This window comes from Oncorhynchus keta, chromosome 34 (assembly GCF_023373465.1).
Source record: "Oncorhynchus keta strain PuntledgeMale-10-30-2019 chromosome 34, Oket_V2, whole genome shotgun sequence".
Taxonomy (NCBI): domain Eukaryota; kingdom Metazoa; phylum Chordata; class Actinopteri; order Salmoniformes; family Salmonidae; genus Oncorhynchus; species Oncorhynchus keta.
In genome coordinates this window covers 76,376,320-76,433,788 of record NC_068454.1, presented here as the reverse complement: position 1 = coordinate 76,433,788, position 57,469 = coordinate 76,376,320, and the positions used below count along the sequence as shown (strand labels likewise).

General features: G+C 46.9%; 4 protein-coding genes, 2 long non-coding RNA genes, 1 other non-coding gene and 1 pseudogene across 13 annotated transcripts in view; 3 read left to right on the top strand and 5 right to left on the bottom strand.

Moving 5' to 3' along the window:
* Positions 1–4,279: 4,279 nt before the first annotated feature.
* On the top strand, positions 4,280–8,819 carry LOC118378354 (uncharacterized). The gene is made up of 9 exons (XR_008090771.1): positions 4,280–4,418; positions 5,527–5,595; positions 5,709–5,741; positions 5,875–6,088; positions 6,361–6,462; positions 7,609–7,676; positions 8,083–8,388; positions 8,423–8,694; positions 8,729–8,819. It is a non-coding gene; the product is annotated as an uncharacterized LOC118378354 (transcript).
* On the bottom strand, positions 6,471–8,871 carry LOC127915253 (uncharacterized). The gene is made up of 3 exons (XR_008090772.1): positions 8,782–8,871; positions 8,408–8,679; positions 6,471–6,953 (listed from the first exon to the last, which is right to left on the bottom strand). It is a non-coding gene; the product is annotated as an uncharacterized LOC127915253 (long non-coding RNA).
* Positions 8,872–8,966: 95 nt separating this feature from the next.
* Positions 8,967–11,609, top strand: mfap5 (microfibril associated protein 5). The gene is made up of 3 exons (XM_052494949.1): positions 8,967–10,532; positions 10,712–10,785; positions 10,933–11,609. The coding sequence occupies exons 1-3, from the start codon at positions 10,420–10,422 to the stop codon at positions 11,046–11,048; spliced, it is 303 nt and encodes a 100-aa protein (XP_052350909.1). The 5' UTR covers positions 8,967–10,419; the 3' UTR covers positions 11,049–11,609.
* Positions 11,610–13,081: 1,472 nt separating this feature from the next.
* Positions 13,082–23,407, bottom strand: LOC118378353 (adaptin ear-binding coat-associated protein 1-like). Its single transcript, XM_035765329.2, has 8 exons — positions 23,244–23,407; positions 22,145–22,245; positions 21,549–21,653; positions 19,102–19,183; positions 17,280–17,388; positions 16,843–17,080; positions 13,921–14,026; positions 13,082–13,825 (listed from the first exon to the last, which is right to left on the bottom strand). Exons 1-8 carry the CDS (start codon positions 23,336–23,338, stop codon positions 13,771–13,773), a joined length of 891 nt encoding a protein of 296 aa, XP_035621222.1. The 5' UTR covers positions 23,339–23,407; the 3' UTR covers positions 13,082–13,770.
* Positions 19,191–21,015, top strand: LOC127915252 (uncharacterized). 7 transcript variants are annotated; one of them, XR_008090765.1, is made up of 5 exons: positions 19,191–19,911; positions 20,016–20,223; positions 20,328–20,412; positions 20,465–20,672; positions 20,837–21,003. It is a non-coding gene; the product is annotated as an uncharacterized LOC127915252 (long non-coding RNA). The 7 variants fall into 7 exon arrangements; XR_008090766.1 differs by having other exon boundaries at positions 20,016–20,412; positions 20,889–21,015; XR_008090769.1 differs by having other exon boundaries at positions 20,016–20,412; positions 20,517–20,672.
* Positions 23,408–23,864: 457 nt separating the features above from the next.
* Positions 23,865–28,254, bottom strand: LOC118378355 (single-stranded DNA cytosine deaminase). The gene is given in 8 exon segments (XM_052492671.1): positions 23,865–23,915; positions 24,004–24,117; positions 24,119–24,129; positions 24,186–24,208; positions 24,210–24,245; positions 24,247–24,441; positions 27,485–27,649; positions 28,235–28,254. Coding segments are annotated over 8 exon segments (615 nt in total).
* Positions 28,255–40,984: 12,730 nt separating this feature from the next.
* Positions 40,985–46,976, bottom strand: LOC127915251 (probable N-acetyltransferase 14; annotated as a pseudogene).
* Positions 46,925–57,469, bottom strand: part of LOC127914904 (zinc finger protein 628-like) — a 10,978-nt gene continuing 433 nt past the window's right edge. Inside the window, 10 exon segments of the mRNA XM_052492669.1 lie at positions 46,925–48,377; positions 48,379–48,800; positions 51,052–51,294; positions 51,658–51,812; positions 51,997–52,351; positions 54,745–54,924; positions 55,121–55,222; positions 55,253–55,990; positions 56,141–56,213; positions 56,526–57,138. Coding sequence (XP_052348629.1) covers positions 46,925–48,377; positions 48,379–48,800; positions 51,052–51,294; positions 51,658–51,812; positions 51,997–52,351; positions 54,745–54,924; positions 55,121–55,222; positions 55,253–55,990; positions 56,141–56,213; positions 56,526–57,031 — 4,227 coding nt within the window. The 5' untranslated portion in view covers positions 57,032–57,138.

The following is a 57,469-nucleotide window of genomic DNA, read 5'->3' as shown; positions in this document are numbered from 1 at the left end:
TTGCTGATGACACAACAGCCTGATCATCGACAACAATGAGACAGCCTATAGGGAGGAGATCAGAGACCTGGCAGTGTGGTGCCAGGACAACAACCTCTAGCTCAATGTGAGCAAGACAAAGGAGCTGATCGTGGACTACAGGAAAAGGCGGGCTGAACAGGTCCCCATTAACATCGACGGGGCTGTAGTGGAGCGGGTGAAGAGTTTCAAGTTCCTTGGTGTCCACATCACCAACAAACTATCATGGACCAAACACACCAAGACAGTCGTGAAGTGGGCACGACAACACCTTTCCCCCTCAGGAGACTGAAAAGATTTGGCATGGGTCCTCAGATCCTCAATAAGTAAAACATGACTATTTCCTGTACCCCTACACACTGACTCGGTTCCAATACCCCTGTATATAGCCTCATTATTGTTATTTTATTGTGTTACTTTTTAATTTTATTTTTTACTTTATTTTATTTATTAAATATTCTCTTAACTCTATTTCTTGAACTCTATTGTTGGTAAAGGGCTTCTAAGTAAGCATTTCACGGTGAGGTCTACACCTGTTGTATTCGGCGCATGTGACAAATAAAATTAGATTTGATTTAATGGAATGGATGACCTTGTTCTTACAGACTACTACTCCCTGTATCCAGAGGTTTGTCGGCTGAACACCACCACCTCAGACACTGAGGTAATGTGTATGAAATCCATATTATCCAGACACAGAGTGGCAAGTGAAGTCTTCAGCGATACTAAACCGTAAATCTCTAATGCAAAAGTTCAAACAATTCAGCAAGGACTGGGACTTCGTCCACGCTACGTCAAGTCCACACTTCCCACAATCGAACGGACTCGTGGAGAAATCTGTTCAGACAGTGGAGAGACTGATGTACAACGCAAAAGACAGTGGAACTGCCTTCTACAGGAGCCTGCTTGTTTACCGCACTTTGCCACTTGACTGGGAGTTTTCCCCAGCACACCTCCTCATGGGATGCAGACTGAGGACCAACTGACCCATCACTGAGAACCTCCTAAAAAGGAAAGACAGAGAGAAAGTGAGGAAGTTCAAAGAACAACCGAAAACAAATCAAAAGTTCTACAATGACAGAGGGACAAGAAACCTATCTGAACTCCAACCTGGTGACAACATGAGGTACAAAGACGAAACAAACGCATGGACACAAAAAGGAACAGGTACTGAAGCACAGCTAAGGTCATACAACATACGAACAGAAGATGGCGCTGTTCTATGGAGAAATCGCTGTGATCTAATCTAAGGGGACCAGCAACAGACAGTCATGACACTGTTGAAGAGGCTGAAAGCACAGTTCTGGCAGCAGCCCAGCGTGATGAACAAATCATCAAAAGATCGACAATGCAAGTGAGTGTCCTCATGTAGTTAAGGCCATGTTTGTGTTGTTGCAAATAGATACGGAACACTTGTGTGGACCTGTGGGGCTAAGAACAACTGAAGGAGAATAAAAAGAGAGAGGGAGAGGAAGGTGCTGCAGGGTTAAAGATGCACTCTCAAACTTTTGTATCATTTCAGCCACTAGTGGTGGTCACAAGCCAAAACTGGTCCCTGTGTTTTTTGTGTACAATGTCATCCAGTTTGTGTGGTATGTTATGATTTTTTTTTTTTTTTTGACCAGTTAAGAACAAATTCTTATTTTCAATGACAGCCTGGGAACAGTGGGTTAACTGCTTTGTTCAGGGGCAGAACAACAGATTTCTACCTTGTCAGCTCGGGGATTCAATCTGGCAACCTTTGGGTTACTAGTCCAACGCTCTAACCACTAGGTTACCTGCCACCCTACACATTTGTGTCCCATTTTATGCAATTTGTGCGATATGTTAAGAATCCAGTTTTTGCAAATGATACAAATTTTTTGTGCTTAAGATCCCAGAGTGCATCTTTAACAAGGGGTTGTGTGGAGAAAATATGCACCAGACAAGAATGGGCAGTCTTGTGGAGGGGCGGGGAGAAAGGCCAAGTCTGGAGGTTGTTTATTGGTAAAAAATTGGGTCAGTCCCCCCATTCCTTGATTTTAACGTCTACAGATGTTGATTTCTGAGCCAATCTGACCAGACCGGCCTTGATCTGGCTGCTAAATGGGGTTTTTTCAACATCCATAAAAGAGGTTGTTTAAACTTTCACTCTGTACCTTCACTCTGGACATCAGGCAGAGTCATATTTTCTATGTCTTGCTGACTGGGTCTTGCTCTCTATGCCCTCCCTCCCTATTTCTCAGGGTGAAAGCAGAGTGTTCAGAATGGCGGGTCAGTGTGTTCCCTGGCCTGATCTCTCCATCACTCAACCTGTCATCAGCCATGCCTGCCTGACCTTGTTAGGCCAGCGCTTCTCTCCCCCTCACCCCCCCCTCACCCACAGCCTCATCCCCATTGACTATGTAGCCCTGATATGTCAGGGGGATGATGAGTGTGTGTCCCTCTTGAAGTGATTCTGGGAGAGAGCGCGCCAGTGGAGTTTTGTTGTCTGTGACTCTGGTAGCACGTGTGACAATATTTATATTGGTCAAGTTCATGGAAGCCTGCTGTGATCAGGTTTCCCCCATACAAGCTATTAATGGTCCCCATGGAAACCCTCTTTTCAACACAAGTAGGGGATCAAACAAAGGGTCAGGAGTTTGGGTCATGATATTCACTCATCTTTGTTGCAATGCCTTTTGATGTAGCAATATAATTGTCTACTCTAGTTTCTTAATCCTGCACGGTCCTTCGGGTCCCACAGCACATTTCTGCTTCAGCCCATCACCTAATTCAACTACCCAACCTAACGTAAGCCCTTTATTAGCACGATAAGGTGTGTGTTAGTGCTGGGCACGATCAAAATATGCACCCCTGTGGGTTCCCAGGACCAGGATTAAGAACCCCATGAATACAGAAATATGTGTGACCTTTAGCTACAAGCAACTCTGGACAGTGATACAGGCCGTGCAAGCTTTTACTCCAGCCCAACACTAGCATGCCTCATTCAATCTAGACCATGATAAGTTGGTGTACAGTTAGAGCTGGGCTGAAACAAAAGCCTGCACACACTGCTGCTCTTTCAAAACCAAAATTGGCCACTTCTGAGCTGAGACCACACTCACCAACTACACTGTTGTTGTCTGGTGAATATTGTATATCTAATAAGTTGAAGTATCATACACACTCATTCATAGAATCTACCCTGTAAAGACCTTTATTATACACAGATTTAAAATAGATATTGATAACAAATGTGTACTTTGTGGTTGTGACCCAGTGACTCTTGACCATTTATTTTAGAACTGTTCTTATGTCAGAAGTTTTTTGAGTGAGTTAGAAGATTTTATTTGAAAATAAACAACTATTAATGTTAATCTGAGAGACTCTGATGTTATGTTTTATTTTGATCCAAATGATATGGACCCTGATTTAGCTTTCATTGTTCATGTGTTTATTTTTCATGGAAGATTCTTTATCCATAAAATGAAGTGAGCAGAAAACAAACTCTTCTTCACATTATTTAAGATAGAATTGAAATATTATTTTGAAATGATCAGTAAATGTAAAAACAAAAAAGCAAAACACACCATAAAAAATGTGACAAATTGAAAATGTATTTGATATGTAATACTCTTATGTACTGTTAGGTCTGGTAGGTTTATGTACTGTTAGGTCTGGTAGGTTTATGTACTGTTAGGTCTGGTAGGTTTATGTACTGTTAGGTCTGGTAGGTTTATGTACTGTTAGGTCTGGTAGGTTTATGTACTGTTAGGTCTGGTAGGTTTATGTACTGTTAGGTCTGGTAGGTTTATGTACTGTTAGGTCTGGTAGGTTTATCTACTCTTGTTTGTATATTTCTGTTTTTGTATTTGTTGTGTTCATAATAAAAATGAAAAATACTCACCAAGTTTACTGCCCCGCCTAGTGGAGAAAGGGGATCACTGCAAACGCAAGGTCTGCCAGACCTGTACCAGTCATTCCAACATATTCCTTTAGCTGCTCTAAAGCATACTGGGCTAATTGTTATTGTTCATATTTATTATGCAATATTCTACCTATCATCGTGTGTTGATTATTATTCTTTCAGTTGTTTGTATTTGTAAAGGGTAAGTTCCTAGTTCAATGCGCTGATAGATGTGTTTACTATTAGTGATGGTTAGTGTGAAATCAACAGATATATATTTTTGATAATGAGTTTGTGTTGTTTGGGTGTATACGAAACCAACTCTGGACTAGAACACTTCTCCCTGAATCTCAGATTAGAGGAGAGGAAAGTAAGTGAGCAAGAGAAGTCTAATGAGGGGAGGACAAGGGGTGGAGGAGAAGAAGGAGGAGGGGATGGAGAGAGAAGGAGGAGGGGATGGAGAGAGAAGGAGGGGAAGGAGAGAGGACAAAATATTCAAAACAAAGGACGCTTTTGGACGACAGAAAAAGTTGTGAGTATGAAAACATTGTGTTCTTTTCTTAATTTTGAAGACTATAAAGACATTAGTAGCACTGCAGTACTGTATATAGAATGTTTAAAATAAATAACATGAAGTACATATATAAAAGATGCATAGAGAAACCAAACTATATTTTACTGCAAAAAACGAACTTTTCATGAAGTCATCCTAATAGAATACTGTTTGAACTTCGGTCATGGATGACAATGTCATTTAGAACTAATGTATTTTAGAAAGCTATGTGCCCTGGCATACAAGACGGTATAAATGAGTCAAAGCAAGTTAAATCAATTTAACGTATTCAGGGCCTGGGTAAGATGCTGGTAAAGGAGGAACGGGGGGTTAAACATATCGAGTGACAGAACTGTTCGGACGCTTTAGAACATTCTTAATAAGGTTGACGAAAAGAGACGTGTATGAAAAGAGTGTGTACGAAAAGAGACGTGTGTGAAAAGAGTGTGTATGAGAAAGGAGGAGTAGAGGGGTGCTCAGATAGGGCACAAAAACCACATTCCTTTGTGAGAACTCATGTCTTGGACTCCAAACTCACACTGACACATCACAAGAGGAATGATGCAGGGAGAGAGCTGAGGGAGTGTGTGTGTGTGTGTGTGTGTGTGTGTGTGTGTGTGTGTGTGTGTGTGTGTGTGTGTGTGTGTGTGTGTGTGTGTGTGTGTGTGTGTGTGTGTGTGTGTGTGTGTGTGTGTGTGTGTGTGTGTGTGTGTGTGTGTGTGTGTGTGTGTGTGTGTGTGAGAGAGAGACAGAGAGAGAGACAGAGAGAGAGAGAGAGAGTGAGGTGATTGTCTCTATATACTGATACTATCAACAGCACATACACTGATAATATCAACCCCACATATACTGATAATATCAACAGCACATATACTGTATCTAGCTCATTTACCTGGATTTCATCAGGTACACATTTCTACAACTGCCTTAGAGAAGAGTATACATTGCATTAGAAACAGCAGAGGTAGGGCCAGGGACAGAGCAGAAGGAGGAAATGTAAAGTCGAGATATTGAAGAGTTCCTCTGTGTGAATTGAAACATTAAACTATTTTCCTCTTTGGGCTTTTGTGGGTCCTGTTTCCTTCAGCTCGTAAACATCCAGCTCTTACAAGGATGGGCAGTCTTCCAATCGCCCTGCTCCTCTGCGGTTTCCATGGTAACCCCTGACAAACACAACACACAAATCATCACCTTCAATTAGGTTTGAGTCCATCTCTGTTTGTTTTAACTCCATAAAACATTCCCCTCATATGGTTTTCTGTTCCACAGTCCTCACAGCTGTAGCCCAAGCCCCGCAGGCTGGTAATAATGCACTCTATTCAATGGTCACACGTTATTTCAACAGACATTAAGTTACATGATATGTCTCTGTCTGTGAGTTATGCCGTGGGTAGAGTTTGTTCCCATGCTGATTGTGCTGTTTCCCTGCTGGTAGAGGTGGAACTCCACAGAGGTGACTGGAATGAAGAGGAGGCTTTGGTGTCTGTTTCTACCTTACCACCTGGTGAGTGAGGTGTCTGTCTCTACCCTACCACCTAGTGAGTGAGGTGTCTGTCTCTACCCTACCACCTGGTGAGTGAGGTGTCTGTCTCTACCCTACCACCTAGTGAGTGAGGTGTCTGTCTCTACCTTACCACTTGGTGAGTGAGGTGTCTGTCTCTACCCTACCACCTGGTGAGTGAGGTGTCTGTCTCTACCCTACCACCTAGTGAGTGAGGTGTCTGTCTCTACCTTACCACTTGGTGAGTGAGGTGTCTGTCTTTACCCTACCTCCTGGTGAGTGAGGTGTCTGTCTCTACCCTACCACCTGGTGAGTGAGGTGTCTGTCTCTACCCTACCGCCTGGTGAGTGAGGTGTCTGTCTCCACCCTACCGCCTGGTGAGTGAGGTGTCTGTCTTTACCCTATCTCCTGGTGAGTGAGGTGTCTGTCTTTACCCTACCTCCTGGTGAGTGAGGTGTCTGTCTCTACCCTACCACCTGGTGAGTGAGGTGTCTGTCTCTACCCTACCTCCTGGTGAGTGAGGTGTCTGTCTCCACCCTACCGCCTGGTGAGTGAGGTGTCTGTCTCCACCCTACCGCCTGGTGAGTGAGGTGTCTGTCTCTATCCTACCGTCTGGTGAGTGAGGTGTCTGTCTCTACCCTACCGTCTGGTGAGTGAGGTGTCTGTCTCTACCCAACCGCCTGTGTGTGAGGTGTCTGTCTCTACCCTACCGCCTGGTGAGTGAGGTGTCTGTCTCTACCCTACCGCCTGTGAGTGAGGTGTCTGTCTCTACCCTACCACCTGGTGAGTGAGGTGTCTGTCTCTACCCTACCGCCTAGTGAGTGAGGTGTCTGTCTCTATCCTACCGCCTGGTGAGTGAGGTGTCTGTCTCTATCCTACCGCCTGTGAGTGAGGTGTCTGTCTCTATCCTACCGCCTGTGAGTGAGGTGTCTGTCTCTACCCTACAACCTGGTGAGTGAGGTGTCTGTCTCTACCCTACCTCCTGGTGAGTGAGGTGTCTGTCTCTACCCTACCTCCTGGTGAGTGTGGTGTCTGTCTCTACCCTACCAACTGGTGAGTGAGGTGTCTGTCTCTACCCTACCTCCTGGTGAGTGAGGTGTCTGTCTCTACCCTACCTCCGGGTGAGTGTGGTGTCTGTCTCTACCCTACCAACTGGTGAGTGAGGTGTCTGTCTCTACCCTACCGCCTGTGAGTGAGGTGTCTGTCTCTACCCTACCGCCTGTGAGTGAGGTGTCTGTCTCTACCCTACCTCCGGGTGAGTGTGGTGTCTGTCTCTACCCTACCTCCGGGTGAGTGTGGTGTCTGTCTCTACCCTACCAACTGGTGAGTGAGGTGTCTGTCTCTACCCTACCGCCTGTGAGTGAGGTGTCTGTCTCTACCCTACCGCCTGTGAGTGAGGTGTCTGTCTCTACCCTACCTCCGGGTGAGTGTGGTGTCTGTCTCTACCCTACCAACTGGTGAGTGAGGTGTCTGTCTCTACCCTACCGCCTGGTGAGTGAGGTGTGTGTCTCTACCCTACCGCCTGGTGAGTGAGGTGTCTGTCTCTACCCTACCGCCTGTGAGTGAGGTGTCTGTCTCTACCCTACCACCTGGTGAGTGAGGTGTCTGTCTCTACCCTACCGCCTGGTGAGTGAGGTGTCTGTCTCTATCCTACCGCCTGTGAGTGAGGTGTCTGTCTCTACCCTACCTCCTGGTGAGTGAGGTGTCTGTCTCTACCCTACCTCCTGGTGAGTGAGGTGTCTGTCTCTACCCTACCGCCTGGTGAGTGAGGTGTGTGTCTCTACCCTACCGCCTGGTGAGTGAGGTGTCTGTCTCTACCCTACCGCCTGTGAGTGAGGTGTCTGTCTCTACCCTACCACCTGGTGAGTGAGGTGTCTGTCTCTACCCTACCGCCTGGTGAGTGAGGTGTCTGTCTCTATCCTACCGCCTGTGAGTGAGGTGTCTGTCTCTACCCTACCAACTGGTGAGTGAGGTGTCTGTCTCTACCCTACCTCCTGGTGAGTGAGGTGTCTGTCTCTACCCTACCACTTGGTGAGTGAGGTGTCTGTCTCTACCCTACCGCCTGGTGAGTGAGGTGTCTGTCTCTACCCTACCTCCTGGTGAGTGAGGTGTCTGTCTCTACCCTAACTCCTGGTGAGTGAGGTGTCTGTCTCTACCCTACCTCCTGGTGAGTGAGGTGTCTGTCTCTACCCTACCTCCTGGTGAGTGAGGTGTCTGTCTCTACCCTACCTCCTGGTGAGTGAGGTGTCTGTCTCTACCCTACCTCCTGGTGAGTGAGGTGTCTGTCTCTACCCTACCTCCTGGTGAGTGAGGTGTCTGTCTCTACCCTACCTCCTGGTGAGTGAGGTGTCTGTCTCTACCCTACCTCCTGGTGAGTGAGGTGTCTGTCTCTACCCTACCTCCTGGTGAGTGAGGTGTCTGTCTCTACCCTACCTCCTGGTGAGTGAGGTGTCTGTCTCTACCCAACCTCCTGGTGAGTGAGGTGTCTGTCTCTACCCTACCTCCTGGTGAGTGAGGTGTCTGTCTCTACCCTACCTCCTGGTGAGTGAGGTGTCTGTCTCTACCCTACCTCCTGGTGAGTGAGGTGTCTGTCTCTACCCTACCTCCTGGTGAGTGAGGTGTCTGTCTCTACCCTACCTCCTGGTGAGTGAGGTGTCTGTCTCTACCCTACCTCCTGGTGAGTGAGGTGTCTGTCTCTACCCTACCTCCTGGTGAGTGAGGTGTCTGTCTCTACCCTACCTCCTGGTGAGTGAGGTGTCTGTCTCTACCCTACCACTTGGTGAGTGAGGTGTCTGTCTCTACCCTACCTCCTGGTGAGTGAGGTGTCTGTCTCTACCCTACCACTTGGTGAGTGAGGTGTCTGTCTCTACCCTATCACCTGGTGAGTGAGGTGTCTGTCTCTACCCTACCGCCTGGTGAGTGAGGTGTCTGTCTCTATCCTACCACCTGGTGAGTGAGGTGTCTGTCTCTATCCTACCACCTGGTGAGTGAGGTGTCTGTCTCTATCCTACCACCTGGTGAGTGAGGTGTCTGTCTCTACCCTACCGCCTGTGAGTGAGGTGTCTGTCTCTACCCTCCCGCCTGGTGAGTGAGGTGTCTGTCTCCATCCTACCGCCTGTGAGTGAGGTGTCTGTCTCTACCCTCCCGCCTGGTGAGTGAGGTGTCTGTCTCTACCCTACCACCTGGTGAGTGAGGTGTCTGTCTCTACCCTACCGCCTGGTGAGTGAGGTGTCTGTCTCTACCCTACCGCCTGGTGAGTGAGGTGTCTGTCTCTACCCTACCGCCTGGTGAGTGAGGTGTCTGTCTCTACCCTACCGTCTGGTGAGTGAGGTGTCTGTCTCTACCCTACCGTCTGGTGAGTGAGGTGTCTGTCTCTACCCTACCGTCTGGTGAGTGAGGTGTCTGTCTCTACCCTACCGTCTGGTGAGTGAGGTGTCTGTCTCTACCCTACCGTCTGGTGAGTGAGGTGTCTGTCTCTACCCTACCGCCTGGTGAGTGAGGTGTCTGTCTCTACCCTACCGCCTGTGAGTGAGGTGTCTGTCTCTACCCTACCACCTGGTGAGTGAGGTGTCTGTCTCTATCCTACCGCCTGGTGAGTGAGGTGTCTGTCTCTACCCTACCGCCTGGTGAGTGAGGTGTCTGTCTCTACCCTACCTCCTGGTGAGTGAGGTGTCTGTCTCTACCCTACCGCCTGGTGAGTGAGGTGTCTGTCTCTACCCTACCGCCTGGTGAGTGAGGTGTCTGTCTCTACCCTACCGCCTGGTGAGTGAGGTGTCTGTCTCTATCCTACCGCCTGTGAGTGAGGTGTCTGTCTCTACCCTACCGCCCGGTGAGTGAGGTGTCTGTCTCTACCCTACCTCCTGGTGAGTGAGGTGTCTGTCTCTTTCCTACCACCTGGTGAGAGAGGTGTCTGTCTCTACCCTACCACCTGGTGAGTGAGGTGTCTGTCTCTACCCTATCACCTGGTGAGTGAGGTGTCTGTCTCTACCCAACCACCTGGTGAGTGAGGTGTCTGTCTCTACCCTACCACCTGGTGAGTGAGGTGTCTGTCTCTACCCTACCACCTGGTGAGTGAGGTGTCTGTCTCTACCCTATCACCTGGTGAGTGAGGTGTCTTTCTCTATCCTACCACCTGGTGAGTGAGGTGTCTGTCTCTACCCTACCACCTGGTGAGTGAGGTGTCTGTCTCTACCCTACCACCTGGTGAGTGAGGTGTCTGTCTCTACCCTATCACCTGGTGAGTGAGGTGTCTTTCTCTATCCTACCACCTGGTGAGTGAGGTGTCTGTCTCTACCCAACCACCTGGTGAGTGAGGTGTCTGTCTCTACCCTACCACCTGGTGAGTGAGGTGTCTGTCTCTACCCTACCTCCTGGTGACTAAGGTCTTCAATGTGCAACAGAAACATCACTAAACAATGTTAGGCCAGGGATGACCAGGGGTGTCCAGTGTTAACTAAACATTGTGTGTGAGTTATCTTGATGTTGTGTGTATCCTCTGTGCTAGACTGTAGGGAAGAGACGTACCCCTGCACCAGGATGTACTCTGTCCACCGGCCCATCAAGAGATGCATCCACTCCCTCTGCCTTTACAGGTAAACTGCAACTACAGGTTCTCTCTCACAGGAAAACCTAGACACACTCAGTGCCTCCTGGTCATGCAGTCAAAGTTCATTGGTTTCAACCTGAGAGCCTGTACAGAGAGGCATGTTTTAGAGACAGCAGCTGGGCTCTGATTATAGTGTAATGATGTCTGTCTCCTGGTTTGTCTCAGCCTCCCTCGTGTCTATGTGATCAACAAGGAGATATGTGTTAGAACTGTCTGCCAACAGGATGAGTACCTGAAGGGTAAGACAGTCCACCTGATAGCACTTCATTAGACCCGTTGTTAGGATTACAACAACATAACAATCTGAGTGCATGAAACACTTACTGGCTTTAGGACAGCATGTACATCTGAGCCCACACATCCTCTCTCTCTTCTCTCCATCCCAGCTGAGCTCTGCAGGGAGCGGTCCGGCTGGCCCAAACGCTTCCAGAGGTCAACCACCAATAAGAAACGCTGTCGCAATCGCCATAGCAACCCCAAAACCTGGGAAAACAAGGCCTGATGGGCCCAAGATGGCGGAGATGGAAGGAGGGGCGGAGGAAGAAGGGAGGAAGGAGAGGAGAGAAGGAGTAGGAGGGAGGACTCCCTTGGAGACAGAACACTGGGTTGTCTCCATAAAAACATCATAAATCCACCGCTCAACACCTGGTGCTAGCCAGCCACACACACACACAACCAGACACACACAAACAAACAACATATATATAACACAGTCCATGTAACTCCAGTTATGAACAGTCTGAGTCATATTTCTCAGTTCTGCTATTAGCCCTGTGTTTTAATATAACTGTATGTGAATATCAGGGGAGAAATCACTCCCCACAGATTGGATTGTGTTTTATTTGACACGGATCATGTTCTGTGCCGTTGCGGGCTGTATAATACTGTTCAGATGGAACGCTGTTGAGTTCCTGTAGTTGTGTACTGTAGAGACAGTCTGAGAACAATGTATCCACTCTGTCATTACTGACACCTTATTGTAAAGCACCCTATCACAATCCAATACCAAAGCAGTGCAATACTACAAAGCAGTGCAATACTACCCAATAAAATGTCATTCATTGGTTTGTGTGGATCACTTTATTGATGTAGTCCAGTTCTTTTCCTCATGTAGATAAAAAGAAAACAAGTCAACCTCGACTCAACATTAGTTGATATCTTTATGTTTTGATTTTCAATACATCAGCATTTACATACACATATATTTTATTTGTAATGTCAAGAATAAACACATAAACCAACATGACTAGAGTCTACACAGACTCTCACCAGTTCATACCAGTTCTCCCACTCGCTGTGTTCTCACACAGGAAATCAATCAATTATCACCTCATTAATCAACATCATGTCATCAGTCAATGCAAATGTTTGAGTCCATGTGTGTCCATGAGAGACAATGATAAGTACAAAAGCCACATAACTGGCTTACTGTAATATTATGATGTCCTGTACAGCATTATCACCCCTCTATCCATCCCTTTACACCTCCCTCCCTCCCTCCCGATATCCCTCCATCCATCCATCCCTCTATCCTCCCTCCCTCTATTCCTCCCTCCATCCATCCCTTTATCCCTCCCTCCCTCCATCCCTTCATCCCTCCCTCTATTCCTCCATCCATCCCTCCCTCCCTCCCTCCATCCATCATCCCTCCCTCCAGCTATCCCTCCCTTCCTCCATCCATCCATCCCTCTATCCCTCCCTCCCTCCCTCCCTCCCTCCATCCCTTCATCCCTCCCTCCAGCTTTGCCTCCATCCATCCATCATCCCTCCCTCTATCCCTCCCTCCAGCTATCCCTCCCTTCCTCCATCCATCCCTCTATCCCTCCCTCTATCCCTCCCTCTCTCCATCCCGCCCTCCATCCTTTCTCTCCCAATAACAACACAACGGTAAAGTAAAACACTGCATCTCACAAGGACTGGAATGGTCTGACTGCATTGACAGAGTTATGTTAGTTCAACGTATAGAATACAGACAGACAGACGGACAGACAGTTGTATGTACACACACAGGGCTACTCATCCAGCAGGGCAAAAGCCGTGACCTAAATGTGTCATCTCTACCCAGAAACCCAGAGGGACTGTTTACATCACAAGGCCTAAATTATTACATCACAATGCCTAAATCAGGCCTGTCTATCACCCCATGGGTTTAAGCCCTTCCTCACCCTCCATCGCTCCTCAGAACCCACTCATCTTTCCCTTTCATCCTCTCACTCTGCTGTCCCTTCCCTCAATTAGAAAACGTTTTTCCTCTCACTCCCTCCATTTCTGTGTCAACTAACACCAGCCTCCTGTTAAAACAATGCAGCCAAGTGATCCAGACAAGTGCTCATCCCCAGCCAGCAGTGATAATGTACACAGCAGCTGCTGTTGTGCATCTCACCACTCTCCCTGTCAGACTGTGGTTGTAGGACCGCAATAGCCCACTAAGGGGCGCCAAACAGCATGCCTGCTGTATAAACTTACAGTAGATCAGTGTCCACTCAAAGCTGAAGCTGCTCCAAAGCACAGCTCCAGACTCACCGTGGCCTGACCTTAGCAATTAAGAGGAAAACGCAAAACTGACCTTAGATCAGATATGAGATAACTTGGTCATATACTAATGCATCCAGGCAAGCCTGTAAATCAGTCATTTCAGGCGATAATTCCAGTTGTACTGGAGATTCTAAAGGAAAATTAGCTACAACACTACCACAACAACAATGGGAATTACAAACTACTGACAATATATACATTTACAATAATATATTATGTACATTAATTAATTTATGTATTTATTTATCAAGACTATATTAGTGTGAGTCACCATCATTCCTTTCTGTACCATCTTTCATTTAAAGAGATTTGCCCTCAGTAATAAATAAATAATCTGTTGCAATAGATAGAGAGACAGAGGAAGAGAAGGGCAAGGAGAGGAGACAGGGGGAGAGAGTGTAACTTTGGGGCTGAGAGGGAAAGATGTAGAGGGAGAGGATGGTAAGGAGAGGAGATGGGAGGAGAGAGTGTAACTTTGGGGCTGAGAGGGAAAGATGTAGAGGGAGAGGATGGTAAGGAGAGGAAGCCAGGAGAGGGGTGAAGAGAGAGAGAAATAAAGAGAGAGGGAAGAGAGAGAGAAAGAGTACACTGAGGTTGAGGTGATAATATACAGTGTTCTGCTGGAGTCCTCCTCTGGTCAGGGGTTAAAGGTCAGGTGAAGGTCAAGTGAAAGGGATTGTGGGACGGCCTCAGAACTGCTGCCAGTTGGTGGAACCATCATCGTTGGCGAGAGGAGACATTGACCTGCATTATGGGGGAAAAGAGGAGAGCATTAATGGGGGGAACAGAATAATAAAAGAAGAGAGCAAAGGATGAAAGAGAAAAGATTTTCCCCTTACTTTTCTGGGGCAGAGAAGTCTCCCCACATGTCCGAGCCGCCTGCAGGGTTGGGGTTTGGCTGCACCACAGAGTTGGAGTTACTGCTGTCCAGGTCTAACAAACAGCCTGAGAACAGAGAGACAACGATAGAATTAGGAAACTAATGTAATAGGATCTCTATGGAGACAACACACATCAAACCCTTCAATACACACCCTCTACTGCTTTCTCTACATTCATACTCTAACGACAATAGCCTTTTTTCTTGGTTAGCTCATAAAACTAAAAGAAAAAACACGCAGGGCCCCATTCAATCCTTAACCTAATTACACAGTGGCATACACTTTATCCCTTCAGTCAAATGAATTCACAGCATGGTTTGGGGAACTGTAAAAATAGTCTTCAACAATGGTAGCAAAATGCCCTATACAGAAAAAGCAGTTACTAGGGTAACCGAACAAGATAAACAAACAGATGAATCAGAAGCAGCGATATAAAAACAGGGTTGCATTCAGGAGAACACAACGCTCTGAACGTTGCACATAGAATTGTCTTGTATGGAGCTGACATCTTCCCTAATCTACATGCCAGAGCAGATCTATACTGAACAAAAATATAAACGCAACATGCAGCAATTTCAATGATTTGAATGAGTTACAGATCATATACGGAAATCAGTCAATTGAAATAAATAAATGAGGCCCTAATCTAAATATTTCACAAGAGAGGCCAGGAGCGCAGCCATAGGTGGGCTTGGGGGGACATAGCCCCACCCACTTGGGAGCCAGGCCCAGCCAATCAGACAGACAGTATTTCTGACAGACAGAAATACTGCTCAATATCATCAGTTGTCCGGGTGGCTGGTCTAAGACAATCCCGCAGGTGAAGAAGCCAGATGTGGAGGTCCTGAGCTGGTGTGGTTACGCGTGGTCTGCGGTTGTGAGGCCGGTTGGACGTACTGCCAAATTCTCTAAAACAGCGTTGGAGGCAGCTTATGGTAGAGAAATTAACATTAAATTCTCTGGCGACAGCTCTCGTGGAAATTCCTGCAGTCAGCATGCCAATTTCACACTCCCTCGAAACTTTAGATATCTATGGCATTTTTTTATGACAAAACTGAACATTTCAGAGTGGCCTTTTATTGTCCCCAGCACAAGGTGCACCTGTGTAATGTTATGCTATTTAATCAGTTTCTTGATATGCCACACCTGTCAGGTGGTACGATTACAGTATCTTGGCAAAGGAGAAATGCACACTAACAGGGATGTAAACAAATTTAGAATTAAGCTATTTGTGCATATGAACATTTCTGAGCTATTTTATTTCAGCTCATGAAATATGGGACCAACACTTTACATGTTGCGTTACATTTTTTAGTTATTATATACACTATATATACAGTGCCTTGCGAAAGTATTTGGCCCCCTTGAACTTTGCGACCTTTTGCCACATTTCAGGCTTCAAACATAAAGATATAAAACTGTATTTTTTTGTGAAGAATCAACAACAAGTGGGACACAATCATGAAGTGGAACGACATTTATTGGATATTTCAAACTTTTTTAACATAAAACTATACAAAACAAAATACAGTTTTATATCTTTATGTTTGAAGCCTGAAATGTGGCAAAAGGTCGCAAAGTTCAAGGGGGCCGAATACTTTCGCAAGGCACTGTATACATACACAAAAGTATGTGAATATCTCTTCAAATTAGTGGATTCGGCTATGTCAGCCACACCTGTTGCTGACAGGTGTATAAAATTGAGCACACATCCATGCAATCTCCATAGACAAACATTGACAGTAAAATGGACTTACTGAAGAGCTCAGTGACTTTCAATGCGGCACTGTCATAAGATGCCACCTTTCCAACAAGTCAGTTTGTCAAACTTCCCTGCTAGAGCTGCCCCAGTCAACTGTAAGTGCTGTTATTGTGTATGGAAAGGTGGAAACGTCTAGGAGCAACAATGGCTCAGCCGCGACGTGGTAGGCCACAGAAGCTCACAGAATGTGACCGGCGAGTGCTCAAGAGCGTAGCAAGTAAAAATGGTCTGTCTTCTGTTGCAACACTCACTACCAACTTCCAAACTGCCTCTGGAAGCAACATCAGCACAGGAACGATTCGTTTGGAGCTTCATGAAATAGGTTTCCATGGCCGAGCAGCCGCACACAAGTCTAAGATCACCATGCACAATGCCAAGCGTTGGCTGGAGTGGTGTGAAGCTCGCCGCCATTGGACTCTGGAGCAGTGGAAATGCGTTCTCTAGAGTGATAAATACACTTCACCATCTGGCAGTCCGACGGACGAATTTGGGTCAGGAGAACGCTACCTGCCCCAATGCATAGTGCCAACTGTCAAGTTTGGTTTAGGAGGAATAAAGGTCTGGGGCTGTTTTTCATGTTTCGGGCTAGGCCCCTTTGTTCCAGTGAAGGGAATTCCTAAAATTACAGCATACAATGACATTCTAGACGATTCTGTGCTTTCAACTTTGTGGCAAAAGTTTGGGGAAGGTCCTTTCCTGTTTCAGCATGACAATGCCACAGTGCACAAAGCGAGGTCCAGACAGAAATGGTTTGTTGAGATCGGTGTGGAATAACTTGAGTGGCCTGCACAGGGCCCTGACCTCAACCCCATCGAAGACCTTTGGGATGAATAGGAACGCCAATTGCGAGCTAGGCCTAATTGCAGAACATCATTGCCTGACCTCACTAATGCTCTTGTGGCTGAATGGAAGCAAATCCTCACAGAAAGCCTTCCCAGAAGAGTGGAGGCTGTTATATCAGCAAAGGGGGGACCAACTCCATAATAATGCCCATGATTTTGGAATGAGATGTTCAGGGAGCAGGTGTCCACATAGATATGCACTCCATGGCCAAATGTATCTGAACAACCAGTAGCATTACACTTCGCTGATCGTGGCCCAAAATGCTCTTCACCTACCTGTGTTACTTCCCCCTGAGAGCATGTCACTTCCTGCTGAGTATGTGTTGTTTCCTCCTGAAAATGTGTCACTTCCCACAGAGAATAAGTCTCCCCCTGAGAATAAACCTTCGTTGTCATTGGAGGAGCTTGACATAGGGGGAGGGGCTATCTTGGTGCCTCCACCACCAGGGGGAGGAGGGAGGAGCCCAAAGCCACCAGCGCTCTGGGGGCGGGACTTGTCTCTCTTTCTGCCTTGCTGAGAGAGGAACAGAAATAGAAAGAAAGAGAGAGGTGCGACAGGTGAGAAGGAAGGAGAGGTATAGGTGTCTGCTTGACAAAGCTTATAAACAGAGCAGGGTTTGCAACGTGTGCGTGCATGTTCGCTTTTTAGTTGTTAAGCGCTAACCAGATGGTACCATGGAAGGAGTATTATGGGTATGAGTTGAGGAAGTTACCCCGATGTTGAGAGTGATGGTCTGTCCTTCTTTGAAACCCAGGTCCAGTTTAGGAGTGTTGTCTGGAGTCTGAGACTGCTTACTGATCTCAAGCTCCTGTTTCACCCACCTGAGAGAGACAGAGAGACAGAGGTAGTGAGCGAGCGAGCGAGCAGTAAACAGAGAGAAAGAATGAGAGGGAAAAAGGGACAGAGATATATATATGATCTGTAGATATTACATTTCAAGCGACTTTATTCTTTCGAAAAATGTTCTGTGCATAATGTTTACTCTTAATTTGTGATTATTTCACTTGCATTGGCAAGACAAAGGAGATGATTGTGGACTACAGGAAGAGGAGGACAGAGCATGCCAACATTCTCATCGACGGGGCTGCAGTGGAGCAGGTTGAGAGCTTCAAGTTCCTCGGTGTCCACATCACCAACAAACTAACATGGTCCAAGCACACCAAGACAGTCGTGAAGAGGGCACGACAAAACCTATTCCCCCTCAGGAGACTGAAAAGATTTGACATGGGTCTCCAGATCTTCAATGGGTTCTACAGCTGTACCATCGAGAGCATCCTGACTGGTTACATCACTGCCTGGTATGTTAACTGCTCGGCCTCCGACCACAAGGCACTACAGAGAGAGTGCATACGGCCCAGTACATCACTGTGGCCAAGCTTCCTGCCATCCAGGACCTCTATACCAGGCGGTGTCAGAGGAAGACTCCAGCCACCCTAGCCATAGACTGTTCTCCCTGCTACCGCACAGCAAGCGGTACCAGAGCGCCAAGTCTAGGTCCAAGAGGCTTCTAAACAGCTTCTACCCCCAAGCCATAAGACTCCTGAACATCTAGTCAAATGGCTACCCAGACTATTAGCAGTGCCCCTCTCACCCCCTCTTTACACCACTGCTACTCTGTTGTCATCTATCCATAGTCACTTTAATAACTCTACCTACATGTACAAACTACCTCAACTAACTGGTGCCCCCGCACATTGACTCTGTACTGGTACTGTTACGACTTCTAGCTCCTCTCCCTGCTCGGGCGGCGCTCGGCGTCGCCGGTCTACTAGCCACCACCGATCCCTTTTTCCTTTTGTGTTTGTTTTGTCTTCGGTTCTTTTTCACACCTGGTTTCATTTGCGTTCATTTCTGTGTGTATAATTGTAACCCGTTGCCTGCCTCAGTTTGTGCGGGATTAGTCGTTGATTGTGAGGTGCTCGGTTAAGTATGACCGTTATTTGTTTTCACGGGTTCTGAAGTATATGAGTGTCGGAACTTTGTTTGTTCCTCTGTGCGTTTGTACGGGTTTTTTATTGTCGAGGGCGTTGTCCTTTTGATTCTGCCATTCCTGTGTTGGTGGACTTTCTTATTCAACACGCTTCTCAGACATCCTTGCTCTCCTGCGCCTGACTCCTACACCTACCACCTAGACGCACGTTGTCACAGGTACCCCCCTGTATATAGTCTCGCTATTGTTGTTTTACTGCTGCTCTTTAATTACTTGTTACTTTTATTTCTTATTCTTATCCGTATTTTTTTTAAACTGCAATTTTGGTTAGGGGCTCATAAGTAAGCATTTCATTGTAAGGTCTACACCTATTGTATTCAGCGCATGTGACTAATAACATTTTATTTGATTTTGATTTGAATATAAACATATTTTCCATGTCAATAAAGCACCTTGGAATTGAATCGAGAGTTATAGAGTGAAACAGATGACAGGCCATTACTAATTCATGTCAGTTAGAAGTCAACATTGAAGCTCTGAGCTGCACTTGTTTGCTAATGTTATGAGTGTCATCTCTGTTGTGACAGCTGTAAGAGCAACACACTTAAAGTGATCCTGCAGCGCCACGTTGAAGTCAAACGAGTCTCCTCTGTCCCCGAACCCGATGCCTATGAACGCACTGCGACCTGAGAGACAGGGGCCAGAAAAGAACAACAATGTAAATTACAAATCAAATCACTTCCTACACACACTGATCCTAAAACAGAGACATAGCACAGTGAGAAACAACTGATTGTGTACTCCAAATGCTGTAGTAGAATACTGTTTCATACTACACACTCAAATGATCCAAAACAAACCTTGTTATTACTGTGGTATACTACTACTACTACTACTACTACTACTACACTGAAAAAAATATGAACGCAACATGCAACAATTTCAACGATTTTATTGAGTTACAGTTCATGTAAAGAAATCAGTAAATTCAATTAAATAAATTAAGCAATAATCTATGGATTTCACATGACTGGGCAGGGGCACAGCCATGGGTTAGGCCTGGGAGGGCATAGGCCCACCCACTTGGGAGCCAGGTCTAGCCAATCAGAATAAGATTTCCCCCCACAAAAGGGCTTTAATACAGACAGAAATACTTCTCAGTTTCATCCGCTGTCCAGGTGACAGGTGAAGAAGACAGATATGGACGTTCTGGGCTGGCGTGGTTGAATGTGGTCTGAGGTAGTGAGTCCGGTTGGACGTCCTGGGCTGGCGTGGTTGAATGTGGTCTGAGGTAGTGAGTCCGGTTGGACGTCCTGGGCTGGCGTGGTTGAATGTGGTCTGAGGTAGTGAGTCCGGTTGGACGTCCTGGGCTGGCGTGGTTGAATGTGGTCTGAGGTAGTGAGTCCGGTTGGACGTCCTGGGCTGGCGTGGTTGAATGCGGTCTGAGGTAGTGAGTCCGGTTGGACGTCCTGGGCTGGCGTGGTTGAATGCGGTCTGAGGTAGTGAGTCCGGTTGGAGGTCCTGGGCTGGCGTGGTTGAATGTGGTCTGAGGTAGTGAGTCCGGTTGGACGTCCTGGGCTGGCGTGGTTGAATGTGGTCTGAGGTAGTGAGTCCGGTTGGACGTCCTGGGCTGGCGTGGTTGAATGTGGTCTGAGGTAGTGAGTCCGGTTGGACGTCCTGGGCTGGCGTGGTTGAATGTGGTCTGAGGTAGTGAGTCCGGTTGGACGTCCTGGGCTGGCGTGGTTGAATGCGGTCTGAGGTAGTGAGTCCGGTTGGACGTCCTGGGCTGGCGTGGTTGAATGCGGTCTGAGGTAGTGAGTCCGGTTGGAGGTCCTGGGCTGGCGTGGTTGAATGTGGTCTGAGGTAGTGAGTCCGGTTGGACGTCCTGGGCTGGCGTGGTTGAATGTGGTCTGAGGTATTGAGTCCGGTTGGACGTCCTGGGCTGGTGTGGTTGAATGTGGTCTGAGGTAGTGAGTCCGGTTGGACGTCCTGGGCTGGCGTGGTTGAATGTGGTCTGAGGTAGTGAGTCCGGTTGGACGTCCTGGGCTGGCGTGGTTGAATGTGGTCTGAGGTAGTGAGTCCGGTTGGACGTCCTGGGCTGGCGTGGTTGAATGTGGTCTGAGGTAGTGAGTCCGGTTGGACGTCCTGGGCTGGCGTGGTTGAATGTGGTCTGAGGTAGTGAGTCCGGTTGGACATCCTGGGCTGGCGTGGTTGAATGTGGTCTGAGGTAGTGAGTCCGGTTGGACGTCCTGGGCTGGCGTGGTTGAATGGTTGAATGTGGTCTGAGGTAGTGAGTCCGGTTGGGCGTCCTGGGCTGGCGTGGTTGAATGTGGTCTGAGGTAGTGAGTCCGGTTGGACGTCCTGGGCTGGCGTGGTTGAATGTGGTCTGAGGTAGTGAGTCCGGTTGGACGTCCTGGGCTGGCGTGGTTGAATGTGGTCTGAGGTAGTGAGTCCGGTTGGACGTCCTGGGCTGGCGTGTTTGAATGTGGTCTGAGGTAGTGAGTCCGGTGGAATGTACTGCCAAATTCTCTAAAACGATGTTGAAGGTGGCTTATGGTAGAGAAATAAACATGAAATTCTCAGGCAACAGCTCTGGTAGACATTCCTGCAGTCAGCATGCCAGTTGCACAGTCCCTCAAAACTTGAGACATCTGTGGCATTGTGTTGTGTGACAAAACGGAACATTTTAGAGTGGCCATTTTTTGTCACCCGCACAAGATGCACCTGTGTAATGACGATGCTGTTAAATCAGCTTCTTGATATGCCACACCTATAAGGTAGATGGATTATCTTGGGAAAGGAGAAATGCTCACTACAAGGAATGTAAACAAATATGTGCAAATTTATTTTGTGAAATAAGATTTTGGGGCGTATGGAACATCTCTGGGATCTTTTATTTCAGCTCATGAAACATGGGATCAACACTTTACATGTTGCGTTTATATTTTTGTTCAGTATAATAAATACAAATAGAAAATGTGAGAAAGTAGTGTGTGATACTTCTTTCTAATTTGGCCAGATGGTGACTAGTGATGACAACCAACAACCCACCACTCTCATCCTGGATCCGAAGCACAAAGTACCGACTGGAGTCACTGACGGTTTCTATGGCGATGCCAGGGTACTCGTCCACTGGTGCCTGTGCAAACAGCTCCCCTGCAGAGACGGAGGGAAATTAGAACTCAGGCATTATAACTAACGGTTCGAGTCAAGAGTCAGAGGGCAAGGTGGAGAAGTTAACATAGTCCTTTCAGATCAACAAGAAGTGCCCAGGGGACGATTTGGAATTGGGCACGATGATCTTCTGACTAGAAGTGCCTTGAGGTGGGCTAGGGGCTAGGGTAGGAGTCCCCAATTACATTCAGCAGTGGGACAATTTTTCCTTGAGCGGATGCTCGGAACATAGTTATAAATAATTTGCACACTGCAAATTGACCGCAAGAAACAGATATAGTATTTGACAAAAACAGAATCATTTCAAACCTTGATTACATTGGGATACGATCACATATGCCTCTCTATTTATGTGTGAGAATACTTGGGAACAGATTTCCTACATTAAAATTACTTTGATCTCTTCCTGGTGATTTTACAGTCTTTTATGTCCATGAACAAAAATTATTGTTTGTAAAGATTTGGCCTCTCACCAGAGATCTTGTCCTCCAGTTTGATGAAAGCCACTTTTCCCCGAGCCGTCACTCTCATGCGGCCTGTCCAATCAGGGGCGTCCAGCTTCCAATCCGCAGCCCTGAGGGCGACACAGACAGCCAATCAGAGATGAGACTGACTGTATAGGTGTGTGTGTGAGAAAGAGGGAGACCATGTTGATAGCCAACCACCACACTTTGCTACTGAAATGAGAGTGTCTGAGCTGGTGACTGAGCTGGTGACTGAGCTGGTGACTGGGCTGGCAGTTCACCAGACCTGGGGTGGAATACCCCCTTATTATTATTACTCACTACATCACACAACAGACTCAGCTTTGTGCGTGGTCATGGCACGTTACTGGTGGTCAGCCAATCAGCTCCCAGGAGACAGATACAGTATGGAGCGCTGTCCAGTCAGCATGGAGACTGGATCACGTTAAAACACCAGCCAATGAACAAATGGGTAAACACAATATAGTCACATTGCCAAACATACACTGTAACCTAACAGGACTGAAGTCACTGTCAACAAGATATCCTTTAACGAACCCTGGTCAGAAAGTAATAGGATAAGGCGACAACAGAAAAAATGCCCAGATAATCCTCAAAGGGAGTAAAAATCTCACCTAATCCTCTGGACCTTTAAATACCGTAGTATCTGTTATAGCCTTTCATTCAACATTCGCCCCAAATAAGAGTGCAGTCAACGCGCATTTTATAAAACGGGGACACGACACAGTCACGTTTTCGCACTGAAAACAGGATTCCGTGTCATTCATTGTCTGATACCGAAAGGTGGACATCAATAATGACAGGTGTATTCTCCCGATCCATCCCACCACGCACAACTTTGACATCTGGTGGTAAACTATTCCTCCCCAACCAGTTTGCCTAGTAAACCACCTTAGAAAAAGCTATTGAGTACTGCAAAGGCAACAGAGACGAGCATTATAGCCTTTATATGGGCTATGCATTGCCTTGATGTGGGGACAAGAGCTTTGCCTACGGGGAGGTTGATATATCGCCGCATCAACAATGGATGCTGGAGTCAGACCAGGGCAAGGTCACCGGTTGATGGTGACGGAACCGTGTCTCTTACCTGACTCCCCGGTTCGATGCCCGCGGCGGGATTCGGTAAACGTTGACGTCAGGTTTCACACACAGGATCGACTCGTATTCGCCCTCGGTCGCCATCTTGACTTTAATTCAATCGGTGTGTGGTGATCGTGCACGTTAACGGGTGCGAGACCGTAATACACTGTGTATTTGCGCACATGAAGCGTTCACATCCATTTCTAATGTAATTTATCCAGATTAATCAACCATTGTCAGTGATAGTTTAGAGATCATTGTAATCAATTAGCCTACGTTTTATTTGGTTGTTTATCGTTGGCTATGTGAGAGATAAAGAGCTGGTCAAATTTAAATAGAGGATAGGATAATGTCAACACAAAACGACTCAATCACAGTTGGAGGGAATGATTTAATGGATGTGTTACAAGACAGTGCTAATGTTACAAAGGGTAAAAATGTAAATCCCATGGATTAAATAACAGTATATAAACACATTATTGAGTTGTACAGATGACCTGTTTCAGTTATTATTATTTACTTTACCGTGATAGATTAAAGTGACATTTACAGTATAACACTGACACCAGTGGGAGGAGCAGAAATAATATTGCTCCATATCAGCGAATATGACAGGGATAGAGGTGAATCACAGTCCAAGTAGCTCGAAAGCATCTCCCCAATATTCTGCCTCACCAGGCTGAAAGACAAATCAGTAAATATTATTAGCCTACTAACTCAAGGGTACAGTACATGTGTGTGTGTGTGTGTGTGTGTGTGTGTCCTACCTGGAGGATGTCATTAAGTTTCCTGGCCAGTTGAACAGAGTTCTGATGCAGTCCGTCCCAGGCCTTAAACACACGCTGTCTGCAAGCTACAAAGGTCTGCCAACATTAGACAACAGTAGAAATAGTCTACAGGGAAGAGACAGAATTATAATGAGAGATGTACTCACACACACCCTCTCTACCTTCATAGTTCATGACAGTGATCCCCGGCTCTCTGCAGCATGCGGAGACACTGCTGTCCTCCTGGAGACGTAGATCCTGAGGCGGAGGTTGGGGGTCTGGCTGAGGAACTGGGCCAGCCTGTAGGAGCAGTCTGAGCAGGTGGACCAGGAACAGAACCAGGTGACTGAGTAACACAGTCCCACACTGTCTGGAGCTCCATAACCCCACAGGCAGGGACACAGGGCGCCTGCTTCCATGAGGCGCAGGAACAGAACCAGGTGACTGAGTAACACAGTCCCACACTGTCTGGAACTCCATAACCCCACAGGCAGGGACACAGGGCACCTGCTTCCATGAGGCGCAGGAACAGAACCAGGTGACTGAGTAACACAGTCCCACACTGTCTGGAGCTCCATAACCCCACAGGGTGCCTGCTTCCAGGAGGCGCAGGAACAGCAGCTGGGGGGTGACCTTCTTGATCCAAATCAGTCAGGTTTCAAGACTAGTCATTCAACTGAGACTGCTCTTCTCTGTATCACGGAGGCGCTCCGCACTGCTAAAGCTAACTCTCTCTCCTCTGCTCTCATCCTTCTAGACCTATCGGCTGCCTTCGATACTGTGAACCATCAGATCCTCCTCTCCACCCTCTCCGAGTTGGGCATCTCCGGCGCGGCCCACGCTTGGATTGCGTCCTACCTGACAGGTCGCTCCTACCAGGTGGCATGGCGAGAATCTGTCTCCTCACCACGCGCTCTCACCACTGGTGTCCCCAGGGCTCTGTTCTAGGCCCTCTCCTATTCTCGCTATACACCAAGTCACTTGGCTCTGTCATAACCTCACATGGTCTCTCTTATCATTGCTATGCAGACGACACACAATTAATCTTCTCCTTTCCCCCTTCTGATGACCAGGTGGCGAATCGCATCTCTGCATGTCTGGCAGACATATCAGTGTGGATGACGGATCACCACCTCAAGCTGAACCTCGGCAAGACGGAGCTGCTCTTCCTCCCGGGGAAGGACTGCCCGTTCCATGATCTCGCCATCACGGTTGACAACTCCATTGTGTCCTCCTCCCAGAGCGCTAAGAACCTTGGCGTGATCCTGGACAACACCCTGTCGTTCTCAACTAACATCAAGGCGGTGGCCCGTTCCTGTAGGTTCATGCTCTACAACATCCGCAGAGTACGACCCTGCCTCACACAGGAAGCGGTGCAGGTCCTAATCCAGGCACTTGTCATCTCCCGTCTGGATTACTGCAACTCGCTGTTGGCTGGGCTCCCTGCCTGTGCCATTAAACCCCTACAACTCATCCAGAACGCCGCAGCCCGTCTGGTGTTCAACCTTCCCAAGTTCTCTCACGTCACCCCGCTCCTCCGCTCTCTCCACTGGCTTCCAGTTGAAGCTCGCATCCGCTACAAGACCATGGTGCTTGCCTACGGAGCTGTGAGGGAACGGCACCTCAGTACCTCCAGGCTCTGATCAGGCCCTACACCCAAACAAGGGCACTGCGTTCATCCACCTCTGGCCTGCTCGCCTCCCTACCACTAAGGAAGTACAGTTCCCGCTCAGCCCAGTCAAAACTGTTCGCTGCTCTGGCCCCCAATGGTGGAACAAACTCCCTCACGACGCCAGGACAGCGGAGTCAATCACCACCTTCCGGAGACACCTGAAACCCCACCTCTTTAAGGAATACCTAGGATAGGATAAGTAATCCTTCTCACCCCCCTTTAAGATTTAGATGCACTATTGTAAAGTGACTGTTCTACTGGATGTCATAAGGTGAATGCACCAATTTGTAAGTCGCTCTGGATAAGAGCGTCTGCTAAATGACTTAAATGTAAATGTAAATGTAAGGAAAGAGCATGATGGAGGTGTGTGAGAAAAGGAGAGGGGTGAGGAATGAGTGAGAGATAGTGATGGAAATAGGGGAGGAAGTGAGAGGGATGAGGGAGAGTGAGTGATGGAGGTAGGTGAGGAATGAGGGAGAGATAGTGATGGAAATAGGGGAGGAAGTGAGAGGGAGGAGGGAGAGTGAGTGATGGAGGTAGGTGAGGAATGAGGGAGAGATAGTGATGGAGGTAGGTGAGGAATGAGGGAGAGATAGTGATGGAAATAGCGGAGGAAGTGAGAGGGATGAGGGAGAGTGAGTGATGGAGGTAGGTGAGGAATGAGGGAGTGATGAGGATAGGTGAGGAAGGTAGACAGGTGAGGAATGAGGGAGAGAGTGGTGGATGTAGTTGAGGAAGAGAGAGAGAGAGAGAGAGAGAGGGGGGTGACTGAGGGAGGAAGATGTAGATAGAGAGAAAGGAGAGGTAATGCATGGATAGAGAGTGGAGAGTAGAATGAGGGGAAGGAGAGTGATGAAGACAGGGGAAGGAAATAAAGAAAATAGGAGAAATAGGAAATATATAACGACGGATGACAGATGATAAAATTTGTTCCATGTTTCCTCCTCTCCTCTCCCCTCCCCTCCCCTCCCTCTTCTCCTCTCCTCTCCTCTCCTCTCCTCTCCTCTCCTCTCCTCTCCTTTCCCTACTCTCTCCCCTCCCCTCCCCTCTCCTCTCCTCTCCTCTCCTCTCCTCTCCTCTCCCTCTCCTCTCCTACTCCTCTCCCCCTCCCTCTTCTCCCTCCTCCTCTCCTCTCCTCTCCTCTCCTCTCCTCTCCTCTCCTCTCCTCTCCTCTCCTCTCCTCTCCTCTCCTCTCCTCTCCTCTCCTCTCCCTCTCCTCTCCTCTCCTCTCCTTTCCCTACTCTCTCCCCTCTCTCTTCTTCCTCTCCTCCTCTCTCCTCTCCTCTCCTCTCCTCTCCTCTCCTCTCCTCTCCTTTCCCTACTCTCTCCCCTCCCTCTTCTCCCTCCTCCTCTCCTCTCCTCTCCTCTCCCTCTCCTCTCCTCTCCTTTCCCTACTCTCTCCCCTCTCTCTTCTTCCTCTCCTCTCCTCTCCTCTCCCTCTCCTCTCCTCCTCTCCCTCTCCTCTCCTTTCCTTTCCCTCTCTCTCCCTCTCTCTTCTTCCTCTCCTCTCCTCTCCTCTCCTCTCCTCTCCTCTCCTCTCCTCTCCTCTCCTCTCCTCTCCTCTCTCCTTTCCCTACTCTCTCCCCTCCCTCTTCTCCCTCCTCCTCTCCTCTCCTCTCCTCTCCTCTCCTCTCCTCTCCTCTCCTCTCCTCTCCTCTCCTCTCCTCTCCTCTCCTTTCCCTACTCTCTCCCCTCTCTCTTCTTCCTCTCCTCTCCTCTCCTCTCCTCTCCTCTCCTCTCCTCTCCTCTCCTCTCCTCTCCTCTCCTCTCCTCTCCCTCTCCTCTCCCTCTCCTCTCCCTCTCCTCTCTTCAACATGACAGCCGGACCGGTTGCGCAGGTGTCCAAAGTCGAAGGAGAGTGAGTTTGGTCCCACCCGCCTCTTGACCACGATGCACAGGTAGGTTTCGTGTCGGCCCTTGGCCCAGCGCATGTTCTTATAGTGGTAGATAAACTTCTTCTGGGCCAACAGAACACTGAGACACAGAAAGTAGGTTTTCACTGAAATAAGTAGTAGAGATGAATGCCACATCTATTTTTATACACAAACTGAGGCAGGCCTATGGTGAAAAGGTGAATGGTTATAGCCACTACTATTGCTTTTCCCTCCTCTGCCCCTGTAGTGTCTTTTCTGGTATGGAAAAGCCATATATTCTGGTTATGAGGACTGCACTAACTACTCAACACTTTCCTCTTCTTCTTTCACAAAACCACAGGTTTGGTTAACCGTCTGTCAATGAACTGGTGTCTAACAAACTGGCCCTGGTTCTCTCAGTCTCAGTTTGAATCAGAGAGCTTTCAGTGAAACTAGCGAAAGCTATTCAATACATTGTTGTCATCATCACTGAAACTTCTGATTGTGCTGCATAAGAGAAAGATGACAGGAGTGGTTTCATAAAGCATCATCAATAATAAATAGGACACCAATCACCAATTGGCAGGGATTAGTTTTAAAAATGTACCATGCATCAGTTGATCCCGTCATGTGATATTATATCATATACCTTTTCTCAACTCATTAAACAATGAATACAACAAAAACAGATGTTCATTTTACTCACCTGTCAAATTTGTTGATCATTTCAGAAGCCTAATTTGTCTCACACAGTCAATCAGGCGAGAGCGAGTGGTGTGATGAGTGTGGGGGGAGGAGGGAAGGGAAGGAGGGGACAGGGTAGATACAGTGCCTTGCGAAAGTATTCGGCCCCCTTGAACTTTGCGACCTTTTGCCACATTTCAGGCTTCAAACAAAGATATAAAACTGTATTTTTTTTGTGAAGAATCAACAACAAGTGGGACACAATCATGAAGTGGAACGACATTTATTGGATATTTCAAACTTTTTTAACAAATCAAAAACTGAAAAATTGGGCGTGCAAAATGATTCAGCCCCCTTAAGTTAATACTTTGTAGCGCCACCTTTTGCTGCGATTACAGCTGTAAGTCGCTTGGGGTATGTCTCTATCAGTTTTGCACATTGAGAGACTGAATTTTTTCCCCATTCCTCCTTGCAAAACAGCTCGAGCTCAGTGAGGTTGGATGGAGAGCATTTGTGAACAGCAGTTTTCAGTTCTTTCCACAGATTCTCGATTGGATTCAGGTCTGGACTTTGACTTGACCATTCTAACACCTGGATATGTTTATTTTTGAACCATTCCATTGTAGATTTTGCTTTATGTTTTGGATCATTGTCTTGTTGGAAAACAAATCTCCGTCCCAGTCTCAGGTCTTTTGCAGACTCCATCAGGTTTTCTTCCAGAATGGTCCTGTATTTGGCTCCATCCATCTCCCCATCAATTTTAACCATCTTCCCTGTCCCTGCTGAAGAAAAGCAGGCCCATACCATGATGCTGCCACCACCATGTTTGACAGTGGGGATGGGGGGGTTCAGGGTGATGAGCTGTGTTGCTTTTACGCCAAACATAACGTTTTGCATTGTTACCAAAAAGTTCAATTTTGGTTTAATCTGACCAGAGCACCTTCTTCCACATGTTTGGTGTGTCTCCCAGGTGGCTTGTGGCAAACTTTAAACAACACTTTTTATGGATATCTTTAAGAAATGGCTTTCTTCTTGCCACTCTTCCATAAAGGCCAGATTTGTGCAATATACGACTGATTGTTGTCCTATGGACAGAGTCTCCCACCTCAGCTGTAGATCTCTGCAGTTCATCCAGAGTGATCATGGCTGCATCTCTGATCAGTCTTCTCCTTGTATGAGCTGAAAGTTTAGAAGGACGGCCAGGTCTTGGTAGATTTGCAGTGGTCTGATACTCCTTCCATTTCAATATTATCGCTTGCACAGTGCTCCTTGGGATGTTTAAAGCTTGGGAAATCTTTTGTATCCAAATCCGGCTTTAAACTTCTTCACAACAGTATCTCGGACCTGCCTGGTGTGTTCCTTGTTCTTCATGATGCTCTCTGCGCTTTTAACAGACCTCTGAGACTATCACAGTGCAGGTGCATTTATACGGAGACTTGATTACACACAGGTGGATTGTATTTATCATCATTAGCCATTTAGGTCAACATTGGATCATTCAGAGATCCTCACTGAACTTCTGGAGAGAGTTTGCTGCACTGAAAGTAAAGGGGCTGAATAATTTTGCACGCCCAATTTTTCAGTTTTTGATTTGTTAAAAAAGTTTGAAATATCCAATAAATGTCGTTCCACTTCATGATTGTGTCCCACTTGTTGTTGATTCTTCAGAAAAAAACACAGTTTTATATATTTTGTGTTTGAAGCCTGAAATGTGGCAAAAGGTCGCAAAGTTCAAGGGGGCCGAATACTTTCGCAAGGCACTGTATCTCTTTCTCATAGAATTTATCAGGCTGTTAATTGTAGCCTGTGGAATGTTGTCCCACTCCTCTTCAATGACTGTGTGAAGTTGCTGGATCTGGAACACGCTGTCGTACACGTTGATCCAGAGCATCCCAAACATGCTCAATGGGTGACATGAATATGGAGGCCATGGAAGAACTGGGACATTTTCAGCTTCCAGGAATTGTATACAGATCCTTGTGACATGGGGTCATGCATTATCATGCTGAAACCTGAGGTGATGGTGGTGGATGAGTGGCATGACAATGGGCCTCAGGATCTCAACCCAGTATCTCTGTGCATTCAAATTGTCATCGATAAAATGCAATTGTGTTTGTTGTCCGTAGGTTATGCCTGTCCATACTATAACCCCACCGCCACCATGGGGCACTCTGTTCACAACGTTGACATCAGCCAACCGCTCACCCACACAACGCCATACACGCTGCCTGCCATCTGCCCGGTACAGTTGAAACCGGCACTCATCCGTGAAGAGCACACTTCTCCAGCGTACCAGGGGCCATCGAAGGTGAGCATTTGCCCACTGAAGCCAGTTACGACACCGAACTGTAGTCAGGTCAAGACCTTGGTGAGGACACCGAGCACGCAGATGAGCTTCCCTGAGATGGTTTCTGATAATTCTTTGTTTTGCAAACCCACAGTTTCATCTGTGGCATTATGTTGTGTGACAAAACTGCACATTTTAGAGTGGCCTTTTATTGTCCCCAGCACAAGGGGCACCTGTGTAATGATCATGCTGTTTAATCAGCTTCTTGATATGATATGCCACACCTGTCAAGTGGATGGATTATCTTGGCAAATGAGAAATGCTCACTAACAGGGATGTGAACAAACTGGTGCACAACATTTGAGAGAAATAAGCTTTTTGTGCAAATGGAAAATGTCTAAGATCTTTTATTTCAACTCATGAAACACGGGACCAACACTTTACATGTTGCATTTATGTTTTTGTTCAGTATAGTTATACTACATAGATATAGTCCATGAGTTGATTATGACTAATTAGAGAACCACAAGATACAAATCCGTTTCACAATGCAGGAAACACAAAGTAATTATAGTGACCACACACGAGTCCAGGAGTGTTTGACGTGATTTGTAACCTTTTGATTTTCTCACATACGTCAGTAAACTCAGCCAAATGGGTGGAAATTTCCAAAGGCGCTTCGCTCGCTCCCCCAGCCAGTCACCCAACCAGTCACCCAGCCAGTCACCCAACCCTCCACTCTGGTTTTCCCAGATCATAAAAAATGAAAACTTCCAGATACCTTCTCGCCTTGATGCAGACTGGGTTTACCACCCTTCCTCATTCCACTCCTCCCTCCTTTCCTTCCCTCGTCACCGTTTCCAGGCCCTAGAGTTGGGGTAGACATGGGCATCCCCCATAACCCAGAGGCCCTGACACCTATACCTCTGACTTGGGTTGTGTGAGTGTGCTTGCACGTGTCATATTTGGGTTTCCCCAAAGTTTGTCAATCATAAAAACGTAGGAGCTGTGAGTGACCTCTCACCCCAGGCTTCCCTCTCTGCTCCACCACCGCAGTGTGTGGCTCTCTCCCCTTACCCACAGTGTGTATAACTCAGACCAACCAGCCTTTGAACCATGAGATGTTGTCATCCATCCTCCTCCATAGACGAGGGTGTGTTCACTCTCTCTCCGGCTTTGTTCTGTGCCGTCGTTCTGTCTGTTTTTGCTCCGGCCTGGTCCCGTTCACTGCAGCTGCACGCATCCTGTGCCTCTGTTTCCCATGACTCCCCACTCCCTCTCATGCACTCTGTGGTTTGGGGAATTCACCGTTTCCCAGGGTGGGTGTATTTGGAGCGCATCTGTACTGTGTGTGTGTGAGTGTGTGTTTGTTTGGCTTGTGGAGCCCATCTGTGTGAGTGTGTCATAATTATGATCTTTACACATCATCTGGAACGGATTTATCCACTGCCATTTACGTACCAACCGCCGGTGGTGCGGTGCCCCAACATCAAGATATACACTCCTCTGCAATGTTTGTCTGTGTATGTGTGAATGTGTCTGTGTGTATGTGTCTGTGTGTGTATCTATCTGTGTGTGTCTGTATCTATCTGTGTGTCTGTATCTATCTGTGTGTGTATGTCTCTGTGTGTGTATGTCTCTGTGTGTGTGTGTATGTCTCTGTGTGTGTGTCTCTGTGTGTGTGTCTCTGTGTGTGTGTGTGTGTCTCTGTGTGTGTGTGTGTGTCTCTGTGTGTGTGTGTGTGTCTCTGTGTGTGTGTGTATGTCTCTGTGTGTGTGTGTATGTCTCTGTGTGTGTGTGTATGTCTCTGTGTGTGTATGTCTCTGTGTGTGTATGTGTCTGTGTGTGTATGTCTCTGTGTGTATGTGTCTGTGTATGTATGTGGTTGTGTGTGTGTCTGTGTGTATGTGGTTGTGTGTGTATGTGGTTGTGTGTGTATGTGTTTGTGTGTGTGTGTGTCTGTGTGTATGTCTGTGTGTGTGTGTATGTCTCTGTGTGTGTATGTCTCTGTGTGTGTCTGTGTGTGTATGTGTCTGTATGTCTCTGTGTGTGTCTGTCTCTGTGTGTGTCTGTATCTGTGTGTGTCTGTATCTGTGTGTGTCTGTATCTGTGTGTGTCTGTGTGTGTATGTGTCTGTGTGTGTATGTGTCTGTATGTGTATGTGTCTGTGTGTGTGTCTGTGTGTGTGTGTATGTCTGTGTGTGTGTATGTCTGTGTGTGTGTATGTCTGTGTGTGTGTATGTCTCTGTGTGTGTATGTCTCTGTGTGTGTATGTCTCTGTGTGTGTATGTCTCTGTGTGTATGTGTCTGTGTGTGTCTCTGTGTGTATGTGTCTGTGTGTGTGTGTCTGTGTGTGTGTGTATGTGTCCGTGTGTGTGTGTATGTGTCTGTGTGTGTATGTGTCTGTATGTCTCTGTGTGTGTATGTCTCTGTGTGTGTATGTCTCTGTGTGTGTATGTGTCTGGGTGTGTATGTGTCTGTGTGTGTATGTGTCTGTGTGTATGTATGTCTGTATGTGTCTGTGTGTATGTCTGTGTGTGTGTATGTCTCTGTGTGTGTCTGTGTGTGTATGTGTCTGTGTGTGTATGTCTCTGTGTGTGTATGTGTCTGTGTGTGTATGTGTCTGTGTGTGTATGTGTCTGTGTGTGTGTGTATGTGTCTGTGTCTGTGTATGTGTCCGCGTGTGTATGTGTCTGTGTGTGTGTATGTGTCTGTGTATGTGTCCGTGTGTGTATGTGTCCGTGTGTGTATGTGTCCGTGTGTGTATGTGTCTGTGTGTATATGTCCGTGTGTGTGTATGTGTCTGTGTGTGTATGTGTCTGTGTGTTTATGTGTCTGTGTGTGTATATGTCTGTGTGTGTGTATGTCTCTGTGTGTGTGTATGTCTCTGTGTGTGTCTGTGTGTGTATGTGTCTGTGTGTGTATGTGTCTGTATGTCTCTGTGTGTGTCTGTCTCTGTGTGTGTCTGTCTCTGTGTGTGTCTGTCTCTGTGTGTGTCTGTCTCTGTGTGTGTCTGTCTCTGTGTGTGTATGTGTCTGTGTGTGTATGTGTCTGTGTGTGTATGTGTCTGTGTGTGTGTGTATGTGTCTGTGTGTGTATGTGTACGTGTCTGTGTGTGTATGTGTCTGTGTGTATATGTGTCTATATGTCCGTGTGTGTGTGTCTGTGTGTATATGTGTCTATATGTCCGTGTGTATGTGTCTGTGTGTATATGTGTCTATATGTCCGTGTGTGTATGTGTCTGTGTATGTATGTCTGTGTGTGTGTGAGAGAGAGTGACTATGTGTTGACAGCAACTAACCTTAGTACCCTTGTTGCACTATGTGACAGCAACTAACCTTAGTAACCTTGTTGCACTATGTTGATAAAGCACCTAAAATTCACTGTGAATGTGTCACAGAAGAGATACTAAAGGGAAATAGAGAGAGGAGGAGGAGGAGAGATATGTTATCATTTATAACCTCGTCTGTATTAAATATGATCATGAAAACGGGTCTGTGTGTGTGTGTGTGTGTTGTTTTTTGTAAGACATATGGATGATACATCACCATCTTCCATGGTTTGACTAGTCTACCGAGGTCGCCTTTCGGTCACATATCAACTCACATGCACTGGCCCTACTCCCGTGCACAGCCCTACTGTAACAGACAGTGTGTGTCAGAGTACAGTAGGTTATGGTAGACATGGCTGTGCATTTAACCCATAGTCAGGGGGGAACCAACCGGCAGCAGGATGTGCAAAGCCATACTTTCTGAAACCCTTCCACCCAAACACACACACACACACACACACACACACACACACACACACACACACACACACACACACACACACACACACACACAGAACCACATGACCGCAGTCACAAACAGGCTTACTTTCCAGTAGCGTGAACTCACATCTGTTTCCTCACAACAATAATAGTTTCAGATGTGTTAGACTATATAAGGCCAGCTAACAGGTGTCTGCAGCAGGGCAGGGCAGCCATGGAGACAGAATGAATCTCAATAATAAAATGACCTCATGCTCAACGGGAAGAATGAGGAAGACTGTTTCAAGGATAACAATTACTCCCACACTCACCATTACATCTGTCTGCACATTTCCTTCACTAATGTGCATGGCCACTGGTAGTGCTAAATGTGTGAGTGGGACGGATATTTAATGGGTTTTTACTGTAATCCCAGCACTACAAAGAGTTGTGGCATTGTAATGTATTTATTCTGAAGATTCCACATTGTTTTACTGCAGAGAAATCACTTTACGTTAGAATCCTAGAGGCTTAGAGCTAAGGTTTTGTTCTGGTTAAACAGTTGATGCAATCTTTGGTGGTTCTGTTTTCTTAAACTTTGTATTGGGGGAGATACTCCTCCCCCAAGACCACACACACACACACACACCTCTAGTTGTTTAATTTACAACACTCCAACACTGTATGTCTGTAAGAAACAGGGTAATGTAGTTATGATATGGTCTGAGGTTAGCACGGTGAGCGCACGTTTAGCTAACCACACTCTAATTCTGGTTAGGCCGAGACAGGGCTGAAGAGCAGTGTCACTCATACCCTTCCGCCCTCACACAAACTGACATTCACCTGCTAACAGCACACTTCACTACTGCTATAATTTACTATGAATGCCATGGTGTGTAAGCTGTACCAGGGATAATATAGCTGACACTTGTGTCCTGCCATGTGACAGGTGTGCAGTGTGAGGAAGGATATTAAGTGTCATTAAAAGGAGGGATGAGGAGAGAGAGAGAGATGAATGAAGGAGAACATGTGTTTTGCAGACTCATACAAATCTCATTAAAAAACACACGCAGGTGAGGAGGAGTGAGAGAGAAGAGGGGGGAGAAAGAGAGAAAGGCAAACAGAGAAGTTCTGCAGACTCACATAAACCACATACTTCCTCACACACAGTAAATGTATACTCACTGACACAGGTGTGCACACAGCCCGCGTACGCACACATTTATCTCTCATCCTCCTCCTCTCTCTATTCCCCTATAGTATCTCTCCTCCTCTCTCTACTTCCCTATAGTATTTCTCCTCCTCCTCTCTCTATTTCCCTATTGTATCTCTCCTCTTCCTCTCTCTATTTCCCTATAGTATCTCTCCTCCTCCTCTCTCTATTTCCCTATAGTATCTCTCCTCCTCCTCCTCTCTCTATTTACCTTTAGTATCTCTCCTCCTCCTCTCTCTATTTCCCTATAGTATCTCTCCTCCTCCTCCTCTCTCTATTTCCCTATAGTATCTCTCCTCCTCTCTCTATTTCCCTATAGTATCTCTCCTCCTCCTCTTCTCTCTATTTCCCTATAGTATCTCTCCTCCTCCTCTCTCTATTTCCCTATAGTATCTCTCCTCCTCCTCCTCTCACTATTTCCCTATAGTATCTCTCTTCCTCTCTCTATTTCCCTATAGTATCTCTCCTCCTCTCTCTATTTCCCTATAGTATCTCTTCTCCTCCTCCTCTCTCTATTTCCCTATAGTATCTCTCCTCCTCCTCCTCTCTCTATTTCCCTATAGTATCTCTCCTCCTCTCTCTATTTCCCTATAGTATCTCTCCTCCTCCTCTTCTCTCTACTTCCCTATAGTATCTCTCCTCCTCCTCCTCTCTCTATTTCCCTATAGTATCTCTCCTCTTCCTCTCTCTATTTCCCTATAGTATCTCTCCTCTTCCTCTCTCTATTTCCCTATAGTATCTCTCCTCTTCCTCTCTCTATTTCCCTATAGTATCTCTCCTCTTCCTCTCTCTATTTCCCTATAGTATCTCTCCTCTTCCTCTCTCTATTTCCCTATAGTATCTCTCCTCTTCCTCTCTCTATTTCCCTATAGTATCTCTCCTCTTCCTCTCTCTATTTCCCTATAGTATCTCTCCTCTTCCTCTCTCTATTTCCCTATAGTATCTATCCTCCTCCTCTCTCTACTTCCCTATAGTATCTCTCCTCCTCCTCTCTCTATTTCCCTATAGTATCTCTCCTCCTCCTCCTCCTCTCTCTACTTCCCTATAGTATCTCTCCTCCTCCTCCTCTCTCTATTTCCCTATAGTATCTCTCCTCCTCCTCCTCTCTCTATTTCCCTATAGTATCTCTCCTCCTCTCTCTATTTCCCTATAGTATCTCTCCTCTTCCTCTCTCTATTTCCCTATAGTATCTCTCCTCTTCCTCTCTCTATTTCCCTATAGTATCTCTCCTCTTCCTCTCTCTATTTCCCTATAGTATCTATCCTCCTCCTCTCTCTACTTCCCTATAGTATCTCTCCTCCTCCTCTCTCTATTTCCCTATAGTATCTCTCCTCTTCCTCTCTCTATTTCCCTATAGTATCTCTCCTCTTCCTCTCCCTATTTCCCTATAGTATCTCTCCTCTTCCTCTCTCTATTTCCCTATAGTATCTCTCCTCTTCCTCTCTCTATTTCCCTATAGTATCTCTCCTCTTCCTCTCTCTATTTCCCTATAGTATCTCTCCTCTTCCTCTCTCTATTTCCCTATAGTATCTCTCCTCTTCCTCTCTCTATTTCCCTATAGTATCTATCCTCCTCCTCTCTCTACTTCCCTATAGTATCTCTCCTCCTCCTCTCTCTATTTCCCTATAGTATCTCTCCTCCTCTCTCTATTTCCCTATAGTATCTATCCTCCTCCTCTCTCTACTTCCCTATAGTATCTCTCCTCCTCCTCTCTCTATTTCCCTATAGTATCGCTCCTCCTCTCTCTATTTCCCTATAGTATCTCTCCTCTTCCTCTCTCTATTTCCCTATAGTATCTCTCCTCCTCCTCTCTCCACTTACCTATAGTATCTCTCCTCTTCCTCTCTCTATTTCCCTATAGTATCTCTCCTCCTCCTCCTCTCTCTATTTCCCTATAGTATCTCTCCTCCTCCTCTTTACTTCCCTATAGTATCTCTCCTCCTCCTCTCTCCACTTACCTATAGTATCTCTCCTCTTCCTCTCTCTATTTCCCTTTAGTATCTCTCATCCTCCTCCTCTCTCTATTTCCCTATAGTATCTCTCCTCCTCCTCTCTCTATTTCCCTATAGTATCTCTCCTCCTCTCTCTATTTCCCTATAGTATCTCTGCTCCCCCTCCTCTCTATTTCCCTATAGTATCTCTCCTCCTCCTCCTCTATTTCCCTTTAGTATCTCTGCTCCTCCTCCTCTCCATTTCCCTATAGTATCTCTCCTCCTCCTCTCTCTACTTCCCTATAGCATCTCTCCTCCTCCTCTCTCTACTTCCCTATAGTATCTCTTCCTCCTCCTCTAGTTCCCTATAGTATCTCTCCTCCTCCTCTCTCTATTTCCCTTTAGTATCTCTCCTCCTCCTCCCTCTACTTCCCTATGGTATCTTTCCTCCTCTCTCTATTTCCCTATAGTATCTCTCCTCCTCCTCTCTATTTCCCTATAGTATCTCTCCTCCTCCTCCTCTCTATTTCCCTATAGTATCTCTCCTCCTCTCTCTATTTCCCTATAGTATCTCTCCTCCTCCTCCTCCTCTCTATTTCCCTATAGTATCCCTCCTCCTCCTCTCTCTATTTCCCTATAGTATCTCTCCTCTTCCTCTCTCTATTTCCGTATAGTATCCCTCCTCCTCCTCTCTCTATTTCCCTATAGTATCTCTCCTCCTCCTCCTCCTCTTTATTTCCCTATAGTATCTCTCCTCTTCCTCTCTCTATTTCCCTATAGTATCCCACCTCCTCCTCCTCTCTATTTCCCTATAGTATGTATCCTCCACCTCTCTCTATTTCCCTATAGTATCTCTCCTCTTCCTCTCTCTATTTCCCTATAGTATCTCTCCTCTTCCTCTCTCTATTTCCCTATAGTATCTCTCCTCTTCCTCTCTCTACTTCCCTATAATATCTCTCCTCCTCCTCTTCTCTCTATTTCCCTATAGTATCTCTCCTCCTCCTCTCTCTATTTTCCTATAGTATCTCTCCTCTTCCTCTCTATTTCCCTATAGTATCTATCCTCCTCTCTCTATTTCCCTATAGTATCTCTCCTCCTCCTCTCTCTATTTCCCTATAGTATCTCTCCTCTTCCTCTCTCTATTTCCCTATAGTATCTCTCCTCCTCCTCTCTCTATTTCCCTATAGTATCTCTCCTCCTCCTCTCTCTATTTCCCTATAGTATCTCTCCTCCTCCTCTTCTCTATTTCCCTATAGTATCTCTCCTCCTCCTCCTCTCTCTATTTTCCTATAGTATCTCTCCTCTTCCTCTCTCTATTTCCCTATAGTATCTATCCTCCTCTCTCTACTTCCCTATAGTATCTCTCCTCCTCCTCTCTCTATTTCCCTATAGTATCTCTCCTCTTCCTCTCTCTATTTCCCTATAGTATCTCTCCTCCTCCTCTCTCTATTTCCCTATAGTATCTCTCCTCCTCCTCCTCTATTTCCCTTTAGTATCTCTGCTCCTCCTCCTCTCCATTTCCCTATAGTATCTCTCCTCCTCCTCTCTCTACTTCCCTATAGCATCTCTCCTCCTCCTCTCTCTACTTCCCTATAGTATCTCTCCTCCTCCGCTCTCTACTTCCCTATAGTATCTCTCCTCCTCCTCCTCTCTCTATTTCCCTTTAGTATCTCTCCTCCTCCTCCTCTAGTTCCCTATAGTATCTCTCCTCCTCCTCTTCTCTCTATTTCCCTTTAGTATCTCTCCTCCTCCTCCCTCTACTTCCCTATGGTATCTTTCCTCCTCTCTCTATTTCCCTATAGTATCTCTCCTCCTCTCTCTATTTCCCTATAGTATCTCTCCTCCTCCTCCTCTCTATTTCCCTATAGTATCTCTCCTCCTCTCTCTATTTCCCTATAGTATCTCTCCTCCTCCTCCTCCTCTCTATTTCCCTATAGTATCCCTCCTCCTCCTCTCTCTATTTCCCTATAGTATCTCTCCTCCTCCTCTTTATTTCCCTATAGTATCTCTCCTCTTCCTCTCTCTATTTCCGTATAGTATCCCTCCTCCTCCTCCTCCTCTCTATTTCCCTATAGTATCCCTCCTCCTCTCTATTTCCCTATAGTATCTCTCCTCCTCCTCCTCCTCTTTATTTCCCTATAGTATCTCTCCTCTTCCTCTCTCTATTTCCCTATAGTATCCCACCTCCTCCTCCTCTCTATTTCCCTATAGTATGTATCCTCCACCTCCTCCTCTTTATTTCCCTATAGTATCCCTCCTCCTCCTCCTCCTCTTTATTTCCCTATAGTATCTCTCCTCTTCCTCTCTCTATTTCCCTATAGTATCTCTCCTCCTCCTCCTCTCTCTATTTCCCTATAGTATCTCTCCTCTTCCTCTCTCTATTTCCCTATAGTATCCCACCTCCTCCTCTCTCTATTTCCCTATAGTATCTCTCCTCTTCCTCTCTCTATTTCCCTATAGTATCCTCCTCCTCCTCCTCCTCTATTTCCCTATAGTATCTCCTCCTCCTCCTCTCTTTATTTCCCTATAGTATCTCTCCTCTTCCTTCTCTATTTCCCTATAGTATCTCTCCTCCTCCTCCTCTCTATTTCCCTATAGTATCTCTCCTCCTCCTCCTCTCTATTTCCCTATAGTATCCCTCCTCCTCCTCTCTCTATTTCCCTATAGTATCTCTCCTCCTCCTCTTTATTTCCCTATAGTATCTCTCTCTTCCTTTCCCTATAGTATCCCTCCTCCTCCTCCTCCTCTATTTCCCTATAGTATCCCTCCTCCTCTCTATTTCCCTATAGTCTCTCCTCCTCCTCCTCTCTTTATTTCCCTATAGTATCTCTCCTCTTCCTCTCTCTATTTCCGTATAGTATCCCTCCTCCTCCTCCTCCTCTCTATTTCCCTATAGTATCCCTCCTCCTCTCTATTTCCCTATAGTATCTCTCCTCCTCCTCCTCCTCTTTATTTCCCTATAGTATCTCTCCTCTTCCTCTCTCTATTTCCCTATAGTATCCTCCTCCTCCTCTCTCTATTTCCCTATAGTATGTATCCTCCACCTCCTCCTCTTTATTTCCTATAGTATCCCTCCTCCTCTCTATTTCCCTATAGTATCTCTCCTCCTCCTCCTCCTCTTTATTTCCCTATAGTATCTCTCCTCTTCCTCTCTCTATTTCCCTATAGTATCCCACCTCCTCCTCCTCTCTATTTCCCTATAGTATGTATCCTCCACCTCCTCCTCTTTATTTCCCTATAGTATCCCTCCTCCTCCTCCTCCTCTTTATTTCCCTATAGTATCTCTCCTCTTCCTCTCTCTATTTCCCTATAGTATCTCTCCTCTTCCTCTCCCTATTTCCCTATAGTATCTCTCCTCCTCCTCTCTCTATTTCCCTATAGTATCTCTCCTCTTCCTCTCTCTATTTCCCTATAGTATCTCTCCTCTTCCTCTCTATTTCCCTATAGTATCTCTCCTCTTCCTATTTCCCTATAGTATCTCTCCTCTTCCTCTCCTCCCTATAGTATCTCTCCTCTTCCTCTCTATTTCCCTCCTCCTCCTCTCTATTTCCTATAGTATCTCTCCTCTTCCTCTCCTCTATTTCCCTATAGTATCTCTCCTCTTCCTCTCCCTATTTCCCTATAGTATCTCTCCTCCTCCTCTCTCTATTTCCCTATAGTATCTCTCCTCTTCCTCTCTCTATTTCCCTATAGTATCTCTCCTCTTCCTCTCTCTATTTCCCTATAGTATCTCTCCTCTTCCTCTCTCTATTTCCCTATAGTATCTCTCCTCTTCCTCTCTCTACTTCCCTATAATATCTCTCCTCCTCCTCTTCTCTCTATTTCCCTATAGTATCTCTCCTCCTCCTCTCTCTATTTTCCTATAGTATCTCTCCTCTTCCTCTCTCTATTTCCCTATAGTATCTATCCTCCTCTCTCTACTTCCCTATAGTATCTCTCCTCCTCCTCTCTCTATTTCCCTATAGTATCTCTCCTCTTCCTCTCTCTATTTCCCTATAGTATCTCTCCTCCTCCTCTCTCTATTTCCCTATAGTATCTCTCCTCCTCCTCTCTCTATTTCCCTATAGTATCTCTCCTCCTCCTCTTCTCTCTATTTCCCTATAGTATCTCTCCTCCTCCTCTCTCTATTTTCCTATAGTATCTCTCCTCTTCCTCTCTCTATTTCCCTATAGTATCTATCCTCCTCTCTCTACTTCCCTATAGTATCTCTCCTCCTCCTCTCTCTATTTCCCTATAGTATCTCTCCTCTTCCTCTCTCTATTTCCCTATAGTATCTCTCCTCCTCCTCTCTCTATTTCCCTATAGTATCTCTCCTCCTCCTCTCTCTATTTCCCTATAGTATCTCTCCTCTTCCTCTCTCTACTTCCCTATAATATCTCTCCTCCTCCTCTTCTCTCTATTTCCCTATAGTATCTCTCCTCCTCTTCTCTCTATTTCCCAATATTATCTCTCCTCCTCCTCTCTCTATTTCCCTATAGTATCTCTCCTCCTCCTCTCTCTATTTCCCTATAGTATCTATCCTCCTCTCTCTATTTCCCTATAGTATCTATCCTCCTCTCTCTATTTCCCTATAGTATCTCTCCTCCTCCTCTCTCTACTTCCCTATAGTATCTCTCCTCCTCTCTCTATTTCCCTATAGTATCGCTCCTCCTCTCTCTATTTCCCTATAGTATCTCTCCTCTTCCTCTCTCTATTTCCCTATAGTATCTCTCCTCCTCCTCTCTCTACTTCCCTATAGTATCTCTCCTCCTCCTCTCTCTATTTCCCTATAGTATCTATCCTCCTCTCTCTATTTCCCTATAGTATCTATCCTCCTCTCTCTATTTTCCTATAGTATCTCTCCTCTTCCTCTCTCTATTTCCCTATAGTATCGCTCCTCCTCTCTCTATTTCCCTATAGTATCTCTCCTCTTCCTCTCTCTATTTCCCTATAGTATCTATCCTCCTCTCTCTATTTCCCTATAGTATCTCTCCTCTTCCTATTTCCCTATAGTATCGCTCCTCCTCTCTATTTCCCTATAGTATCTCTCCTCTTCCTCTCTCTATTTCCCTATAGTATCTCTCCTCTTCCTCTCTCTATTTCCCTATAGTATCTCTCCTCTTCCTCTCTCTATTTCCCTATAGTATCGCTCCTCCTCTCTCTATTTCCCTATAGTATCTCTCCTCTTCCTCTCTCTATTTCCCTATAGTATCTCTCCTCTTCCTCTCTCTATTTCCCTATAGCATCGCTCCTCCTCTCTCTATTTCCCTATAGTATCTCTCCTCTTCCTCTCTCTATTTCCCTATAGTATCTCTCCTCTTCCTCTCTCTATTTCCCTATAGTATCGCTCCTCCTCTCTCTATTTCCCTATAGTATCTCTCCTCTTCCTCTCTCTATTTCCCTATAGTATCTCTCCTCTTCCTCTCTCTATTTCCCTATAGCATCGCTCCTCCTCTCTCTATTTCCCTTTGGTATATCTTCTTTGTCTTATTTTCCACATTGCCTTCATTTTTCTCCTCCATCACTTGAGGTCTTTGACAAACACCTTGGTGACATGGAAGCCCAGAAATGTCCTCTCTGGCTGCTCTTCATCCTCCTCTTTTTCCTCCCCATCGTAGCCCACCTCCCCCTGCAGCCTGTAGCCCAGCTTCCTGAAGAAGGCGTCTCCTACTGCAGAGGGGTAGGGGACGTGGGCGTAGACCCTCCTGGCCCCTGTCTGCCTCTCCCTCTGCTCCAGACTCTGAACCAGCAGTCTGCCGAGGCCCTCCCAGCAGTACCAGCAGCCCACCACCACCCTGCAGAACCTCCTCATCCCCAGACGAGTCACCCTCCCTGGACACACAGCCCACAATCTCCCCCTCACAGTCCACCACCCACACCTGCACTGCTGCCTTCTCCCTCTCCACTTCTACGATCTCAGGAGACAAGGCTTTGTCCTTGTCCTCTGCCTTGGGTTTGGTCCTCCGTCTGGCCTTGCCCTTTAATGACAGATAATAATCAACTTTATTTGTGCAGCAACTCAGCTCAAAGCACAAAAAGTCCAAATCACCAAAACACCATAGTAAAACTGAGCAATGCATGTAACATCCACAACATACAGTACCTAAAGTCAAAGAAAAGGAAACCTACTTTAGCCGGTGGGGGTTTCCCACTGATCCTGCTATAGGGGTTGGGAAGGGTCTCGTCCTGCGCCCCTCGGTAACTGCTCCCCACATAGTCCCAGTAGGGCCGGCTGGTGCCCAGCACTCCGGTGGAGCGTGGCATGGTGAACTTGAGGTAGATGATGAGCAGGAAGACAGGGATGATGAGGGCCAGGATGAAGGAAGCAGCGGAGGACAGAAGAGACAGTGGCAAGTGGCCAGGAGTAGGAGGCAGACAGGACGAGTAAGGATGTGGAGGAGCAGACGGTTTTCTGTTCCCTGACAACTCTCCTACAGAGAGAAAGAGAGGGAGGGGCAAAGAGAGGGAGAGGGGGAAGAAAGAGCAAGAGAGAGAGGAGAGAGAGGGGTGGAGAAAGATCGAGAGTGAGAGAGAGAGAGAGAGAGAGAGAGAGAGAGAGAGAGAGGGGAGGAGAAAGATCAAGAGAGAGACAGAGAGAGAGAGAGAGAGAGAGATCAAGAGAGAGAGAGGGAGAGAGAGAGAGAGAGGTCGTAAGGGATGGGGCCAGAGAGAGAAAGGTGAGTTTGAGTGGTAACCTGAAAAAGTACTCTTACAAAAAAAGGTTCTAGAGCAGCTGAGAGTGTAGAGACAGAGCATAACTCAGGCTTGAAGTGTGTATGTGTGTGTGTGTGCATAACTTTGAGGATAAAACACACACCTTGATGATAGCTTTGACAGTCTCGATGTCATCCTCCCTCATCCTCCTCATTACCACCTGATCTAGCTCCAGCTTTACCATGTCTGGACTTCACACACACACACACACACACCTCACACAGCAACACACACACCCTCACTCACGTACACCTCACACAGCAACACACACACCCTGACTCACGCACACCTCATACAGCAACACACACACACACCCTCACTCACGCACACCTCATACAGCAACACACACACACCCTCACTCACGTACACCTCATACAGCAACACACACACCCTCACTCACGTACACCTCATACAGCAACACACACACACCCTCACTCACGCACACCTCATACAGCAACACACACACACCCTCACTCACGTACACCTCATACAGCAACACACACACACACCCTCACTCACGTACACCTCATACAGCAACACACACACACCCTCACTCACGTACACCTCATACAGCAACACACACACACACACACCCTCACTCACGTACACCTCATACAGCAACACACACACACCCTCACTCACGCACACCTCATACAGCAACACACACACACCCTCACTCACGCACACCTCATACAGCAACACACACACACCCTCACTCACGTACACCTCATACAGCAACACACACACACCCTCACTCACGCACACCTCATACAGCAACACACACACACCCTCACTCACGCACACTTCATACAGCAACACACACACACCCTCACTCACATACACCTCATACAGCAACACACACACCCTCACTCACACACACCTCATACAGCAACACACACCGGTCTGCAAATATAGAAAATCTCATGGTCACATAACACATTGCTTTGTACAGATACACTATGTGGTTGAATTTTGCATATTTGATGACATACAACACTACAATGACAATATACAGCGGAGTATTTACATTCTGGTTACCATAGTAGCTAAATGGTATAAAATCGTATTCAAGATGATGGGAATGTGGTGGGTTATATTTGATCCAGGCTATTTGGGGTTTGAGGCCATGACTCAGAAGGAAAGCAATCCATCCCTGTAACACTGTATATGTAGCCTACATAGATACCCAGGTTGGTCTCAATTTTGAAATAAATTGCTTCTACTTTTCAGTTTATTGAGAAGTCATTGAAAAGAAATGCCCTTTTTTCAATTATTGGATTGTAATTTTTGTTTATTTCCTGAATTGACTGCCTTCATTTGACAGATACACAATGAAAACACATGACATTATAGTATGAGGGCAGAGCCCTATGATATCCCTCTATCAGAGACTATGTATGCCAGGATACATACAGTAGGTGGCTGCATTGTGCAACAAAGTAACAGCACGTTTGTTACTACAATGTAACAACCGATGCATCACACTGGCACAGGTTGGCACAATGTGTCAGTTGTGAGTGCAGTTGCGTTTCCTCCCAAAATCAAGCTAAATAACGGGGGATTATTTGAGGGGGTCGGGAAAGGATGTCTATTGCATGGCCACACTGCTTCTACAAGGCGTATCAACAACAAACAACGGGCCAAGAGACTCCTTTAGACCACTGTTGGTCTTCTATGTACAATAAAATGGAGTTCGCAAATCAATAATATGAAAATTAAAAGGCAAATCATATATTTTGAGCCTGTTGACACGTTGATGAGTGAAGGGTTATTCATGCGTAATGTCTAAATAAACGTCGAATCTTCTCGTTCATCCCGGTCGAACCTACCTCGCCTACCTTTCAAACGTGCAGCGTTGGACCAGCGCCGAATGCAGGGAAACGGATTTATATATTCGCTGTGTATTTATTCCTTCAAAACGATTTTTCTTATGTCTGATTGAAGGACTCGCAATACTTGCGTGGCCACCATGGCCACCTATTGCAAATGTAGTGTTACGTAGTTTAACGATAACATTTACTGTCATGAACGCGGTCTCTACGACATTTTCACAGCGAGTACCTGGGCCGCAGAAAATTGACGAACCTGCTACGTGAACGTGGTCAGTCGCACTCGTGGAGAACCGCTATTTCCCATAATAAACTGGGATTGTCCGTTATTCTGAGCAGATCCTCTTCCTCTTTAGATAAAGGGACATATTTATATTTACGAAATAAGAAAGGTGAATTAATCAACATTCATTAAAAAATAGTAACAACTTTATTAATAATGACTATTTCCTAGTATGAATATTTATAGTGAAACCGAGCCAAAACTCTTAGGTGTTTTATATCAACACTGTCAACATGACAGTTTAATTGAAACTCAGTCATTTGTTGAGGTCCCTCTTCATTAACAGTCAGTGAATGTAACTCTTCCTGTTTCTGGCACCTTGGTATTGTTTCCTACAGTACTTTCTATAGTCTCTTTCTGAACGACCATACTCTCCTTTAGTTCAGTAGCTGGACAAGGCCTCCACATCAAAAACACACTCACACATTGCGCACACGCATATGTACATTCATGTGTGCACACACATGCACACGCCTTCACACACATTTCCTGACAGTGGTTGTTTGGTTTAGGTTTAAGAGAACTGAGAGTTAGGTGTAGGGCCATTCATAGCTGTGTTTTCTCCTTCATTCGCTCCAGTCTCTATTTCAATGCATTCCGCTGAGTTCCTGTCTTTTTCAGGCCTCTCAGTTATTCCACTCCCTCCTTTTGCTTCACTCCTCTCTACAGTTACTCCTCCTTCCCCTCTGTCCATCCCCCCTTCTCTTAGACTGCTGGTGCTAACCTCAATTATGACGATCCCCTCTCCTCCCTCCAGCTGAAAGATGCCCTCCATTGGCCCCCTGCCCTCCCCTATTGCCCCCTGCCCCGCTGTAACTGCCCCCTTCTCCCTCCCCACCCCCTTCGCCTTGGATCAGGGCTATCATCTGCACACTCTCTCCAGACCCCTGGCCCACCATCTTGTTCTCATCCCCCAGCTCAAACACCACCTCCTGCCCATTCAGAGGCATTAAGGCCTGGGGAGGCGGGCAGGAAAGTTCCAGGCTGTTGCTGAGGCCTTCTGGATAGCCACGGTCAGAAGTGGTCCGTTCTTCGCTCTGCGGCTCTGTTTGGAAGTGAAGCACAAAGGACTCTCCCTCGCCACCATCCTCCCCTACTCGTCTTTCTCCTTCCCTCACTCCTCCCCATTCCTGTAGCAGGTTCAGTGACACCAGGCCTCCTTTCTCCTTCCCTTCCTTTCTTTGTCCTTCTCTCTCTCTTTCTCTCTCGCCCTCAGTCTGAAAGCGCAGCACGTATGACTCCCCATCCCCCTCTCTGCCCATTCCTCCTTGCCCCCCCTCCCCAGACCCCTCCCCTTCAAACTGCAACACGTAGGACCCTCCTCCCTCTCCTCCTATCTTCACCTCTTCCTCCTTCCTCCCTTCTTTCTGGAAGCAGAGGACATACTGTTCCCCTCTCATGTCCTGCTCAGTGGACTTGCCCAACTCTGGGGCGGTTTGGCGTTCCCCAACCCAGGCCACAGGGTCAGACGGCAGGGAGGACGGGGTAACCGTGGTAACTGAGTTAACTGTGGCAACCTTTAGGGGTCCTGAGGTAACAGTGACAGAGGTAGAGGAGGAGGGGGTAGAAACAGAGACAGAGGCTGTTGGTGGTGAGAAAGGACTTTGTGACTTGGCGGGTAAAGACGATGGCAATGTTGATGTCATAGTGTTGGCAGCAGTAACAGTAGCTGGAGTGACACTAGTTACATTACAGCTAGACACAGCTATTACATCCCCCGACTGACTGACGGGGGCTGTTGTCATTGTGACAGAGGTGGTTGTCGTAGCAACCAAGGAGGTAGTATGCCGACCTACAGCGGCTTTGGGTTTCCGTCCTCTCCTGGACCTGGCTGTCCGGGTACTTTTCCCTAAAATGGGCTTGTTCAGCATTGAGTTCAGGGAGGGAGTTGTTGTCTTAGCAATGGGAGGGTTGTTTACATTGTTGTTGGTGGTGGTGATGATAAACCTGGGCTGCTGTTGTTGCTGGGATATGGTCTGGAAATGTTGCATCTGGGTTTGGGCAGGGTTTAGAACTGTCTGGACCAATGGGAGGCCCTGGGGCTCCAGGGTGGGCTGGGGATTAGTCGCTGTGGTGGGGACGAGAATCAGGCTGGGCTGGCTCCCATTGGTGGAGGGGCATTGTAGGAGGATGTACTGTGTCTGGGGGGGAGGCGGAGGGGGAGGAGGGGGCGGGGGCAGACAGGGGGATGAGCTGAAGCCCATTTGCTGTCTGGATCATGAAGTAGTTCTGGGAGGTGTTGGGGGGAATGTCCAGCGCAGGCTGAGACACGATCAGAGACCCAGAGTTCCCTGTGGTCTCTAGGGTGATGGGGTTTAGTAAGGTGGTGGTGGTGGTTGTCACCCCTCCACCCCCTTTACCTGCCCTGCCTCCCTCCTTCCCCCCCACCCCAGCGTCCCCAGCCACAGCCCCGTTCCCATGGGTCCTCATGTGCCTCTGCAAGTAAGACTGCATGACAAACTCCTTCCCACAGAAGGGACACTTGTAGTCCTTCCTGGAGGAGTGGGTTCTCAGGTGGAGCTGGAGATTGGAGGAGTGGGTGAAGCTCTTGTGACACTGGGCACACTGGAAGGGCCGCTCGCCTGAGTGGGTGCGTTCGTGCTGATGGAGAGAGAGGAGGGTAGGGAGGATGAGAGAAAGATTTATTTGTACATTGTGTATATATATATATATATATATAATATGACATTTGTAATGTCTTTACTGTTTTGAAACTGTTGTATGTGTAATGTTTACTGTTAATTTTTGTTGTTTTTCACTTTATATATTCACTTTGTATGTTGTCTACCTCACTTGCTTTGGCAATGTTAACACATGTTTCCCATGCCAATAAAGCCCTTGAATTGAATTGAATTGAATTGAAAGATAAAGGGAGAGGAGAAAGTGTTTGTGACAGGGTGATTACAGTCCATTCGGAAAGTATTCAGACCGCTTGACATTTTACACATTTTGTTCTAAAATGGATTCAATTGTTTTTTCCACATTATCAATCTCCACACAATACCGTGTGCAAATGTATAATTGAAATATCACCTTTACATACAGTTAAAGTTGGAAGTTTACATACACCTTAGCCAAATACATTTAAACTAAGTTTTTCACAATTCCTGACATTTAACCCTGGGAAAAATTTCCTGTCTTAGGTCAGTTACGATCACCTCCTTATTTTTAGAATGTGAAATGTCAGAATAATAGTAGAGAATTATTTATTTCAGCTTTTATTTCTTTCATCACATTCCCAGTGGGTCAGAAGTTTACATACACTCAATTAGTATTTGGTAGCATTGCCTTTAAATTGTTTAACTTGGGTCAAACGTTTCAGGTAGCCTTCCACAAACTTCCCACAATAAGTTGGGTGAATTTTGGCCCATTCCTCCTGACAGAGCTGGTGTAACAGTCAGGTTTGTAGTCCTCTTTGCTCGCACACGCTTTTACAGTGAGGGAGACTTTTATCTCCCTCACCAACTTCAAACATCAGCTATCCGAGCAGCTAACCGATCGCTGCAGCTGTACATAGTCTATAGGTAAATAGCTCACCCTTTTTCACCTACCTCATTCCCATACTGTTTTTATACTGTTTTTATTTATTTACTTTTCTGCTCTTTTGCACACCAATATCTCTACCTGTACATGCCCATCTGATCATTTATCACTCCAGTGTTAATCTGCAAAATTGTATTATTCGCCTACCTCCTCATGCCTTTTGCACACATTGTATATAGACTGCCCATTTTTTTCTACTGTGTTATTGACTTGCTAATTGTTTACTCCATGTGTAACTCTGTGTTGTCTGTTCACACTGCTATGCTTTATCTTGGCCAGGTCGCAGTTGCAAATGAGAACTTGTTCTCAACTAGCCTACCTGGTTAAATAAAGGTGAAATAAAAATAAAAATAAAACAGTTCTGCCCACAACTTTTCTATAGGATTGAGGTCAGGGCTTTGTGATGGCCACTCCAATACATTGGCTTTGTTGTCCTTAAACCATTTTGCCACAATTTTGGAAGTATGCTTGGGGTCATTGTCCATTTGGAAGACCAAGCCCATTTGCGACCAAGCTTTAAGTTCCTGACTGATGTCTTGAGATGTTGCTTCAATATATCCACATCATTTTCCTTCCTCATGATGCCATCTATTTTGTGAAGTGCACCAGTCCCTCCTGCAGCAAAGCACCCCCACAACATGATGCTGCCACCCCCGTACTTCACGGTTGAGATTGTGTTCTTTGGCTTGCAAGCCTCCCCCTTTTTCCTCCAAACATAACAATGGTCTAAACAGTTCTATTTCTGGCTTCTTCCTTGCTTAGCGGCCTTTCAGGTTAGGTCAATATAGGACTCGTTTTACTGTGGATATAGATACTTTTGTACCTGTTTCCTCCAGCATCTTCACAATGTCCTTTGCTGTTGTTCTAGGATTGATTTGCACTTTTCACACCAAAGTATGTTCATCTCTAGGAGACAGAATACGTCTCCTTCCTGAGCAGTATGACGGCTGCATGGTCCCATGGTGTTTATACTTGCTTACTATTGTTTGTACAGATGAACGTGGTACCTTCAGGCGTTTGGAAATTGCTCCCAAGGATTCCACCATAATTTGCAAATAAATTGATAAATAAATCCTACAATGTGATTTTCTGGATTTTTTTTCTCATTTTGTCTGTCATAGTTGAAGTGTACCTATGATGAAAATTACAGGCCTCTCTCATCTTTTTAAGTGGGAGAACTTGCACAATTGGTGGCTGACTAAATACTTTTTTGCCCCACTGTATATATATAGAGAGAGAGAGATGGAGCAACTGTACACATTATCATAAGAATCCTAGCAACGGCCATAGCAGAGCTATCTGTGCTGACCTGTTTGAGGTTGGAGGTCTGTGAGAAGGACTTGGAGCAGATGGGACAGATGTGAGGGCGCAGGCCAGAGTGGAGCTGACTGTGTCTCCTCAGACAGCTGCTGTTTTTGAAGGACTTGCCACACTCCTGACACACGTAGGGCCGCTCGCCCGTGTGCTGGCGCAGGTGGTACTGGTAGTGGGAGCTCCACTTGAAGGTGAGCTGGCAGTAGGGGCACTGGAACGCTCGCACACCTGTATGCACCTGGAGAGGAGGGAGGGAGGGGGGGATCAGTCAGAAAATAACTGAATACGGCCTGGATTCTTCTGATAGTACAGGTACATTCAAAAGGTTGAACAAGAAAAGCAGGTCATAAAGTGCTATAATGCAGCAGTGCCGCTGTCCTGCACATTGTGACAAATGCTATAAGCTGCGTTCAGACAGGCTCCCAATTATTTTTTTCTCACTAATTGGTCTTTTGACCAATCACATCAGATCTTTTCATATCAGATATGTTTGAAGGTTGATCTGATTGGTCAAAAGACTAATTAGTGAAAAGAAGATCAGAATTGGGCTGCCTGTCTAAACGCAGCCTTAGTGAGATAGAAATGGACGGATGCGTCTTACCCTCTGGTGTATGGAGAGCAGTGAGGACCTCTTGAAGCTCTTGCCACACTCTGTGCAGCGGTAGGGTCTCTCTCCTGTGTGGTCCCTCATGTGGTACCTCAGACCTGATGAGCCCTTGAAGGCCTTCCCACACTCAGAGCAACGGTACGGCCTCTCTGTACCGTACCCACAGGGACGAGCAGAGGGAGAATGTACAAAATAATGTTATATAGACTTCTTTTTCCCCACACATCAATTCTACAGGTCATTTCATGAGCAGCAGTTGGTTCGGCTACTGTCAAGGTATCTCATTTTAAAGGTATTTTCTATCAAAATGCCAAAAGAAAAAGACTAACTCACCATTGTTCCCCCCAGCGGTCTTACTAGCTGCTCCTCTCCTCTGGCCTTTGACCACTGCTCTGCTGGATGCCTTCACCACCTCCCTGTCCCCCTCTTCGGTCACAGCCATCAGGCGGACGTGGATGTCCCCCTGGGTGTCCTGGTGCTGGTCCCCCTGGCTGGGGGAGGAGGGCAGGGGCAGGGAAAGGGACAGGGACGCGGGGCAGACGATCTCCGCCTCAGCCTCGGCCAGGAGGCGCTGCTCAGGGGTGTGGGAGTGCTGGTGGGTGAGCAGGGAAGAGAGGAGGGTGAAGGAGCGGTCGCATGCAGAGCAGCTGAACTGGGAGCGAGACTGAGAGGGAGAGAGGGAGTGGACCTGGAGAGGGAGCAGAGGGAGAGAAGAAGATTTGGGAAGAGAGAGGGTCATCAAAACAGACTATTTATAGATCAGATAACGTCAGCTTTACAGACACCAAGGAGGAGATCAGTTCAGACTAATCAAAGTGTAGATTACATCACACATTCCAGAGTTCCAACTTGTAATACAGCTGGAGGGACTTTCTACTAATGCATCCAATGGAACGGTCTGCGAAAGGCATACCGCCCGGGAGCTGCATGTGGATATGACAGCTCTCAAACAAAACCAATGATACGCTATGCTATTGTCGGTTATCGCAGGTTAATGCTTAACTGATGGAATCTAGGCCCAAGTTAGACGAAGTAGAAACAGACTGGCATCCAGGACAGAGACCTTATGACATAGTAGTGAGGATGTGCAGCCCACCAGCTGATTCGGTGAGCGAGTTCATTAGAAAATGCATTGACGATGTTATACCCACAGCAACGATTAAAACATTCCCAAACCAGAAACCGTGGATTGATGGCAGCATTCGCGCGAAACTGAAAGCGCAAACCAATGGTTTGAACCAGGGCAAGGTGACAGGAAACATGACCGAATACAAACAGTGTAGCTATTCCCTCCGCAAGGCAATCAAACAAGCTAAGCATCAGTATAGAGACAAAGTAGAGTCGCAATTCAATGGCTCAGACACAAGAGGTATGTGGCAGGGTCTACAGTCAATCAAGGATTACAAAAAGAAAACCAGCCCCGTCACGGACCAGGATGTCTTGCTCCCAGACAGACTAAATAACTTTTTTGCTCGCTTTGACGACACTACAGTGCCACTGACACGGCCCGCTACCAAAACCTGCGGACTCTCCTACACTGCAGCCGACGTGAGCAAAACATTTAAACGTGTCAACCCTCGCAAGGCTGCAGGCCCAGACGGCATCCCCAGCCGCACCCTCAGAGCATGCGCAGACTAGCTGGCTGGTGTGTTTACGGACATATTCAATCAATCCTTATCCCAGTCTGCTGTCCCCACATGCTTCAAGAGGGCCACCATTGTTCCTGTTCCCAAGAAAGCTAAGGTAACGGAGCTAAACGACTACCGCCCCGTAGCACTCACTTCCGTCATCATGAAGTGCTTTGAGAGACTAGTCAAGGACCATATCACCTCCACCCTACCTGACACCCTAGACCCACTCCAATTTGCTTACCGCCCCAATAGGTCCACAGACGACACAATCGCAACCACACTGCACACTGCCCTAACCCATCTGGACGAGAGGAATACCTATGTGAGAATGCTGTTCATCGACTACAGCTCAGCATATAACATCATAGTATCCTCCAAACTCGTCATCAAGCTCAAGACCCTGGGTCTCAACCCCGCCCCGTGCAACTGGGTACTGGACTTCCTGACGGGCCGCCCCCAGGTGGTGAGGGTAGGTAACAACATCTCCACCCCGCTGATCCTCAACACTGGGGCCCCACAAGGGTGATTTCTGAGCCCTCTCCTGTACTCACTGTTCACCCATGACTGCGTGGCCATGCACGCCTCCAACTCAATTATCAAGTTTGAGGACGACACTACAGTGGTAGGCTTGATTACCAACAACGACGAGACGGCCTACAGGGAGGAGGTGAAGGCCCTCGGAGTGTGGTGTCAGGAAAATAACCTCACACTCAAAGTCAACAAAACAAAGGAGATAATTGTGGTCAGCAGAGGGAGCATCCCCCTATCCACATCGACGGGACAGTAGTGGAGAGGTTTTAAGTTCCTGGGCGTACACATCACAGACAAACTGAATTGGTGCACCCACAGAGACAGCGTGGTGAAGAAGGCGCAGCAGCGCCTCTTCAATCTCAGGAGGCTGAAGAAATTCAGTTTTCCACTAACATTGAGTGGCTGCTGCCAACATACTGACTCAACTCCAGCCACTTTAATAATGGAAATTGATGGGGTAAAAAAAATGTATCACTAGCCACTTCAGCAATGCCACTTAATATAATGTTTACATACCCTACATTACTCATCTCATATGTATATACTGTACTCGATACCATCTACTGCATCTTTATGTAATACATGTATCACTAGCCACTTTAAACTATGCCACTTTGTTTACATACCCTACATTACTCATCTCATATGTATATACTGTACTCGATACCATCTACTGCATCTTGCCTATGCCGTTCTGTACCATCACTCATTCATATATCTTTATGTACATATTCTTCATCCCTTTACACTTGTGTGTATAAGGTAGTAGTTGTGGAATTGTTAGGTTAGATTAGTCGTTGGTTATTACTGCATTGTCGGAACTAGAAGCACAAGCATTTCGCTACACTCGCATTAACATCTGCTAACCATGTGTATGTGACAAATAAAATTGGATTTGATTTGCTCAGCTGATTGGTACCTGTGCCAGGTGTCTGTTGAGCCCTCCGCTGGTCTTGAAGCTCTTCCCACAGTAGGCGCACTCTGTGCCCATCCCTGGACCTGTGGTGTTACCCCCTGTCTCCACGCTGTCTGTGGGGATCTGAGCCCCCACTGTGAAGCTCTGCAGCAGGTCAAACTGGGCCTGGGTAGTCCCCATATTCTGACATGGGACAAAACACTATTAGGCCAGTCATTGCACTACAACATCAACATCACGGCAGTCATATTAGCTGATATTGACCTAGAGGGTAGAGTAAGAAACCAAATATTGATCATGAATGGATGAATCTGGTGTGACCCTAAAACAGAGCCTTAGGGGTAACCTCCCCAGGCTGAGACAGAGTCCAACGACTCACCCCTCCGTCCACTCCCCCAGTCAGTCCCAGTAGTTCAGCAGTAGTGTGTCCGTTCTCTGCTGCCGTCGTCTCCACCACCTCCTCAAAGTCAGCCAGCAGATGCCCCACCCCTCCCTCTCCCCCCTCCCCAACCCCGCTGCCCCCCTCCTCCCCAGGGCCCAGGTGCATGTCCTGGTGGTCCTCTAGCTCTGTCCGTGTGCTGAATGTCTGACTACAGCTGCCACAGCTGTACAGCAGCACGCTGGCGCCCGACTCCGTGCTCATGTGCACTTCTGTCCCGATGGCCCTGGATGTGCACACGGCCCCCTGGGTGGGGGTGAGGGTGAGATGGGGCAGGAGGTGACCTGACGATAGGAACACCTCCCCAACCCCCAACCCCACCGTGGCCTCCTGGCTCACAAAGCCCATGTCCGTCAACATTTGTGATGTCATGTCCTCCCCCACTATCACTTCCTGTATCTCATCCCCCATGTTGTCTCCCCCTGTCCCCCCCCTCTTTCCTTCACCAGTGTGACTTTGAGAATTCCGGTGCAGGGCCAGATTGGACGAGTGTGTGAAACTGCGTCCACACTCTCCACAGATGTAGGGCCTCTCTCCTGTGTGGATTCTCATGTGTTGTCTGAGGTTGGTGGACTGGGTGAAGGCCTTGGTACACACGGTGCACACGTAGGGTTTCAGACCCAGGTGAACGTTCTTGTGTCGGCGCAGGCTGCTGGAGTTCTTGAAGGCCTTGGGGCAGCTGTCGCAGGGGTAGGGGCACTCGCCCGTGTGCTGGCGCAGGTGGTACTGGTAGTGGGAGCTCCACTTGAAGGTGAGCGGGCAGTAGGGGCACTGAAAGGTCCGCAGGCCTGTGTGGACACTACGATGGACCTGGAGACATGCACAAGAGAGAGGACGTCCGTGACTGGTCCCTTAACCCCGAAAAGAGCCTTTTACTACTGTAACATTCAACTTTTTTTCAACATTCAACAAAAGTTTTAACACAAAATGGGGGAACCACTACTGGCCAGTGTTTCTCACCTGGAGCAGAGAGGAACGTTTGAAGGCTTTGTCACAGTCATCACACTTATAGGGCTTCTCCCCTGAATGAGACCTGCACAGAAAAAACAAACATGCAAACAGACAATCTACTGACCCTTCAATGGATCTACAGGACATCATACCGGCTACAGAAAGAATTCCTGCTTGTATTGATTATTCCACTCGTTTCTAACGGACCTAAATAGACTCACATTATATTGTTCACGTCACCTTTCCCTCATTTGGATTATTGTGACAGAACTAAACAGATGGACACAAGGAGAAGAATAATCTTCATAAAGTGAGATGTGTGTTATAAGCTGCAAGCATTTCTATAGCTAACTTTCACTGTGCCAGTCCCCCTCTGTCTCCCTCCCTGCAGTACCTCTGGTGGTACAGGAGTGCGGAGGAGCCCTTGAAGGCCTTGGGGCAGAGGTTACAGCGGTAGGGTCTCTCGTTGTTGTGGCTGCGCTGGTGGTGGGCCAGCCTTGAAGACCACTTGAAGCTCTTGCCACAGTCCAGGCACTGGAACGGGTGCTCAGGGTGCTCCTGGAGATGGGGCGCAGCCAGGACCGATGACGTCACCATCTGCACCCCTACCCTGGTTAGCACTATATCCTCATTCCCCTCCACCATCCCTTTCTCCCCATCCACTTCTTCCCCCCTTTCCCTGTCCTCCTCCCCTTCTCCTGACCCCTGCAGCGATGGGAAGGGAGAGAGGGAGGAGGACGATTGAGGGGGTAATAGTTCCGCTTGGACCACTAGAGTGGCCACTGAGTTTGCCATGTTGAGACAAGACACGGTTAGGGAATAAAAGGTTGTATGTTTGGTATTAATGTAAGTGTGTGTATTAGTGTTGGTGGAGCTGTGTCTCTTCTTTCCTGGTTTCATTCATTGCTGGTAGAAAGGTTCCTTCAGCTGACGTGACTCTGTTCTTCAGTGTGTGGAAACAACAGCTGTGCTGATGTAGTGTGTGGTCTCCTTTCTTAAGAGTAGGACTGTGAAATAAAATAAAACACAAAGTATTGATCAATGACACAAGGTCCAGGAACTAACACCAAAGCAACATTAACTATTGATCTCCATCTACAATTATTCAAACATTTACAAATAATAAAGTCGGCCAAAAGGCGGACCCGCCTATCCCTTTAAATCCCACCTCCTCCCGACCCCTCCCTCCTCCCTGGCAGTCTTTCTGTTTATACGCGTCTGTCCCCGATGAGCGTGTGCGAAAAATGTCGGTTTCTCCCAGCTAAAAGGCAGAAAAACAAATGCTACCTACCCTATGTTGTAAACTATAAGCAGAAAATGTTACAGATGCCGCCTTCA

Bases quoted from the DNA above. Each gene is read 5' to 3' on its own strand.
- mfap5 (XM_052494949.1), top strand. From the start codon at position 10,420: ATGTTGTGTGTATCCTCTGTGCTAGACTGTAGGGAAGAGACGTACCCC. The intron at 10,533-10,711 runs GTAAACTGCAAC...GGTTTGTCTCAG, and splicing joins CACTCCCTCTGCCTTTACAG to CCTCCCTCGTGTCTATGTGA. The intron at 10,786-10,932 runs GTAAGACAGTCC...TCTCCATCCCAG, and splicing joins ACAGGATGAGTACCTGAAGG to CTGAGCTCTGCAGGGAGCGG.
- LOC118378353 (XM_035765329.2), bottom strand. From the start codon at position 23,338: ATGGCGACCGAGGGCGAATACGAGTCGATCCTGTGTGTGAAACCTGAC. The intron at 14,027-16,842 runs GTAGGTGAAGAG...CTCTGTTCTCAG, and splicing joins CTCAGGGGGAAGTAACACAG to GCTGTTTGTTAGACCTGGAC. The intron at 13,826-13,920 runs GTAAGGGGAAAA...CCCATAATGCAG, and splicing joins GACTTCTCTGCCCCAGAAAA to GTCAATGTCTCCTCTCGCCA.